The sequence below is a fragment of the Nelumbo lutea genome, chromosome 1 (genome assembly GCF_056320005.1).
Source record: "Nelumbo lutea isolate HS-2025 chromosome 1, American lotus-T2T, whole genome shotgun sequence".
NCBI classification, from domain to species: Eukaryota; Viridiplantae; Streptophyta; class Magnoliopsida; order Proteales; family Nelumbonaceae; genus Nelumbo; species Nelumbo lutea.
In genome coordinates this window covers 70,743,214-70,815,302 of record NC_142684.1, presented here as the reverse complement: position 1 = coordinate 70,815,302, position 72,089 = coordinate 70,743,214, and the positions used below count along the sequence as shown (strand labels likewise).

Below are 72,089 nucleotides of genomic sequence, written 5' to 3'. Positions count from 1 at the left end.
AGTAGGTCAAGCTTGGTACGTAACTCGTCTCCGTTCGTCCGATCGTCATATGTTTCTAATCGCAATGTTGGTATTTCGATTTCCACCGGGATCACTGCTTCAGTGTCGTAGGTGAGGTTGAAGGGGGTTTCTCCCGTGGCTGCTTTTTCGGTAGTTCGGTGATCCTATAAGACACTTGGTAGCTCTTCGGCCCACAATCCCTTAGCTCAATCCAGACGTGCTTTCAGTCCGCGCAAGATGGCTCTGTTCATTACTTCCGTCTGACCGTTTGCCTGCGAGTGCACGACTGACGTGAAATTTTGCCGAATCCCCATCTTCTGGCACCATTCTTGGAACTTGATATCCTCGAACTGTTTGCCGTTGATGGAGATTAGTACCCGAGGTAACCCGAACCGACATACTATGTTCTTCCAAAAGAAGTTCTATATGTTTCGAGCCGTAACAGTTGCCAGAGGTTCGGCTTCTATCCACTTCGTAAAGTAATCTACTGCAACAACTAATAATTTTCTTCCGCCTATTGTTGGTGGGAATGACCCTAGGTCGATTCCCCATTGTGCAAAGGGCCACGGGCTGGCGAGGTATTTGAGGTCAGAGGCAGGTTGATGGTGGATGTTAGCGTGCTTCTAACACTTGTCGCATTTTCTGACGAGCTCGACAGCTTCTGCCTTCATCGTTGGCCAGTAGTATCCTTGTCGAAGTGCCTTTTGGGCGAGTGCTCTGCCCCCTAAGTGTCCGCCGCACAGGCCTTCATGAGTGTCGCGGAGTATGAACTCGGTTTTGGTAGGTCGCAGGCAACGCAAATAGGGGAGCGTGTACGACTGTCGGTATAACCGTTCGTCTATTATGACGTATTTGGCCGCCTGGCGCTGCACCCTCTTGGCTGCATTGCGTTCTGCAGGGAGGGTTCCGTCTATCAAGAAGCTCGCGAGTGGATCGATCCAGCTCGGCTCTGCTTCTAAGACAGGAGCGACCTCCTCTGTCCCCCCGAGAATACTAGGTTGAGGTAAGTCCTCTATGTACACAGTTCTCATATTGTTGTGACTCGTACAGGCTAACCGGGACAGGGCGTCGGCCTCAGTGTTTTCTGACCTTGGGATTTGCCTGATGATGTGTGACCGGAAGTTGAGCAAGGCTTCTTTTACTTTGGCCAAATATGCGATCATGGAGAGATCGCGTGCTTCATACTCGCCGGTAACTTGGTTCACCACGAGCTGAGAATCACTACAGATGACCAAGTGCTTTGCCTTTACCTTTCGCGCTAGGTCCAACCCGGCGATCAATGCTTCGTACTCTGCCTCGTTGTTGGATGCCGCGAACTCAAAGCGTAGTGCGTATTCTAATTTCCTGCCGCCCGGGCCGCACATGACTATTCCAGCTCCGTTGCCTTGCCGGTTCGAGGAACCGTCCACGTGAAGGATCCAGGGCTCCTCATCCCAGTTCGTGCTTCGCCTGACCAGGAGAGATGCCACACTGGCTACTACTTCACGGGGTTTGGACTCTATGGGCTCAGGAGCTCCGGGTTCGCCCGAACTGGGGACCTCGGGCTCGACCTGTGGGGCTTCGTGGCTGAAAGTGCACTCGGCAATAAAATCTGCCAAAGCTTGGGCCTTGATAGCGGTTCTCGGTTTGTACTGGAGGTCGTACTCGCTGAGTTCGATGGCCCATTTCGTCAGTCGACCGGAGACCTCGGGTTTGAGTAAAACTTGTCTAAGAGGTTTGTCAGTTAGGACGATGACGGTGTAAGCCTGGAGGTATGGGCGGAGTTTCCGAGCTGCTATTACTAGGGCGTATGCTAGTTTTTCTATCTCCGGGTACCTTGCCTCTGCTCCCTACAAAATTTTACTAACATAATAGATGGGTCGCTGGACCCGGTCTGTTTCTTTTATCAGTACCGAACTGACCGCCTCGTCGCTCACCGAGAGGTACAGTTATAAGACTTCGCCCACCTCGGGTCGGGCTAAGGTTGGCACACTAGCAAGGTAACCTTTCAGTTCGTCGAACGCGAACTGGTAGTCCAGGGTCCACTCGAACCCTTTGCCGTTGATTGCCTTGAAGAAGGGTAGGCAGCGGTCTGCTGACTTAGACAAGAAGCGGCTTAAAGCGGCCATGCGGCCGTTTAGCCTGTGAACCTCTTTTACTTTCCGAGGTGGTTTCATATCTAGAATGGCTTTTATTTTGTCCGGGTTGGCCTCAATACCGTGCCGATTGACAATGTAGCCTAGGAACTTGCCCGAGGTGACATCGAAGACACACTTGTTGGGGTTCAACTTCATGCTAAACTGACGCAGGATTTGGAAAATAGAATCTAAGTCTTGTATTAATTCTTGTGAAAACTGAGTCTTGACGACCATGTCGTCTACATAGCACTCTATCTTCGTACCAATCAAGGGCCGAAATAGCCTATTTACAAGTCTTTGGAAAGTTGCTCCGGCATTTTTTAGTCCGAAGGGCATGACTTTGTAGCAATACAGGCCGAACTCGGTTATGAAGCTAGTTTTTTCCACATTAGATGGGTCCATCCTAACTTGGTTGTAGCCTGAGTAGGCGTCCAGGAAGCTTAGCAACTCGTTTCCCGAGGTCGCGTCCACTAGGCGGTCAATTCTGGGGAGGGGGAAACAATCTTTCGGGCAAGCTCGGTTCAGGTCGGTATAGTCGACGCACATGCGCCACTTGCCGCTTGCCTTTTTTACCAACACTGGGTTGGCCACCCAGCTCGAGTAATGGACTTCCCTTATGAAGTTTGCTGCGAGGAGCTTCTCGACCTCCTCGTCGACCGCTCTCCAGCGTTCTAGGGATAAGTTGCGTTTCTTCTGTCTAACGGGTCTGACTACAGGGTCAGTATTAAGTTTGTGAGTTATCAGTCCGGCGCTAATGCCAGGCATGTTGGCCGCGGACCAGGCAAAAATATCTAAATTTTGAAGTAAAAAGCTCACCAGTTTGGCTCGTAGGGGGTCTTCGATGGAAGCTCCGATGCTTAGTGTGCGAGCTGGGTCCGTAGCTGAAGTCGGGATTGCGACAGTTTCCTCCGTGGGCGAAGCTCGTTCCTCACCTTGCTCCGCAGGCCGCTCTAGTTCGAGGTCGTCGGCCGCCTTGGTTTTTCCCTTCAGGGCGGCAACGTAGCACTTGCGAGACTCGAGCTGGTCGCCCCGCGCTACCCCTATACCGAAGTCCGTAGGGAACTTCATGGCCAAATAGTAGGTGGAGACCGCCGCCCGTAGGATATGCGTGATCGGCCGCCATATTATGGCTTTGTATGGGGAGGGGGTCGAGACTACCAGGAAATCATGGTTAAGTCTGACCGCACAAGGCCATGTGCCGACTTCCACAGGGACAATTACTTTTCTGAGGAGCTTGACTTCCTCTCCGCTGAAACCCACCAGGGGAGTGTTCGCGGGCTTCAGCTCGCTCCTCTGTAACTGCAGCTGGTCAAATGCTGATTTGAAGAGGATGTCCGCTGAGATACCCGAGTCTACGAGTACGTGCCTGACCTCGAAGTCGCTGATCCTTAGTTTAATGACAAGCGCGTCATCATGGGGGTAGTGGACTCCTTACGCGTCGTCCTCCGTGAAAAAGATTGGTTTTTCGGTCTTTGGTCTCTTTGGGGGTTCCGTTCTTCGAGGGCCGCTTCGTGAACTGAAGTTCGGGTTGCTGCCGAGGTACACCCCGCTACCACCGAACCTCCCACTATTACATGGATGGTTCCCCGAACTGGCCTCTCTTCTGGAGGCTGCTTCTGCAACGGTTCGGCAAGTCTGTTGCTAGATTCGGGGGCATCCTTTTCGTGCTCCCCTTGCCGACCTGCTTTATTATTGTTGTGTTGTACAAAGTTTCTCAAGTATCCGCGACGGATGAGCCCCTCTATCTCATCCCGGAGGTTATTACACTGTTCGGTGCTATGACCATGGTCTCTATGGAAACTACAATACAAATTCTTATTTCTCTCGTTCAGATTTCCCTTTAGGCGAGGTGGCCACTTAACGTACGGAGCGTCTTTGATCGTCATTAAGATCTCTGTCCGTCTCGTGTTTAACGGCGTGTAGTCCATCCGAACTGCTAGGGGGGCCCGGAATGACTGGTTCAGCTTCGGCTCCCGGGTCGGGTTTTTTCTATTCACCGGGTTGGAGAGCTCGCCTTCTCTCTTTCTTTTCTCGTTCCCGCCTTCGGTTCGTTGGTTGATTTCTTCCTCTGTCCTCATGAACTTATCCGCGAGTTTGAGGAATTCGGCCACGGTTGCGGGCTGGTTGGCCACCATGTGCCATTTGAATTTTTGTGCGTCACCCTTCTTTTGGCCGCCGCGAGCTGCACTGCGGGGTCCAACCGCGGTATCTGCAGGCATGCTTCGTTGAATCGCTTGATGTAGCCCCGAATGGATTCTCCTTCTCTTTGGACTACTCCGAAGATGCTTTCCTCTGTTTTGGGGCACCGTTGGCTGGTGACGAAGTGTGCGGTGAAGACCTACACGAACTGGGCCCAGCACTTTATCGACCCGGGGGCCAGGTTCCTGTTCCAAGTGCGGGCTACCCGCTTGAGGGTGGTGGTAAAGGCCACGCACATGCACGATTCGCTGGCCCTGGCGAGGTGCATTTGGGACTGAAAAGGTGTCAACATGGTCGTTGGGGTTGAAGGACCCGTCGTACTTGTCCAGAGGTGGGAGCTTGAAGTCTCTGGGTAAGGGGACCGCCAGGAGTTCCGATGCGAGGGGGGAAGTAACAGAGAGAACCGGGGTAGCCCCTACCTCGTCCGAGCTCGTGTCTTTGCCTCTGAATTCCGACAAGGCGCGGGTGGCGGTTTGACGACTTCGCCGGCGCCTTCGCCGTTGAGCGGGCCTTGTGCTGGCGCTGCTGGCCTCCGTGTTACCGAGCTCGATGGGCCCGGAATGCTGGTAGTCTATCGCCAGGGCGCTGAATCAGTTTTTGGTGAGCAGGAGCTCGGGCTTGGAGCGCCGGGGTGCCGACCTCGCGGGTGAGGTTCCCGACCCGCCTGCGGGTTGCGAGGTGGGGATGACATTTTTCTCTCTTCGGCCTGGGGACGAGGCCTGGCTGTTGGGGTGGTTCTGGGGCCAGGAGGCCTTTGCCTGGTGGGGGTGCCCATCTTGCGGGGAGGCCTTGGCCGGCCTCGGAGCGGGGTGGCGAGGCGGAAGTAGTGGTTTGTTCAGTGGCAGTTGGGGGAACTGCTGTTGATAGTGATACTGGGAGATGTTGTGCAGTACTTGGTGCTGGTGAAGCTGGTGCTGTTGGAACTGTTGCATTTGGGCTTGCATTGCCTGCATGCACTGCATCAGGTCCTCCAACCGGTTTTGGCTAGCTGCCAGGGGGACGACAGCCGGTTCAGTGAAGGTTGTCTCAATGGGGAGAGGAAAGGGGATGCTTGTGGTAGGAGGGTTTACGGGTGCCACTGCTTGTGGCGCGTTCAGGCTGGGGATCCCATCCGCCAAAAGGGGGATGGTGAACTGTCCAACGCACACTACGGGGACTTGAAGTTGCTCCCCGGTGGCGTTTGTCTCCGTGCCACGTCCGATGTTGCTGGAGGAGGCCATGAGTGTTGGGTTTTTTTTTTTGAAGAAAAGGGGGTTATCAAAGTTTGGAGGGAGGCTTTTTGCAGTGTTTCCCACAGATGGCGCCAATTGATGGAGCGCGATCCGGCCGGTCTTAGCTGTCCGCTACCTTGCTTCCGAACGGGGTAGCAGGGAACCTGAAACGGAGGAGATGGAGAAGCTCCGGGGGGAACCCGGTGTAGAGGCTCTGAAGCTCAAGTTAGAATCCTTCAAAAGCAAGGTAATACCAGATAGCGCAAAGTTTGCATACCTCCGTTGTCGGGGGGCAGGTGGCTCTTATAGTCACTTCGTGCACTCGTCCTGGGGCCCTTGTCAGGTCAAGTATGATTACCCTTGTGCTTGTCAATTCGGCCATCGTCCTTTCTGCTGAGACAGAACTGTCACTGCCTAACCGTCATCTAACTGGAGATGGCGGTGTCAGTGGCGGTGGCAGGTGGCCGTTTAGGGTGCTACCGCCAAATGCCAGATCCCAAGTCAGTCAGGCGCGGCGCCCTTGGGCACGAACTTCCTTAGTGTCAGGCGTGGTACGACTTGTTTGGTTTTGGTGCCAAGTGATGCGAAGTGCTGAGCGAGGCGGTCTTGAGCTCGGAGGTATCTATAGGGCAGGGTAGTTCGGCGAAGTGTATCCCGAGCTGTTACAAGGTGGGTCAGTTCGGCGAAGTGTATCCCGAGCTGTTACAAGGTGGGTCAGTTCCGCGAACTATAACCCGAACTGTTACAAAGTTTGGCAAGTATAACCCGAGCTGTTACAAGGTCAGTTCGACGAAGTGTATCCCGAGCTGTTACAAGGTGGGTCAGTTCGGGCCCCCGGTAGGGAGTTCAGTCCGCTCGTGTCCCCTTGTTCCCGCCTAGGCTTGGCCCCTTTTGCCAAGCTGTTGTTTCTGCCACGTGTCACATAATAGAGAGATCGGACCAAATCTTCCTTCATGAATATATGATATTTAAATTTAACTTTTATAAATCAAATATATAAATTGCCTAAGAGAGGCTAACCCAACTCTGAAAGGACTGAAACACAATAGCTTCTAACTTCCCAAGGTGGGTTTCACACACGTATACACAGCATACATTTATTCGGAGGGATTATGAACCAGTTTAGCTAAAATCTTCAGCTCAGCTCTCGCAAGCTGGCTTATATTGGATTGGAATATTTTAATCTTAACTTATCCAATCTTCCATCCAACCCAATTCTTTTCTAGGTGAATGGTGACGTTGGAGGTTTGGTCCAATTCAAAAGTTAAACTTTACTTTTATGTCATTAATTATACAATTTACCATTTTTCATGACAATCTAGAATGGCTTAGGGCGCTGAGCTATGTTTAGTTGGTTAGAAATGGACCAAACGGTGACCTCAAAAGGAAACATATGAGAGCATTTGGATGGTTAGAAAATTCTGTCGCCAAAAATAAATATTTTATGAGGCTGTATCTAATTGTTTAAACAAATGAAATGGAACACAAGAAAATGAAATGGAATACAAGAAATGAAAGTTAATGGATTCATTCAAGAAATACAAATTCTTCTTGTGTGTTTGGCTGTCAATGACAAAGCAAAAATTAATCTCACATTTCTTTGGGTTTCTTAACTGCCACAGCTTCTCTTAAATTTGATGGCTACAACTTTTTGGTAAAATAAAGATAAATTCAAGAAAATTGTAATGGGAATGAGTGAGGCCTATATTTTTAAAAATCCCTTAAATTTTCTTGGTGCCCTTTAACGTTGGGCTGACAATATATTTTGTTAAGACTCGAGTGCAAATGCAAAAGAACCACTCCCATTTTATCTATGTGCAAATCGAAAATCATCCACAAGGCTGACCATGTGCCTCAAGGTTTTTAAAACCGACCTGGATAACGAATCGGTCAGGAGTTCAGTTCTCGGATTGAATGGTCCGATTGTTTAAATTGAATGATCGGCCTATTTTGATAAAAAAAATTAAGAAAAATAAAAAATGCTCAAAACCATTAAACGGTTCAATCACTTAGGTCAGTGGTTTGCTGACCAAATTAATGTTTTTTTGCAAAAATTCAATTTTAAGGAAAAAAGAAACCGATCACCAAACTGGTTCGTGGTTTTTCGATCCGACTGTCTGATCCGATCAAATTTTGAAAACCATGATGTGCCCAGACAACATCAGAAAATCATTTGTCATACTTTGAAAGTCAAAAACTCACTGGAGGGCATGCACAAATTCAAATGCAAACTAGAGACCATCTCTCACACACAGAACTACTGGAGCGAATCAATCACACAAAGAATTATAGCATGGAGTTCTAAACTTCTCTCTCAAGCGGGTAAAGCCACACTAGTGAAATCAGTCATACAATCCATGCCAGTTTATTCCATGATGATCACGATGATTCTCAACAAGGTTGACAAACAGATGGACAAGATCACTGGGGATTTCTGGTGGCAAGGAGACGATCACTCTCATGCCAAACACACCATAGCTTGGAAAAAATTGTGTAGACCAAAAGCAAATGGTGGGTTAGGTCTCCAACTCTGGCAGCCCATGCCTATGAACAAGGCTTTTTTTGGTAAAAAAATCTGGCCAAATTCTATATAGTAATTTTATTTACTCTCAAACAGTTAATTAATAGGAAAATATATTCTCTTTCTTTTTTTTTTTTAATTTTCTACTGTTTCCTTTCAATATCCATTTTCTCTCTCATCAAATACCAAAAGCTTTAGGTTGATTTGCGGATGGGACATGAAAAATCATGTTTTTGGTGGCTGACTTTGATACGAAAGGAGTACAAATACAAATATGTTGAATGCAAAACCTTATATTTCGGTAAGAATCCAAATACAAATATGTATAATGCAAAACCTTGTATATTATATTTATAAATTTTGTATATACAAATAAGTATTTCTGTTCAACCAAATAAAGCTTGTTCCTCCCATATATTGGTGGGGCCGGTGAATCTTGAGAAAGAAAAAGTCCCATGGGCCAACAATCAGCTATGAAAGGATGAGAGAAAGTTTTGGGTAAAGTAGTGCATATTAGTGAATAGGAAAAATAGATGGTTTTGTTTTATTTATCACATGGCATGGAAGGTGATGAAAGAATTTTGCTTACGTGTTAACTTAATGGGTGTTTTACATCCTGCATTCTTCTGTTAAAAAAAAAAAAAAACTGCCACATCAGCAAAAAAGCGATAGAGTTTTGCTGATGTGACAGTTGTTTCTTTTTAAAAAGAGAACCGACCTTGTTATTTTGCTGCTGTAGTAGTTATTTTGTTTTTAAAAATCAAACTAATTATGTTGTAGAATATTCCTTAAGTTGCCACATGGCAAATCTATATGAGCATTATATATGTTTGCTAGCAACAAATCCGTTTCATATTTTCAATCCATATGGTTCACGACACAGACTGTAGCTTTTCTTAACCCTTCAAGATACTCCGATCAATTTTGTATCAAATGGGATTCAGTTGCCTGCTGGTGTCACGACTAATAAGTACAAGCCACAAATACAATATTGCTGTATTTGATTGCTGTGCAGTTTTATTCAATGAAGAAATGCAAATTTTAATCTAATTTTGTTTTGGATCATATTTTATTCTGTTTATTGTCTTAATTTATTTCATTTATATTGTAATCAAATAAAATAAGTTAAATTTTGAAGGGGTAATAGTATATAAGGGCAATTTTTGAGGTTTAATATCATATATTTAAAAATAATTCAAAAATAGATTAATTTTTTAAAAATAATATCAATAAAAGAATAAAAAACCTATTCATCTTCTTCTTACCAAAAACACTGTTTAATAAGATAGATAGTACAAATGAAACATCAAATGGGCAAATTAATAATATAATTAGGTATGTATAGACATTAATGAATTTGGATAATTTATCAGAAAAACACAGAAAGAGCGGTATTCAATAGGTGATCAGAGATGATACGATTTGTTTTTTCTGTGGGATGGAAGGAATCCCAAAATATATATTTGTTCGCATCGGTGCATGCAAATGGATTAAATCGACCACAGAGGTAACTCATCTCAAATGTTCCTGTTGCGCAACATGCCACTGCAACACTCTCGAATCCTGTTGTCACATAGGATAATAATGTATAAGATAAAATTAAGGAACTAATGACGAATAAGCACTCTAATAATTAGAATGTCACCTAATTGTGTTAATAATATTAGGGGTTCGGCTATCATATGATATGGAAATGAAATAATATCTTAAAAACTTAATCTCAGTCAAAAGGTATCATGGGAGAGGTGATCAATCAGGTGGTATTTATCAAAATTTACGGATTTTAGTTTTTATAAAAAGAAAACTGATTTTTGAACCTCTTTTATGTTCATATCACGTTGAGATGCTATAAAAAAATATTGTCAAATTTGATCTAATTTATCTTTATCGATTAATTAATATATTAATTAACTGTATTAAAAACACAGAAAAAAATATATATTAGCTTATCAAATTATCTATAGAGCTGTGAAAAAATTTCAACAAAAGATGATTTAATTGATGAAAGCTCTCTTGGTATCATAGATTTTGCCTATATTTAGATAGTTTGTTATTTTTTTCTTTTTGGTTTGAGTTTTGAACTTTTGATTTGCACTTCTTTGTTTTTCTGCCGAATCAGTGGCTCAACCGTCAACTTATAACGTATGAGGCTGGACCGTCCCTCATGTTTCGGATTGGCATTCTGTCATTCTGTGGATGAACGGGCCAGTTTGAAAATTTGAATAGGTGTTGGCCTTGCAGATCTTGAGAGAGACACCATATCCCCATCCAGCATTTTTATTAATGGAGAAGTACGGACAGGTTTATTACAGAATTTTAATTTCCATTGCAGATTTACAATATTTCAAATTAAATTACCTCCACCCTATACATTTATGCACCAATGCCCGTGCATGAATTAGCATCAATTCCGAGTTGGCATCTATCCCAACAGTATTTTGTGCTTATCAACTCTGACCCTGGGCTGAACTATCATTCTCCCTTTCATTAACCGTTGCATGGGAGTGGCTGCCAACAATCACCCCTTTAAAATGTGTACCCCACTTCTATTTTAAAAAGGCTGTTTGAGAATGATCGATGTGCCTAAATTAATTCATTTATTACTGGATAAGTCTATAAGATAATTAAATAACTAGTTAAATAATAATAAAAAAAAAGGATAATGGTTAAAAGTCCAACTTGAACTCTTAAAAATAGACCTGGCAAAAAGTTGACCCAATCCATGAACTTGACCCAACCCAACATGTAAAAGCAGGGTTAGGGTCTCATATTTAACTATCTGAATTTGAGAATGACCTGACCTAATCCAATCCGAAAAAAAAAATGGTTGGGTTGGGCTGGGTTAGGTCATAGGTCAACCCATTGGCCTGATTGTTAGGTCCAAATGGGATTATTTATATATTCTTAGAAGCTTTCTCTCTTTCATCTTTACAATTTATCATTTATTCTTTGAATTGTTGAATGTTCAAAATTTTTCTTATTTTATATTTGGACTTCTAAAGTTAATTCCTCTAATTTTAACATTTTTATGTACTTTTCATTTTATAAAATTTCTATTATTTTTAAGAATAACCTGAATTGACCCGTAGATTGACCCTACATTTAGGGTTAGGGTTTAGCATTTGCTCACCCAACCCAGTGTTTTTCACTACCATGTGAGTATGTGACATGTTAAAATAAATACAGCGCTTCTGACTTCTGAGCTACCAAAGGTCCCAACCCACTCAACCAACGCTGACCCTTCACCAAAAACGATGCTACCCCAAATTTAATTGCCAACTACCCACAGTAAACCGGTACTATTGATCACTCCACTCAATTAACTAACCCTATGACTTATCATATATTAAATATGTTATATACATCCTGGGGTACAATAGTGTGTGTTAACTTAAGAGAGTTGCTCTAAATAAATAATTGGAATGAAATTTTGGTGGTCGTCGTCTTAACGTGATTCCAATTTTCAATAAATGTCAGGAGACACTGGAGCTTCTAAGACAGCACGCGTATTTCAATTTAACAAAGATCTGTTTGGTTTACAGTTAGAATCCGGAATAATCTATTTTTATAGTATGTTTAATTTAGATAGAAATTGAAATGAGAATTAAATTCAATTAAAATGGGATTTTATTTTCAAGGGAGTGGGAGGTAATAAACATTCTCTCAAATGGAAGAATACCAATTCATGGGAAGTGAAAATGAAATTCCAATTCTACTCAATCAAATAGTTAGAATCAAAATGAGCTTCAGTATTCTTGCAAACCAAACGTGACCTAAATTTTTTAGACAACTCGACAAAAAAAACATATCTACATAAAGCTATTTCTTTTTCTTGGTAATTTGACCTATTCATGGGACGGGTAGCCTGACGGGCCAGCCCAGCCCCCGGAAGGGCTTGAGCATGTGTTTTAGCCTATGAGCTTGACCTCAAGCCTAAAAGCCCAAGCCCGATTATTTTACGGGCCGGGCTTGGCACTTGTTAAAAAAGCCCGGCTCGGCCCGACTTTTCCTAAACTGTCTAACCCTAACTCTAAATACTTAAAAACTTTCTTTTCTTTCTCCTTTCTCACTCTCACTCTCAGAAGCGGCTCTCATTTCTCCCTCTCAACTTTCAGAACCGACGAACCCAATTGCACCTACGAACTCAGTCACCGGCGGTCGATGCCACCGGAAGTAGTCATCTCTTTCTTCGGCAGTGATCTCTCTCTCTCTCTCTCTCTCTCTCTCCAGCTAGCACCATTTTCATTTTCTTCTCATTCTCAGTTCTCTCTCTTTTTAGAACTAGGTCTTCTATCTTCTTAGTTCTCTCTCCAGCTGGTGCCACTAGAACTTGGGCGCACCGTTTTCATTTTGCGAACTCAAGCACCAGTGACTGGTGCCAGCAGATCCAGATCGTCTCTCTCTCGAGTGGTGAATTCTCTTTCTCTCTCTCTCTGTCTAATTAGCACTGTTGTCATCTTCTATCTTCTCTTTCTCAGTTTCCATTCTCACTCTCAGACTCCCAGAAATTGACGAATTCAGCAAGCACCATTCTCTCAATCCTCGGAGGGCACCAACACTTAGGCTCCCAGGTCGGACTTTGGTCTCAGGCCCGAGCTTTGGGCTTTTTATATGGACCGTGCTTGGGCTCAGGCCTGAAAAATTTATGATAATAAATAGCAAAAGCCCGGTCCATGAACATGTCTATTGGTAATACACGTTAAAATGCACTAATCGTGATAAACCACGTCAGCTTTCTCTTACACGCGAGGATGGCGTGGTGTGTCCTTATTGGCCGAGCTTTCCCTAGACCTAGAGGATTCATAATACGACAATGTTCGAATAGTCAAAAGGTCCACTCACCACTTGTAATGTTTCATCAGGGTCTGTCCATGCACGTGGGCCCCAACTAGGATTCGGGTCCATGACGGTACTCGCCGAATCTTCTCCGTGGGAGAAAAGGTGTCCACCATCACATGCATCCTGTTGGGGCAGAGAAGTAGTTTGTTTCGTACTCCGTACGTCGAGGTCCACCCTAACACCACCCAACTGCCTTATCTTTGCAAATTGCAAACGAATAAAGCGAATGGCCACCTTACGTGTCATATAACCATTGGTCCTTACTAGCATTTCACCTTGGCGTTGAGCCGATGAAGCACCTCCATAACTCTTCTGTGCGGATGTGCAGGTCCCACCACGACGTCATGTCATTTAGGGTGGGGCCACAACAATGTATGATCATGTATCCAAGGCAATGTGCATAACCAACCCGCGCCATGCATGAAATTTGTCAGTAGTGAGAAAAAGAACAGAAATTAAAGAGAACAAGGACTTACCAAACGAAGATGGATTCTGAATGATTTCCATGAGAATATCGTATGGGTTTGAGAAGACCAGTTTGATCCCAGGAAGCTCCTGGTTTAGCTTCACTACCAGACTCTGTAACTTCATATTGAAATCGCCGGCCACCCTGTTGTAATCCTCGATACAACCACTCCCGAACATGTAGTTGAGGGTTCTCTCCAGCGGCAAGCATCCCATTGGAGGGAGCCCACCTAACGATATCTTCCGCGCTCCCAGACCGTAGAGCTCTTTAATGAAATTTTCAGCAATCTTGCAGAGGAAGTTCTCGTACTCTTCCACCGTGAACTGGGACGATCGGCCTATCAACATGTAGTAATTCTCCAGGAAGTCGTTGGTCCCCAGACTCATCAGATACAAGGCTTCGCTCAATACCTCATTCGCCTTCTGCTCCCCAAGATAGTTCCTCAGTCTTCTTTGGTAAACCTTGTAGTATTCCAATTCCTTCCACAGAGGTATTACAGACTGCAGCGCCCGGAATTACGCAGAAGATGAGATGAAAACAAAGGAACAAGATGATTCTAGGCTTACCCAATAATAGATAACATGCACAAATACACAGGACACTTACTAATACGGCAGAGGTGGCATTGTCGTAGCCGGTGCCGGCAGAGGCAAAACAAACTCCGGTCGCGAAGTCTGTAATGTTATACATTGGATCCAAGTAGGCAGGGACAGTCGGCTTGGCTCCGAGAGCCTCAGAGATGAAGTCGGATGGGATTCTGCCATTGGAAAACCGTCCTGTGGGTCTTCCTCCCTCAAAATCACGACCGTAGGGCCTGAAGTTGCTCTTGAGTATGGTTGGGATCTGGTTGTTGTTCCCCGAGTCGACTGAGGAGTCACCGAAGACAATAACGGCAGGAACTCTGGCAGTGGTTTGGTGAGGGAGAAGCAGCAGCAAGGCAATATGAGTTAATAGGAGGCATGGAATGGTCTGATGTGCCATTACCGTACTGCTTTCGATCACCTGCACGATAACATGCATACAAGGTTATGAATTATGAAGAAGATGAACCAGGTAGAGAATGAAAGAGTAAAGCTATCTGGGACTCTGGCCTCTGGGAAGCGTTAGTTGCAGGCTTGCAGCTAAGAAGGTTGGGTTTGTTAAATGGTTAAATTCAACAATTATTGTAATAAAACAGATCGGGAGAGCCATTATGTATTGTCAGAAATTTGTGAGGGTTCCGACTTCCTAGCTGCCAACCAGACGGCAGCCACCTTATCGCCAGTTTTTAAGGGAACGGTGGGAGAAACTGTGAGGGCTTCGAGTCACATACTCACATGATCAGGCATGCTAGTTATATTTTACTGTCCTGTCAATGAGCCAAGAGCAGGAAGCCGGGACAAGCTGCATGTCCAATCTCCTGTTGTGGCCCTTTCACCATTGCCAATTAAGGTTAAGCTCTCACCAATTTATCATATATCTGAGTTCAAATCAGCCCCCAAAACGTGCACTTCCCCGCCGTGTATTGGTTATATCTCCTGATGGTAATAACAGAAATGATGATGTCTGTATTCAATACATGGCCGGGATGGGCGCGGGACGTTGTGGGGCCGGGCCGGACCAAATGGTGGGACCGGTTGACTCGGGAACCGGTTCTGTTTCATCCCAAAAACCGTTGATTGAGTTAGTGGTTCGCTGACTCAGGTAATCAGACTGTTAATTTGTCAATTCAGACAATGGTTTTTGATCATTTTTTATATTTTTATTTCATAATTGTTTGATCCACAATCGATAGACAAAACTGTTCCGTAACCTATCCTAGTCCGACAGTTGGACTGGAAAAATTGGGAACCGGTCAGACTTCACACTCCGGCCGAATTTACTAGCATTTTGATGTTGTTTTACACTGTTTTTAAAATCAGACCGGACCCGATGGTTGGACTGGAAAAACTGGGAACTAGTTATCTGACCGGTTTCATTTTTCCTTAAAACTGCTTTTTTTTCTCAAAATTGTTGATTTTGATCAACGAATTTCTGAATTGGCCAGTTAACTGTTCGAACGGTTTTAACAAATTTTCAATTATTTTTGTCAAAATGGACTGACCATTCGTTCGAACCGATAACCCCTGACCGATTCAGTCACCAGATCGGTTTTAAAAACCATAATTCTAGATATCAAATGAGTGTAAAACTCTAGTTTGGACTTCCATAGGTGGAAAACTACCACTGACATAAAATCGATGTAAAACCCTAACTTAGGAAAAGTTATATCTGCACTTTTACACTGATCTTTTCAAAATTCGATGAAAACTTATATTAAATAACGTAATTTTGTCTACTTCAAGGTAGACGAGAGAGCTCCGATAAACACCAAACGGTTTTAGGTAAAATTCTTTAATTCATATCCTCAAAACGATACCTACAAGAATGCATATAGACTACAATTAACTCTCAAATTATCATGACTCTCTGAACTAACTAACCCCCCAAATATGGCACTAAACACTAAACTCAGCCATGTACTAACACAAGCACTATGGACGTATTTGGCATACAATAACAGAAAATCAAATTAATCCCTACATGTCACTAACAACGTACCCCACTTAATTAGTCCTACTACTCACCCGATTTTACTTACCCACTAACCACCTTCAAACCATCTCCCATTATTGAAAGGTACTATCTAATATCTTGACACGTGGACTCCCTTTAACAGACCTATGACACACACTGTAACTACTATCAAACAACAATGATGTAAAACTCAAAAAATCAATAATGGCCTCCTAATCAACGGTGTAAATACATACTTACACCTCAGGGTCTTTGCCCAAATAAAAATCTGCGGAGGAGGAGCCCAACGTTTCTCCTATGACCATCCAGCTCTTTCGCATCTATTTAATGGGTTCAAATTGAGCATGAGACTGCTCCATTTTGGCGTCCAACCCCAATGGCTCATGGGGCAAATTGATTTCATTATCACTCTTGAACACTCATGCATATGGTGTGATTTTCTCTATTGGTTGGCGAAACAAACTCTCGACTCAGTTTCTCCTGTTAGCAATTTTCTCGTTGTGCTTTCTAAGCCTCTAAAGTTCATTTGTTGGCATGATTTTTGGGGAAAGGTTATCCCAGACTTGTACAGCTCACCTTTACTTTACCAAAAAAGAAAACGCTCATGCATAATTAAACCAATAATTTTTACAGGTTTACTTTTTTGGAAAATCCCCTCCATTGCAGCAGATCGAGACACTGGGGGAGAGATTACTGCATCAAGTGGCATTGAATATCAAGAACATATATACAGTTTCTATCGAAGCAATAAACACCAGGCCTTGTTTGGGAGTGCTTAAAAATAAGTGTTTATTCAAAATAAGTATTTATTTGGACTATTAAACACTTAATTAGTATTTAGGAAATAAGCCCAAAATAAGTGTTTTTTTTTTAAATAAGAACTTATTTTTTAAGTTTAAATTTCCAGCTTGTTTTGAGTACTTATACAATAAGCACTTATTCAATTTTTTTCTTCCAAAATTATCCCTAGTTGAATTTTAAAATACCACTTATAAAATTATGCTTAGTTGAATTTTATAAAAGCACTTTCGTAAAAGTATTTTTACAAAAGTGTTCTTATAAAAATAATTTAGTAAAAGTGATTTCATAAGGGTATATTTTGAAAACTTGAAAGAAAATAAAGGACAAAATAGTCACAAATGCTTATTGGAGAAAAAGACTACAAAACATGCCAAATGCAAATAAGTGCTTATTTGAATAAGCACTTGTTTTTAAGCACTTATTTTTAACTTAAGCACTCCCATACATGGCCTCAGTTTGGGAAGAGTGCAAACGCAAGTATGTATAATGTAAATACAGGGTTTAGAAATATTTCCATTGAACATATTTGTATTTACACTCTTCTCAAATGGAGCCAATTTAATTCTAGATTTATATACATTTTCAAAATTTCACAGAAAAAGAACCTGTCATAAGCTTTTTGTAGAGGAGTAAATCGAGTTGTGTTGGGTTGTGCTTGTTACCTTTGGGATGCTTCAGAGGTTTGGCCCGACACGGCCCATGGTTCAGGCCCAAGAAGGGGCGGACTCGAGCCAAGCCGAGCCAAATATCTAGCTATTCAACCTTGGCTCGCCAATAAAGTTTGAGGCTCAAGCTGAGATTGATTCGAGCTAGAGACTTGAACTCGAGTGAAAAGCTCATAAGCTCAAGCTTGACTATGAACCACGTGTTTTATAAAAAAATTATTTTTATTTGACACTTAAAAAATTAAAAATTATAAAAACTAGTCATTATTTTATATAAAAAATAAAAATATTATATATAATATTTTTTATTTATGTATATATGTATGTATGTATCTATACATATATGCAAAAGCTCGATTAGCAAACGAGTTTATATATTGGGCTCGAGCTCGGCTTGAAGCTTAGTTTAGACCGAGCCGAACTAGCTTCTTACGAGCCAACCTCGAATAGCTTGTGAAAAGCTCAACTTGTGGCCACCCTTACAAGCGGGACCAGATTGTGTTATGGGCTGGGTTGGGACAAGCCATGAGAGGTATGTTTAAAAAAATAATAATAATAAAAATAACAAAAAAATTAAAATAAATTAACAAAATAGAAAAATTAATAAAATATATTAAAATTCTATTTTATATGAATTTTGATGTATACAATTGTTATAATAACATAAAATTAGAAAATTACAATACAACTAGAATAAAATAGTATAATAAAATTGAAAATCTATCTATCTATCTATCTATCTATCGATCAACAACCTTGCATTACCCCAACCAATTGGTTCACGTCACATTGCTTCTCCTTGTTCCATTACCCCAATCTTGCATTCTCCTTGATTCTCTCTCCTCTCCCCCTTCCCACCACTCCTAATTTGCCATCTAAGCACCCTTTCTCTCTTCATTCCTCTCCCTTCCCATTGGGTTCACTCTCTCCCCAAAAACCAAACAATATTTATATCTATAGACGTTATTTCAAGAAAAGAGAGGGGAATAAGGGGAATTTGATGTTTCCTATATATTTAAGGCATCTTACATTATTGTTAAATAATCCATTAGTTACGAAATTTATTAAAAATTTCTAGAAAATATTCTACCAAAAATAATGAAATAATTATTCCAGAAATAATCCATTCTTTAACAAATATTAAATAATTTAATAATCTACCAAAAGCTGATAAACAACCCATTATTTAATAATTTTTTGTTATTAATAAATGTTCAGAATTTCAACATTTAGCGTAATTTACATTAATCATTGTAATTTAATATTTTCATTAAATTTTTACAATAATAATTTATTGTTAAAATATGTTACTAATTAGCATAATTTACTAATTTCTATAAAATCAATAACTATAGTTAATAATTATCAAATATTTTAGGAACACTCTTTAAATAATAATCCATTATTATTTTTCAAATAAATAAATAATTAAAAAAATATGAAATTAATCTATCAAAAATCATTTCATAATTATTTAAATAACAATCCATTATTATTATTATTTCAATAAATAATTATTAAATAATTTAGGAAAATTATTAAGTCTATTCACATCGTTCTAGACCACTTTCTTGACTTCAATCATACATGGTTTTACATTAATTAAAAACAAATGGTTTACTTTTAATTAAAAATAATGTAATTTACCATAATTACATTAATTTACTATAATTATATTTACTTTTATTACTAGTAAATAATTTAGGCTTAAAAAAGTAAATAATTTACATTTATTTATTGTTATTATAAATAATTAATTTACTACAGATTACTACTAACCAATAGCAATTTCAACATTTTTTTTTGGAAATTATCGTAAAATGTTGTAATTTATTGTTAGTTAATTAGTTATAAAAAATGATTAGAATTGTAGGTATAACAATTTTCGTTTTAAAATTGGGGCCCTACCCTGCCCCGCCTCGAATAGGACAAGTTTTCTCAAATCTTAAACGGGGGTGGAGCAGAGGATGGGTGGGAACAAGGAAAATATTTTTGCTCCAAATTAGAGATGTGGTTTGCATATAATTCCTCGAACTTGATGTAGGAGTAGATTCGAGCCGAGTTGAGTCGAATACTTGGCTATTTGAGCTCGGCTCACAGGAATATTATCAGGCTCAAGCTCGATTCGAGATAGAGACTTGAGCTCAAGCTCAGCTCGGTTCATAGCTTGCAATTTCGAGCTCGACTCAAGCTCGAGCTCAACTATAAGCCATTTTTTTTTTGAAAAAAATATATGTATAAAATTATTTTTTTATTTTTTAAACAAAAAATTAAGAATTATAAAAATTATTTAATATTATATATACAAAAAATAATTATAAAAAGTATTTTTATTTTATATGAAAATAAGAATTATAAAAATTAGTTACTATTATACATAAAAAATAAAAATATTAGATTAATAAAAATTTCATTATATATAATAAAGTTATTTAATATATATATATAATAAAAGTTATTTATTTAATACTAGGCTCACAAGCCTCACGATTTGAGCTTCATTGGGCTTGAGGTAAGCTCGATTAGCAAACAAGCCTATATATTGGGCTCGAATTCAGCTCGAAGCTTGGTTTAAACCGAGTTGAGCCAAACTCGAATAGCTCGTGAAAGGCTCGGCTCGTAGCCACCACTAATCGATGGTAAGTTAGTAAAATATCCATAGATTTAATATCAAATTTTAAAATATCTCTAAGTTTTCCTCATATTCTTATAATCATAGGATCCCATAATTTCATTTATAAAATGCCCCTGAGTTGTCATAGTTCAATTCTTAAAATACCCCCAAATTCCCATAATTCTATTTGTAAAATATTCATAAATTAGTTTTTTTAGGTAGTTGCCTCAGGGTGTGGAAAATTTAGGGATTTCCCATCTCCGGTGGAAAATGGGTGTCTCGCCCCAAACTTGCCCTACCATCGGAGTTGGGGCGGGGATAAAGTAGAGTGTTTTGACTTGCGGGGTTAAGGGGTGCCCCATTCATGCATTATAAGGCCCTCGCTAGTAATATATATCGTGCTGTACCATGGGCCCAGGCCAGCATGGCCCGTGTTGTCCTGTCGTGTCATACCAGCCATGGGCCTAAAAACCCAAACCTGACACGGCCGGATTTACAACTCTAGCTTTCTGCTGCATGGAAATAATGTACAGTCTAAGTTTCTTTCCTTCAGGAAGTAGGTATATACTTCCACTTTTCCGGGGCCAATATTAAAGCCTAATCCATATCTGCTGACCACAATACATTGTTAGTCATGTTCACTCTGCCCCACATCTGGAATAAGAGTTATTCCAACTTGTGGTTAGGTGAAAGTGGCCACCAAGTCATTCAACATTCAAAAATTTTTCAAAGAAACAAGGACGCTCAGGCATGGGCCTGCAAAGTTTGTATCATCTGATGGTAACGTCTTTGTCTTAGACAACCCACCACCCCGCCGGCCCGCCGGCCCGTCTTAGACAACCCAGACATTCAAAAATTCATCTGTATGCTTGCAATTAATAATCAAAGGACGGCTTGTTGCTCGACGTAAGTTGCAAGTAAATTCATTGACATTCAAATCTGTCCAAAATAATAATAAAGGTGCAATTGGAACCTGTAGGCTGTAGTCCTGCCTTTCCCTTGTTTCCTCTATCCGCGCTTTCCATTTCATCTCCCACACTCAGGTCCCAATTCTAGAAATAAGAGGAGCCCATCAGCCTACGTATCCTGATTGATACAATCATACAACCACAATCAAGATTTATGCTAGCTTAATTCTCTATTAATTTTCCTTTTACTGTGTTAAAATGATCAATTCATATATTAACATGAGCTCAATTTTTTTTTTTCTGCAACATCTAGCACTATTTGCAACAAACCCAATACTGTACGACTTATTATAGCACCCGGGTCCTGATATTAACTCATCATGCTTTACACCTAACCTAACTAGGTGTTGGCTGCCGAGCATGCTCATGTGGTCAGTCATTTGTATTAGTACAGTATTAACACATCCCAACCAATATTAATTAATTAAAGAAGAGGATTGACTGTGAAGAATGTCACCACAACCCATAATCAATAAAGGGGGGGTTGCCCATCAAATCACTTTCTTTAATCCTATTTTTTGTTTCCTTCTTCTTTTTAATCAAAACGCTTGTGGAAAGAAAACAATTAATCCTGTGGTTGGAGAATTAAAGCTCAGTTTGAAAGGAGTATAAATACAAATATGTAAAGGTAATTTAATTAAGACGGGGAGGTCCCATTTGTCAGAGAAGAAGAGTACTACTGTTGCCTCTTAACAAATCACAAACAGAGCCAACGGTTCTTCCGGCAACCTCATTACTGCATTTAAGCTACTCCGATGCGACCCACCTCCCTCCTAATTATCTGCATAAATATTACTAGTTTTAGCTAGTGCACGCAGCTTCGATCAAAACTTAAATGTTTCAGCTTACAAGGAGTGACAGCAGAAGAGGAGATAGGAGGTGAAGGGTGAGAATGGACCATGAAAGCATGTCGTGGCTTCTTTTGTTGCTGGAATTGTTATTGATGTTGAGCATGTTGGAGTCAAAGGTTCCTGCAGTTATCGTGTTTGGGGACTCTTCTGTTGATTCAGGCAACAATAACTATATCCCAACCATTGCCAGAAGCAATTTCCAGCCTTATGGACGAGATTTCGAAGGTGGAAAGCCCACTGGCCGGTTTTGTAATGGCAGGATCGCCACTGATTTCGTGTCGGAGGCTTTTGGAATCAAGCCAACGGTACCGGCGTATTTGGATCCCACCTATAGTATTAAGGACTTCGCTACCGGAGTCTGCTTTGCGTCTGCTGGAACTGGGTTTGACAATGCTACTTCCGATGTGTTAGTAAGTTGAATACTGAATACTACTGCTCATCCTAAATTTTTGTTTATTTCTTGATCATGAATCATATGTATCGATGGGGTGGATGGTCGATCTACAGTGATCTTGAAGTGGTGATCATATATATCTGAAACTGAAAGTGCAGCCATCACTTCCAACTGCTGGCGCCTGGGGTTGATTCTTCTTGTGAAGGAATCGTTACTCCTGCTGCTTTGACAGTTCGTCGGTGGTGAGAAATTTGGACAGAAATTTTCCAGATTCCTCACTGTGTGGGTACATCAGTCCAGAGTCTATTAATTGGCTACATGATGAAACACGATTCTGCACGGGCGCACATATATACAAACACACGAAAATGTGAACTGTGAAGGCCTATTATCTTTCCATCGTTAATTAAAAACCTTTGAGAGAGAGAGAAGAAGAAGAAGCAAACTTCCTTCAGTTTGGAAGGAATACAAATACAAATATGTGGTGCAAAACATTTTAATTTGTACTATTTTATATGTATTTGCGCTGCAGATATTTATATTTGTACTCTCCAAACTGAGCATATGGATTAAACAAGGAACAATCCAATCGAAACCACAAAAGGATACTGCACGGATCAAGGGTTAAAGTATTAATACGATACGACCTAGTGCAACTTTTGCGGGCCCAACCCTAGTCCGAACCGGCTCAATCCAAAATTTTACAGAGCCCAAGAAATTAGATTCTTTTTTATTTTTAGGGCCCGAGTGCATCAAATTTTAGGGCTGGGCCCGGGTTGACCATAAACCCGGTCCAATCCATCCAACTTGCACCCCTAATACGACTGGTATAGGCATATTATATCATATGATGATCCTCCGAAAATTGTTTTTTATGGTATTTTAAGAAAATGTTTTTTAGTAGTTAAATAATATTAAAAGATCTATTCTGAAGTTTTGAAAGAAAAAAAAATATGATGCTTTAGGCTCAGTTTCGAAGGAGTGCAAATACAAATTTTTTGAGTATAAAACCTTGTATTTTGTATTATTTTATATGTATTTTCACTGTACATATTTGTATTTGTACTCCTTCCTAAATCTGTTGTATATACAACACTTTATTTGTAACAGATCCCATGCGAAATGTACAGTCCGGATGAGTTGGAGACAAAATCATGTGCACTGGGTTGGGCTACCTTTCACGAGTAAACACGCCAATATTAAGTACAGATGGGCCGAGGAGACTTGCATAAACATCAGCATGTTCACTTGTGATAAGTAGCCCAGCCCAATGTGCATGATTCCAAACGAATTTATATGACATTTGTAGCATACATTAGATGTTATATATAATAGAGACTTAGAGTATTGGTTCTGGTTCTAATGGCCATCAAGGCTCAGTTTGGGAGGAATAAAAATACAAATACAAATATGTAAAATGCAAAACCTTGTATATGCATTTGTCCTATATATATTTGTATTTGAAAATCATTTCAAAAAAACTATAAATATAAATATATACAATGCAAATGCATATAAAATAATGCAAAATGCGAGGTTTTGAACTTTATATTTGTATTTATAAATCATTTCAAAAAAACTATAAATATAAATATATACAATGCAAATGCATACAAAATAATGCAAAATGCGAGGTTTTAAACTTTATATTTGTATTTGTACTATTTCCAAATTGAGTCCAAAGAATAATTAACTACAAATTTTATAGCCTCTTAATTTGAACACTACATGTTTGGTTGGGGCTAATATTAGAATTTATTTTGGAGCACATATGGAAAGGAAAATGAAAACCATTCTGATCTCCAACAAATTGTAAAGATGTCATTTCAGGATTTCAAGAAATGGGTTCATTTCCATTTTTTCTCCAAACAACGGGTGAAGAGAATGGATCTAAACGATTAGTTATGATGCATTAATTGTAAAACCATACAACCGGAACGAGGCTATTAGAAATGGGTAGGCTTGAAAATGTGGTGGATCCATCCAATTTTACGAAGCTGCAGAAAAAGAAGAGACGATGCATGCTTGCATGGACTCTCAGAGTCTCAGGTCCTTTTCAGCATAATTAGGTGAAGCCCATTTCGTTTGGGCCACAAAATGTTTAGTACTATCTTCTATTCCAATAAAAAATAAAGGTAATATCCCATCTTTCTCTCAAGAGCAACCAACCCCATGTGCTTCTTTAAATACTTTACGACTTATGAGTCGTACAAAAGAATGATAAATTAATTCCTCCGGATCAAATTGCATCAGCAGCATAAGGCTATTAATGGGTTAGGTCCGATCCGACGGACCTGAATCGATTGGATTGGTTTTGGTTTCAGGCCTACGTTGGTTTTGGGTATTGATATATATATATATATATAATAATAATTTTAATATATTTATTATTCTTGGATCTATTGAGTCAAACCCATTTGTCTAAAAATTACAGAGTACAAACCCTATCTGGTCAATTCCGATTCCAACAGGACTACCCAACCTCCTGACATCCTTAACTGCTGCAGCAGAAAGGTCCCTAAACATAAAGAGATCAGATCTGCTCCTCACGGAGCCCATCTCACACTCACATCCCACCATGTAGTGGGAACATTTCCTATGATTAAGAATATGTAAGTATGGGAGATGTTCCGATAAATACTGGGATGTGCCTGTGAGGTCGGTGTGAGATGCGCTGAGTGAGGAGCAGATCCAGTCTCGTCCCTAAAGCATGAAATTAAATGGTTCCATTAATTGATCTAATTCACTGAAGTTGCACTTACAGTCTGTAATACCTCTCTGGAAAGAAGTGGAATACTTCAAAGAATACCAAAGGAGATTGAGGGGGTACCTGGGGAATTACAGGGCTAAGCAGATAGTGAATGAAGCATTGTACATGGTAAGCATAGGGACAAATGATTTCCTGGAGAACTACTTTGCATTTCCTGGTCGATCATCCCAATTCACCATTGAAGAATACCAAAGCTTTCTCATTGGAATCGCTGAGAACTTCATTCAGGAGATATATCGATTGGGAGCTCGAAAGATATCTATAGGTGGGCTTCCTCCCATGGGGTGTTTGCCAGCTGAGAGAGCTTCAAATATCAAAGACGGGTGTGCCTGCAGGGAGGACTATAACTTGGTTTCCAGGCAGTTCAATTCGAAGCTAGTGGCCCTTATAAACAAGCTAAACTCTCAACTCAAGGGAATCAGGTTGGTGCTCTCCGATATATATTATACCATGCTGGAAGCCATTGAGAAACCCCATTTGTATGGTAAGTTTTGTGTTCCTTTAGGCTGCTTTTGGTTGCAATGCAAATTAAGGTTTAAAATATTGATACATCCAATACATCGGTAGAGGTGTATCGGACAGTATCGGTAGTTTTTTTTTTTTTCAAATCCAGTTGAGAGGGGTCAGTTTAAGGTCCGTCCATCCCTTGAACTGGTCAAAACCTCAATACACTCTTTGTAGGGGCGTATCGAAAAGCTCCTAATACGATACGTATAAATACTTTGAACCTTAATGCAAATCTGAATCAAATACAAAATTTGCACTTGGTTTAATTTGCATACGTTTATTTTCAATGATGATTTACACTTCTACTTGAGATAAAATTTGTACTTATTTACACCACTTTTCCTCTACCTTCAATTCTCTCTCACATAGACTTATGAAGTGGGGCCTCCACATCATCTTGCTTCCCACCTCACTCCCAAACAAATAACCCTTCTCCTAAGTATAGAGTAGGATTGCACCGTTTTACTTCTTAATTTATTTTTCACAAACAATACAATGTCAAATATGAAACAAAAGTAAACCAAAACTTACACTCAGCCTATCTATGTTTTCATACATTTACACTTGTGCAGATGAAATTTCTGCTGCAACCAAACACTACTGATGATGAAAAAAAAAAAATTAATTTCCATCCATTTTATATTGACATAAATAAAGCCTACCCCTATAGAAACAGAAACCCAGCAAGTGAGTATGTATTCAGTCGTTATAGAACCGTATTCACACTGTGCTAATAGCCTTTTGGAGGGGAATATCTTTGTATTTATATGTTTTTATCCCCCCAAAAATAAATAAATAAATAAAAAGAATAATAATAATAATAATCTAAGTTTTGGAGACGCCGGAGGGCAGTACACTGGTTGCAATGTTGGGAACTTTTATGGCAACCTAATGTTGATGAAATGTTTGTCAGATTTACAATTTCCATTGTTAAACCTCAGAATGAAAAAATGCATATAAGTTGTTCTTCTGGTCTGATCTTGTGGCCCAGGATTCGAGACAGTGGAGGTGGGATGCTGTGGGACCGGAATATTTGAAATGGGTATTCTTTGCACAAAATCAAATCCACTCACATGCACTGATGCCAGCAAATACATATTTTGGGATGCTATTCATGGAACTGAGAAGATATGTAGTATACTTGCGGATCATCTCATGAGAACAAGCCTGGCTGGGTTCTTATGACTGATGCAGGAATTATTAGTTTTTTTAAAGAAATTATTTCTGCCAAACAGATGTATCTCAATTGAATAATGCTGCTGTCAATGTGCAACTCTGTACATGTTCTACTGTAGAAGTAGGGCTCATTCAATATATAAATAAATAGCCACCTGAAGTCTCAACTGAAGATTTATGGTTTGGTTGGAGAAAACGACTAGCAACCAATCTATTAATTTTAGTAGGAATTGATTGAGTAAATTTTGTTTTGGACTCTGACTCTCGATTTCCAACTTCTTCTTAATGGTTGGGCCTCTATATAAACCCACATTGATTGGCCTTATAACGAAAGACCACCTGTCTGGTGTTTCTTAATTAGAGGCATATGGGAGGCCCAGTAATAAGTTTGCATGTTTCATGCAATTAGGGATGGTCTATGGTCTTTCAAAATGAATGCTTCTATCTTCTTTCAAATCAGATTTGAATACTAAAATATCTATTCATCATCTAGGGGTGTTGGGTTATGTATACAACCACCACATTAGCAAAATCAAGGTGTTATTCAATTTATATGGTTGTGTTAATATGGTTCACTAATACAACCATTCGTTCTGAAAGGTATTTTCATTTTGTTGCTGATTTTAGAACCAGCAAATCATGGTTCCTGATTCAGCATAATCCTCAATTTTAGAACTCCATGGAATGTAGATTTTTTAATACAACCACATGGTTCAAAAAGAAGCATAAACCTATATCATATAAAATGCAATATATATTTTATACAAGTGAAAAGATATATAGTTATATTTACTTTTAACATATTATCAAAGTTAAATGGTGATAAATTAATTGCTTCTATAATGTAAACTACAGAAAAAAAATGACAATGTATTGAATCCAAAAAATGAACCATGAATAAAGCAGTTGTTATATGTGTCTCAAAACACAATCACAACATACATAATAGAAGGTCTATGATGATTTAAAACCAATACTTTCATTTTCAGAAAAGGCGGTTTGGTTTTGGAATACAAAAACCCTTTTGCTAATCTCAAAACATAATCACCAATTTTTGTGTTTCACTGGCCTGATTTGAAGTCAAATATAATTGTTAAGTGCTCTAGTGCATTTTAGTTTACTTTTTTTTTTCTTTTTCCTTATTTGCAATGTGGGTTTCATTTGCATTTGCATAAATACATGGCTGTGTAAATGGACCAAGTGAAATTTTTGATTTATTTTTTCCTTCAATTTTGACCTTGTTTTGTTTGTTTGTGAGAAATAAATGGGGTCTTTGGTACAATAATAGTGCATTGCTGTTGCATTTTGGACCAAGTGCTCTAGTGCATCAATACAAATTTGTATGAGAGAGATTTTTTCTTCGAATTGGTTAATACAAATTGCTATTTCTACCTAAAACATCAAATTTGGTGTTTCAACCACAAATGGCGATGATTAGTCACAAACATATATTTTCAAATCGAAGACACTCATATGATGTAACAACACAAATACATATTTCTCACAAATTTGTATTGATCTCCCTAAAATGCCCAAACACCCCCAAAATTGGAAGTAAAATGATATGTTCCCACTTTATTTGAAAGAGAATGAAAGTGGGAATAGAGTTATTCCTTTGGAAACAAGGAAAAGAGCAAGATGCCATGCCCCCACCCCCACTTTGTATGAGAGAGAATTGACATAAGAAGAAGGTGGTACAAATTATGCATTACTTTTTGAAATGCAAAAATTCCATTATTAGTGTATATAAATATACTACTATTAAAAGTACAAATGAGAGTATATATGGAACTTTTCTTTGACTAAAATATACTACTTTTCACCTTATTTAATTCATTTTCATTAAGTTTTATATTTAAGGTATTGACACCCATTATCTTTCTTTGAATTATTTTCTTGATTAAAATGCCCTTAATTGTGAGGGAAAAAATGTAATTTGAACTATTTTTTACCTCATTCAATACCCTCTCATTAAATCTTATATTTAAGGTATCAATTCCTATTCCTCTCATTAAATCCTATATTTGAGCTATTTTTATCATTAATGAATTGTATATTTTTTTCTTCAAATAATTTTTTCAATTAGATCTATATCCAATACTTTTAGCAATACAAAACTCATGTTTAAAACCAACCAAAAAATGACACCATTCTTTCATCTTGGTGATGGATAAGTAATTCAACCATCTAAGTTAAATGGATCAATCCATGATGTTATAGTTAAATAATAAAACTTGTAAAATGGAAACAAATACACAAAAATAAAAAATAAAATACAGAAAACTAGGCACATATCTAATATTTCATATTAATCATATTAAAGAAAAATTTGTATTGTTAAACAATAATTCTCTTTATTGATATTGAAAATGAAGTACAAGATTTAAAATTGACTCAAAAATGAAATTGTTTTTCTATTTGGTGGAAGTTCAACAATTCAACCTTTTGAGCCAAATGTGTCAAACCTTCATGTCATAATTAAATAATAATAAATAAAAACAAAAAAAATGAAAATATAGAAATTCACTAATATTTTATATTAACCATATTAAATAAAAATAAGTGTGATAAGGAAGAATTGTTTTTATTGATGATGGAAATGAAATACAAAACATAAAGTCAACCCAAAAAAATTAAATTGTTTTCCTATTTGGTATAGAGTCAACAATTTAACTTTTTGGATCAAATGTGCCAGCCCTTGATATTATAGTTAAATAATAAAAATGTAAAAAAGATAGGAACACACGAAAAATTATGAAATAAGCAGAAATTTTGTAGAAAACATTTGGGCACATCTCTTATATTTTATTAATCATATTAATGAAAAGAGTGTGATAAAAAGAGTTGTCTTTTATTTATGATGGTAATGAAATATAAATTCAAAACTAACCCTTGATGTCATAATTAAATAATAAAAAATGCAAAGACAAAAAAAATTAAAAAAGATGAATTCATTTTGGGTAGAGCTCTAATATCATATATTCATTATATTAAACAAAAATAAGTATTATAAATAAGAATTATTTTTTACACAAAAAGATAAAAATTATTGAAAATTTTGAAAACATATTATTACTATCGTCCTCATCATCTAAATTTGCCACATGTAAAGCACGTGGACATTTATTAGTGAGACAAAAGTAAAAATTTTGTATCATGCAGAATATAAATTATAGCTTCAGTTTGGAAGGAGCTTAGTACAAATACATACAAAATAATATAAAAATACAAGGTTTTATGCTCTACATATTTATATTTGTATTCCTTCCAAACTGAGATAATTACAAACAAACAGCTGCAAAATGTATATACGGTTCAGACTAACCTTAAGAACACATGAGGTTGTGGATCTGGGTTATATTATGGATCTAAGCGTGATTTTAAATGCAAGCACAGTGAGTCTTGGACTTAGTTGCAGCATTGGTCGCAATATGCACAACCTAGGCCTGAGAAGAAGATGGGCCTGACAAGTCCATATTAGATGAACAAGTGGGCCAATTCAGGTATCCACAAGGGGGAAATTTTTGTTACTTTCAAGAAAATGAGTGAAGAATGACTTTTTCCCGTGATTGATGGATCATGTGTAGTTTTTTAAATAATTAAGGGATTTTTGGGCTGCAATCCCCCTCAGAAATCTAATTTGCAACCCCCTTCTAGCCTATTAGTAGCCCACTTATAAACCACATCCTGTCCTTAAATTTGGCATCAATCCATGGGCAGGATTCAGTCCACCCCTAGTCTACTAGTAGTTCTACCTAGGGGTGGGCTGAACGGTAAAAACTCATAAAATTAAACTCATAACACAAGAGCAAGATTCCATTTTATGAACACTTGTCTGCACCGAAGTAAAAGCAGTGCTTTGGGTTGTCGGTCCTACCAGAATCTTCTCCATCACAGGAAATTTTGGAGGGTAAAATAATTGAACTACTTTTTTTTTTTTTTTTTTTTTACGTTTTAGCAAATGTATTAAGACTTATCGTACTGTTTGAAAAGTCACTTAGGCTGCGTTTGGAAACGATGTAAATAAGTGTGAATGCAAATATGTAGAGTGTAAAATGGTTCATATAAATTGCAAAGTTTAGTTAGTTTTGCACTGATAAATTTACCTTCTTACCATACAGACTTTTAGCTGTAATGGATGCAAAAATGAATTCTAATAAATATGAAAAAATGCAAATTTACTTCTTTTTTATTGATGTACTTTTACATCTTAGTGTCAATGTAAATATGCATTGGTCTATCATTTGTCAATGCATAAATGTAATGTTGCTAAACACATGCAAAAGTGAACCAGATTGCAAATTTACCCTGAACCTGGATTTACACTCCATTTGTGTCGTTTCCAAGCATAGCCTTAGGCTTCCTCTGATTTCTTTTTGAAAAATAGGAGTAGTAACCTTGTAAAGGTTTCCCTACCTTTCCCTACTTTTTCCTTCAAACCAAACATAACCAAAGTGAATCTCATTGACCAATTTGATGTATTCCTTTTCTGGTAAGCTTTGAGCCCCATTTTCTATGTAATAAGTAAATTTTCCACTTAGAAGAAAATTTACAAAATATAATGGGATAAGTTTTCTCATTCTAACATTTGCTTTTTAGGAGTAAAAAAAAGTCAATTATATAACTTACCTAGTAATTAAAAGAATATGAGTTTGTGAACTTAACCAGTGATTTTACTTGGATAAGTGGACTTTTGAAAATGAATGGGCCTTAAAGTATTCCTACATTTTATGACAATTGACAAAATTCTCCACTGCCATTAGTGCATCATTACAATTTGTTCACATGTAATTTGTTACATGTTTTATATAATTTTTCTTAATTCCAAAACTACCATTTTATAGTTGATTTTACCTTCATTCTTCTTCAAAATTTCAAAATAAAACCCAAAGGACAGTTACCCCAACTCCACCCGCCTTTTGATGTTCCCTTAAAGCAAAGATACAAAATTTGAAGTGCTCCAATTAGCTTCATCACTGAATGGCGTAAATTTCAAATTTATAATCAGCATCCATAATTAGGCTTGTTTTGTCTTTTTCCCATTCAATTATAAGAAATTTATTAATGGAAGCTTCAGCCCCACCTTAACAGACCTGCTGAGTGCTGACAGGGTCCTTTCACTTCTCCACTAAACTGAGGGAAAAGCACAATGAGATCTTATCAGACATGAGCACTTTGTGAGTTCAAGAATAGGAAAAGAGGTACGAGAAGGCCAAGGAAGAGGAGAATGAGCTAGGGGTGTTAATTGTATTAGAAAATCCGATTATAAATTTGAGATTGGATATAATCGAATCGAATTCGAATAATTTGAATATTTAATCGGTCAAATTTAGATATTACTTAATTTGATTTGGTAAATATATGAATTTGACTGGTTACTTAATTCTTATATATAATATATAAAATATTTAAATGTTTTATATAATATATATAATTAAGATAAATTACAAGGACCCTCTATACTATGGGGTCGGTGAAAAAGACCCCTATACTTTTTTTTGCGACAAAGACCCCCTAAACTTTGACTGTTAGAAAAAGGCCCTCTCAGTTAGTGTTCAGTCAGGTAACTTCAAAAAAAATTCCCATTTGAATATTTAATTTTTCTAAATACCTAAACTACCCTTTACTAATTTATTTTTCTTTAATTTATAAAATTATCTAACAATTTGTATTATTTATCTCTGAGTCTCTAGCCTACTAACACAACACAGAGCTTTCGTGCCCCACATGGAAGAGACGAAAAGCAAAAAGCTCAACCCATTTATATCTTTCCACGAGACAAAGGAAAAATCAAGACAATTACCAGTTGCCTTTATTCCATCAACCCAAGGAGTAATCTTCACTAAAATAATATTGACTATTTATCATACTGAAAATGGTCAAGCAGTCTTAGGATTACAAAACTTACTCATATGCTCATTGTTACTCCTAAACAGCGGGGTTTGGTAAGATTTTTTGAAAGATCTTCTAGAAGCTCTGATAGTTAAAAGACGATTCGAGCTTTTGCATAAGATTTTAACAACTTGAAGACCATTTGGTTAAAACACGTCTGTTCATGCATATTTCCTCATGAAGGTAAAAAGCTCCATTTGGAACTTCTCAAAAATAACCTGAAATGGATTTCTCACATCTTTTCAGGGCTATGACTTTCTACGGTTAAATGTTTTCCCAACCAAATAGAAAAAGACCAAAATGCAAATTATCAAACTTCTAAAAAGTCGATAGCCCACACGAAAAGACACACCAAACAAGACTACCATTATCTTTACTTCACTCTCCTGGGCAAGGCAGTGGCTTTTGGCCCTTGAACGGTCCCAAATCTGGGTAGACACTCGACAAATGTATTTATGCAAGTTCTTTAATCACTTTCCATTAACTATTTTGATAAACTGGGATTTTATCTGTCCCTGTAATGGAGAAGCTCCAAGGACCCATGAACGGACTGCATTTACTTCTCACCACGTTTTGCATTCAATGCAAAGCCCTGTTGCTCCTCAACATTCTATTCTATTATTATTCTATTTCGTCTTTTTCTATTTCCTCTGTAAAGACTGAGCAACCCCACCTGATAGGTGAAAGCTGTTTGTTCTTGCATTTCATTGAACCAGGTAAATAAATGCTTGTTCTTGCATTTGCATTTTGCTAGTCTTTTTAGCGAGGATTAAAGGTAATTTTTGGGTCAATTAGGTATTAAGAGAGAGTGGAAAAAAAAGAGAATAAAGAAAGTTTAGTAGCGGTATTTTAGTAATTTATTGTCTTCTTTCATTTGACTAATGGCCGAGGAGTTCTTTATCTAACGATCAAAGTTCAAAGGGGTCTTTGTCACAAAAAAGTGCAGGGGGTCTTTGCAATTTACCCTAATAATTAAATTATATAAAAATTGATATATTTATATACTTTATATAAATAAAATATTTATTTTATATATTTATTAATTATATAAAATAATTAATTGATTGAATTTGAATCGAATATTCAAATATTTAATCATATTCAAATTTAAATATTAATTTTCAATATCCATCAGATATCAAGTCGAATTCGAATATCAAATTTTCTAATTGAATTCGATTTAAATTCAATCTGTTTATACCCCTAGAAGGAGCTTGAAGAGAGGCCAAGAAGGTGATGAAATGGGTTCAGAAAGCAACATCAAGGATGGATGTTTCTTTGATTTAAAAAGTGATGAATGAACCCAAGGATGGATGTTTCTTCAATTGAAAAAGTGAAAAATGAACCCAGGTGATGATCCCAAGTGACTTTACTTAAAACATCCAGCTTATGTATTTGTAATTCCTGAGAACATGGTTTTATGAGGAATTGTTAAAAATAGTAATATTGCCAAGACGGTTTGCACTATTCATTATTCTCATTACTCTTAGCTTTGTCTTGTACTAGCGATGACCCGTGTGATGCACGGGATGTTGTTAAAAATATACTTTTTAAAGGAGAAAATGAAGTAATAGTGATTCACCTACTTTTCTTACATGCAGAATAGTAATATATATATATATATATATATATATATATATATATATATTATTATTATTATTGAGCTTCAATTTCCTTTTCATATAGCTTATATAGTATGAGAACATAAACCAACTGATGGTGGCTAGTTGATACTTTATCTAGCTAGTTGTAGCAGAAACCTGGGTTGGGGTGATGGATTACCTTCCTCTATGTAACCCTATAAAGCAAGGTTTTAAAAACTGACCCAGAATCAGAACCGTTTTGGCCTTCGACTTCCAGGTCAATGGTTCGACTCTAGTTCCAATGGATGACTTGTTCCAACGAAAAAATAAAAATAATTAAAATAGAAACAACCAAAATTGTTGAATGGGTTGAACAGGTTGACGGTTTGACCTTTCAAGTCAACAGGTCGCTGACCAATTCAACAGTTTTTGGCCAGTGACTGGGTTTAGGATAAAACGGAACTGGTTGCCTAAACGGTCCTGGCCCAAATGGTCCAACCATCCGAGTCAACGGTGGTTTGAAAACATTGCTATAAAGCCAAGAGTGTGCTTAGCATTACATTAATAACCAAGTTAAAAAAAAAAAACAATTTCAAAATTGAACTAATGAAGATAGCGAAAGACTCATGTTAAGTTCTTTTTTACTACATTTTGTTTTTGAACCAAAATAGTCTATGAAACAAATCAACATTAAATTGAATTAATAACAACAGAGGGAAAAGCTTGAACCCAAGGAAAGGAGCAAAACAGAAGAAAAAACCTAATAACCTAAGGAAAGGAGAAATGATTTGTTTATATTGGTTCACCCCATGTACTAGTGGGCAAGTTTGGGCTTTTTTACATTAATTTGGGTCCAAGCTAAGGTTTATATTTAAGTTGACCCTTAACCTAACCCAACCCATTTAATTTACACCAAACTTTATTAGAGTGAGCCAAAAAGTATTAAGAGATATTTAAGAGGAAAATAAAGATTTAATGGAGATGGGAGATGTTAAAAACTTTGACTAAAGGTTAGGGTGGGAGAAGAGAGAGAGAGATTGGCATAAACAAAACTAAGAATGATCTTTTTTGCCATCTTTGAAACTTTATTCTATTACATTTGAGATGCATTATGAGTTCATGATTCGCATTGTGTTTTGAAATTCACATGGGAACTAGCAATCTAACACGAATTTAAAAATCTCCAAGATAAGATTGTTCATTATGATTATCGAACGAAGATTCTCAAATGCCAAGCAAGGGTTATATTGACAAACATGTGGCTCCACGATAACTCAATGCCATGTAAGCGGACTCCAAGAGCATGATAGACACCTTGCATCCGTCATAGACCCCTCGGCCCCACCTCGATAGGGCGAACTGCATGTAGATCGAATGATGATAGGTCGACATAATAGGCGATCTGCCTCCACCAACCTAGTAAGGATCTAGTTAGCGGCTTGTGTGAAGCTGTGGGTGACCTCCTCCTCGAGCGAGTTGACGCCTCCGACTTCCCCGGGATCACATCGCCACGTCAATAGAGCTAACTACCACCCCACCCACTTCGGGTGCGACCAGATAGGCACCCCCCATTTACGTGGAGTCCATCTTCTAGCGTGAAACCACCTCCAAGTTAGACGGGCCAAAGATCTCGGACGTTCTTTGTGGAGCTCACTGTAGTTGGCCTTTATAAAGGCATCCCCTTTCTTAGAGAAGGTGTGCGATTTAGCTCTCAACATATACTAGCTCTCTCGCTTTCTAAGCTATATACCCAGTTCATTGACTTAAGCATCGGAATGCCCCCCTAGTATAGCAACCCAAACACTCTAATAACTCTTCTCTTGCAGCCCAGTTAGGCGAACTACTCAGTTCAGCGTTCGAGTTGTTTGCCAGTAGAGAGCAATAGAGAGCACCAGATCAAGCACTATCAATTGGTGTCGTCTGTGGGAACATGCTACACCTCGTCAACAATGAGGTGTTGATGACACTATCTCCCAACTTTTACTTCAATGGCATCTTCAAGCAATAACCTCGACAGCAACGAGAACGTGTGCATTGACAGTACTATCACAGGGAGGTATGACCGGCCCGCAATGCACACTAAGGTCTCCTCTATTACCATTGGGCAGTTTACTGTGCCCCTGACTATGCTTGGCATCCCAATCACGCAAGGCTTGAACTTCCCTCTGCCCGTCATGAATGCATCTCTCTCGTTGGTCAAGCCATCTGTGGTTCCCACTAGGATTGATGGTTTCTAGTTCCACGTGCTAGTACAGTATAGCCGTCGGATAGACATGCGGATGCAGCACTGGGAAGGTCGCTTTGCGACAATCACTGGGGTATAGCCACAACTTGCACCCGAAGTGTAGATCTAGCAATAACAGCAAAACCAGAACGCCGCCAACTAGAACTTGAACCAGGAACATGTGTCAGACCCTCCTCGCGACCATAATGACCACAATTAGGCGAGAACCCACACCTCGGAAGCTTGAGACCTGACCTATGTCCCATAGGAAGAGACCAATTGAGCGACCTCCTTAGCTAGAATTGAGACCACTACTTCCACTGAGGGGTCCAAGAGAAGGTGTCGTAGACATTCATGCCGCACTACCAGAAAAAGCTATTTATCCCCAAAGGACGAGGAGTAGGCAAACAAGGAGGAAGAAAGAAAAGAAGCAAGCCAAATCGCCACCTCGTCGACTCAACCCATATCCTGCACTTCAAGCCCCCAACCTAGAATCTTACAACAACACAACCGACCTAGTCGACCACCTCGACAGCTAGGGGTGAGCATAATACGGTTAAAACCGAATAACCAAACCAAAGATTTTGGTTTCAGTTTTTTCGGTTTGGCCATGTCGATTCTCAGTTTCGGTTTTTGGAATTATAATTTCAGTTAACCAAATTAACTGAATTTATTATTATTATATATAATATATAATATATTATATGTTATATATTTATATTAATATATAATATATTGAAACTTGATTTCATAATATATATTATAATATATATAATAAAGTATATATTATTAAAATTTGGTTTTAACCAAAAATTGAACCGAAAATTTTGGTTTCGGTTATTCAGTTTTTCTAAAATTTGGTTTTGGTTCGGTTTTTATTTTTTTTACTTTGGTTTTTAAAATTGCAGTTTATTCAAACCGAATAAACCAAATGCTCACCCCTATTGATAGCTTCCAGGCCTTGATGCAAGTTCACGGGGCCAATGATGTGAGCCTATGCATGGCTTTCCCAACCACTTTTTGGGGCACAACTTAGATGTAGTACTCAGGACTAGCCATTAGCTCAATCAAGAGTTGGAGCCAGTTCGCCGACCTCTTCATGATGAGCAAGTGGTGTTCGAAGTCAACAACCTACCTCCTAAATGTGGTTTAACAACCTCACAAGAAACTTTGGGACTACATCAAGTAGTTTAACCTGGAGCAATTACAGATTCCAAACCTCAACCCGGCCATTCAACTCATTGTAGTAGTCAACGGCATCCAACACCCTGACTTCTGCAGGGAGGTCGAGTTGAACCCTCTGGGCACTATGGAGGAGTTCCTCAACTAGGTAGCTAAATTCACAAAGGTTGAGGAAGTGCTCGGGTCCTAGTTAGAGCTAAGCCGAAAATGAAAGAGACCAGAAGATGAATAGGGGAATAGCGAGAAAAGGAAGAGCATGTCACCATGACACAACAAGTCCCCCTGTAATCGGCGAAGCAAGTTGTCACGTAGAAGAAGCAGATCTCCCCATAGGAGTAGCCAATCTTTAGGCCAACTGAAAGTGAAGAGAGGGGAAATCCTCATGCAAATTAATTCACCCGAGTATGTTAGATGACCACCTCGAATGAGGGGAAACCCAACAAACTGCAATCCCAATAAGTACTACCATTTCCACCACGACATCGGCCACGATATCGAAAAGTGCAGTAACCTCAAGGACAAGATCGAGGAGTTGATCCACCGAGGTTACCTAAAAAATTTTATTAAGAAAGAATACCATGATCGGCCTGCGAACCAACCAAGAGAAATGCCACAACCAAGCAGGGACTAGAACAGAGACCAGCCTCCATGAGACCCACCACCAACGGAGCGGCCCCTCCATTGTGTAATCAACATGATCATGGGCGGGTCCATAGTAGCGGGCTGTAGTACGTATGCTGAAAAGAACTCAGTTTGGGAGCTCATGCACAAAGACAAGCACCCATCGAAGCGCCCTCATGTGGAGGAAGTAATCTACTTTACTGAGGATGACTTTCGTGGTATCTAGTATCCACATGATGATGCCTTTGTGGTCAAGTTAGTGACAAACGACTACGAGGTAAATTGCATTCTGGTCAACTCAGGTAGCTCGACAAACATTATCTTCCTAGAAGTGTTTGAGCAGATGGAGCTAGAAAAAAAGGATCTGCTTTTAGCCAACGTCCCAATGGTCAAGTTAGTGACAAACGGCTTCGAGGTAAAGTGGATTTTGGTCGACTCAGGCAGCTCGGTGGACATTATCTTCCTAGAAGCGTTCGAGCATATGGAGCTAGAAAAGAAGGATCTGCTTATGGCCGACGTCCCTATGGTCGGATTTAGAGAAGAGGTTATACGGCCTCTAGGCCAAGTTAATGTACCAATAACAACGAGCTCAACGTTGAACCAAGTGCAATTCAACCACGACATCTTAGTGGTTGAAACCGCTTCTCCCTACAATGCTATCTTAGGTTGACTTATCCTACACGCCCTCAGAGTCATGGTGTCGACCTATTTTCTATCGATGAAATTGTCGATAGACTATGGAATTGGAGTGGTGCGAGATGATTAGCTCGAGTCATGGTGTATGCTGTCACGTTGAAAGGGAAGGGAAAATAGGACGTCGACATCGAATTGGAGCTACCCTCAGAGAACGACGATGAAAGGGCTTCCCCCATGGAGGACACTGTCCTAGTGCCGGTCTTAGATACTGACCCTGTGAAGGCAGTATAGATCGGAGCATACCTTCAGAAGCCACCATGATCCGATCTGATAAGTTTTTTAATTCAAAATTTAGATGTTTTTGCTTGGTCAATAGCAAATATGCCCAACATAGACCCCTTGTCATAACACATAGGTTAAACGTTGACCCTTTAGTCAGATCAATCCAATAGAGAAGAGGAACCTCACCCAAGAGTGGTGGAGGATAGTAGATGAGGAGGTTGGGAAGATCCTCATAGCAAACTTCATGAGAGAGGTCCAATATTCGAGCTGGATTGCAAACCCAGTGCTCGTGAAGAAGGCCAATGGCAAGTGGCGCATGTGCATCGACTACACTGACCTCAATAGAGCCTACCCAAAGGATAACTTCCCACTCCCTAGGATAGATCGCGTGGTATATGCGACCTCGAGGTTTGAGATGTTGAGCTTCATAGATGCCTATTCTGGTTACAATCAAATCCAGATGGATCTAATCGACCAGGAGAAGATGACTTTTGTAAATAAAATAGGTTTCTACTATAATAAAGTGATGCCCTTTGGCCTAAAAAACGTTGGGGCGACCTACCAGTGCCTTGTGAACAAATCTTTTTTGAGTTGATTCGAAATAAAATTGAAATTTATGTTGACGATATGGTTGTAAAAACACACTTTTCAAACTCCCTAATTTCTAACCTAAATATCGTTTTTAATATTCTAAGGAAACATAACATGAAGCTCAACCCAAACAAATGTGTCTTCGGTGTCACGTCAGGTAAATTCCTCAGGTAGATAGTGAACTGACGTGGCATCGAATCCAACCCATATAAAATTCAAGTTATCCTAGATATGAGATCCCCTAGGTCAATTGAAGAGGTTCAAATGCTAATAGGTTGGATAGCCACCCTAAACTGGTTTATGTCCAAGTTGGCTAGGCGGTTTCTACCATTCTTTTAAGTCATAAAAAAGAACTAGGACTTTGGGTGGACTAAAGAGTGCACCCTCGCGTTTGACAAGAAAAGATTTTTAAGCTCCCAACCTTTGCTAATTAGGTTGGAACTCAGAGATGAGCTAACACTCTACCTCTCCACGAGTGATGAGGTGGTCAGCTCGGTATTAATTTGAGAGGTGGACAAAGTGCAGTGACCTATCTACTACGTAAGCAAGGTCTTGCACATCGCTGAGACCAAGTACCCTAACACTGAGAAGCTAGCCTTCTCACTGGTATTAGCAACTCGTAAATTGCACCATACTTCCAGGCGCATACTACCATCATGCTCACCGACAGATCCTTGAGGCAAGTTTTGCAAAAGCCCGAGGTATCAGGGAGGCTGACAAAGTGGCGATTGAGCTAAGCAAATACACATTTGGTTTGCACCGCATCTTGCAATAAAGGCACAGGTCCTATCTGACTTCATCGCCAAGTGTACATTTAGCACACCGACCTCTAGGGGCGAGCTCGTCAACACCTTGGAGGCCTCGACTAGTACGACACTCATCCCAACCTAGCACAAAGAGCCTTGGATCCTCCATGTGGATGGCGCATCTAATGAGAGAGGAAGCAGAGCCAGTTGATCCTTTATGGACCTAGCGAGGTCAAATTGGAGTATGTCCTCCAATTTGCGTTCTAGGCATCAAACAACGAAGCTAAGTACAAGGTGCTTATAGCTGCGTTGTCGCTAACAATGGAGGTTGGTGCAAAGCATCTCATCACTTGTAGTGACTCATAGTTGGTTATTAACCAAGTGAACAGGTAGTACGAGGTCTAGGAGCCCGTCATGTTAGCTTACTTAGCTAAGGTCAGAGATCTCCTCTCGTACTTTAACTCTTGGAACATCCAGCAGATCTTGAGGTTTTAGAACATTGAGGTTGACATGCTCTCAAAGCTGGCCGGTGCGACAAAAATTACAAAGATAATAGTCTACATTAAAGACCTGCCACGACCTAGCAAGAAAGGGTGGTAGAAGATGTCGCTCTTGTCTTGGCCGCAGAACTGAGCTAGGTATATCTGCTCATTGACTATCTGTGCCACGGGACCCTACCCACACAATGCAATGCAACAAGGAGGGTAGAGTGACAGTCAATACGCTATGTGATTATTGGTGAGTAGTTGTATTACAGGTCATTCACGCTCCCCTACCTATGCTGCTTGCACCCAACAAAAGTGAACCAGGTGTTGCATGAGATCCATGAAGGTCTCTACGAAGGACACTTGGGGGACAGGATGGTGGCCCAAAAAGCCCTACAATAAGGCTATTACTAGCCAACCATTAAGGTAGACACAATAGAGCTCGTTCGAAAGTGTGGCAAGTGCTAGCAACACACTAACATACACATCATCCCGCCACCAACTAGAGGTACCTTACCAGCCTGTGGCCATTCACGTAGTGGGCGATAGACATCCTTGGTCCCTTCCCACCTACGATTAGACCTGTTCATGGGTCGAGTAGCCCGATGGCCCGACCCGCACCTCGGTTGGGCTTGGTCATGTAACTAGGCCCGTGGGCCTAACCTCGAGCCTAACACAGTAAGTCTGACTGTGTTACAAGCTAGGCTTGGGATTTGTCAAAAAATACATAATATGTATTTTATATATTATATAAAATATATAAATAATATAATATTTATTAAAACATATATTTATAATTTAATATATACATTTTTTTTATTTTTTCTTTATAATTTCTCTCTCTATTTAGCCACTTCAGCAGTAGTAACAACGTGGGCTAAATTTCGGGCTCGAGCCCAAGCCCAGGCTTCGGGATTTTTATGAGGGCTAGACTCGGACCCAAGTTATAGGCCCAATGGTCGGGTCGGGCTCGGGCTCGAGCCTTAGAAAATTATGTTAATACAGAGTGAAAGCCCGGCTCGGCCCGACCCATGAACAGGTCTACCTGCGATCAAGCAGAGGAGGTTCTTGGTGGTCGTTGTGGACTATTTTACGAAGTGGATGGAAGCCGAGCTGCTAGTATCAATAACAACTCAGAATGTCCAAAACTTCTTTTAGAGAAACACGGTCTATTGGTTCGAACTCCCTAGGGTAGTAATATCAAACAATGGGAAGAAGTTTAAGGACATTAAGTTCCAAAATTGGTGTACCAAGATGGGAATCCAACAGAACATCACCGCGATGACCCACCCCCAAGAAAACGGTTAGGCCGAAGTGACGAATGGGGCAATACTCCGCGAACACAAAGCTCTATTCTCTCGAGCTAAAGGTTTGTGAGTGGACGAGCTGCCCAGTGTTCTTTGGGCCTCCCAAACTATGGTTAAGACAACAACCAGTGAGACTCCCTTCAACTTGACCTACGAGACAGATGCCGCCATCCCAACTGAGATCAAAGTGCCAACCTCATGGTCCGAGGTGTACGACAAAGAGGCTAATGAGATCGAAGTGCCAACGTCTTCTTAGGATAGGAAGAAGTATCTTGACTTCTGGTTCACTATTTTCAAAGGGAAACTGCTTAGTAGCTTAAAACTAGGTCGGTAGCTCAAGTAGAAGAATCAAGTCTCATGGAGCATCTTCTTTATTTGATAGAACCCATAAAAAATATCTATGTTGTGCTTGAAACCAAGGTGGAAGCAGATAGAGATCACCCCCACTATGGTCCTAATCAAGTTCTGGTGAAGCTGTCCTAGAGAGATGTCATAATGTTAAAGGACCTCGCAGATGAAAGGATGGAGTGGGAAGCGAAGTCTGATAATAAAAGCCTCTTCGAAGACACTGACTTCAGTTCTACCATGATTCTAAGGGAGTTGGTCTTCCCCGGGCAAGATGAAGCCATAAGATTGGGGTACTTGGAAGGTCGTCGCCAAAGCAATTACCTCCTCACCACTGAGTTCAATACATCCAAACTCTGACCTAATCCTAGGTTGTTGAGAGGTCGAGGCCCCTTTATGGGATCCTCATCGCTCTTGAGTCGAGGTCCTCACCTCACCTCGAGTTGCTCGGGGATACTCGCTCTCCAACCCACTAGACATAACTCAGGAATGAGGACTTACCGAACTAAGAAAGAAAACCAACCTCGTGTGCTAGTTGCTCGAACACTTGTTCAGCAACAGTCCAGAAAACTCCCAAATAGTGCAGTGGGGACCCGATAGGGCCCCCTATTTATAGCGGAAGAGCGTGAGAATTGACGACGGAGATGCACTTCATCCGACAGCCCAAAAAGGCAACGTGCGCTTTCAACACTTAGCGACATATTTGAATTTTGACTTTACCTACCCAATTAAGCCACCTCGACACTTGGCGGCGGAATTCAAAATTTGAACTCGCACGCCCAATTCAAAAATTGAGCTTAATGCATGCAACAACTCACTCTCTAGACCAGATGGGTGAGCCAAACTAAGCTTGTAGAGAACCAACCAGACCCATCACTCCGAACCAAAGACTTGCGGTGGAGCCTTGGCCGAGTTGACCTTGGCTTAGGAGTGGGGGGCAATTGATGTGGGGTAATTTGTCCCTATAGGGACATCACAACACATAGCTCCACGACAACTCAACTCTATGTAAGTGGACTCTGAGGGCATGGTAGACACCTTGCATCTGTTGTGGACCCCTCGTCCCCATCTCGACAAGGTGAACTACATATAGATCGAACGATAACAAGTCGGTGTAATAGGCGACTTGCCTCTACCAACCTAGTAAGGATCTAGTTAGCGGCCTGGATGACGCAACGGGTGACCTCCTCCTCAAGCGAGTTGACGCCTCCTACTTCCCCGGGTCACGACGCCATGTTGATGGAGCTAACTATTGCCCCACCTTCTTTGGGTGCGACTGGATAAGCACCCCCCGCTTATGTGGAGTCCATCACTTGGTGTGAAACCACCTCCGAATCAGACATGTCGGAGATCTTGGATGCACTTCATGGAGGTCACAGTATAGCAACCCGGTTTGCTAACTTAAGCATCAGAGTGCCCACCCCGGGTATAGCAACCTGGACACCCTAATAATTCTTCTCTTGCAGCTTGACTAGGCAACCCACTCAATTCAGTGTTTGAGTTGTTTGCCAGTAGGGAGCATCAAACTATGCACCATCAAATTTGAATCCAAATCCAATATAGTAAGAGTTGGATTTAGATACCTCCCTTGATCCTAACAAATTGAAGTGGAACTGGAAAGTTGATTCGTTTAGTTAACAGATCAAATTCGGATAAACCCCGATTCGATCCGTTAGTTATGAAAAATTATATGTTATATATTTATTTATATAATATATATATATTCTATATATTCTTTATATAATTATTTATTATATAGTATTATATTATATAAATAATATAATATTAATTATATTATATCATCAAATTTTTTTATTAAAATTCTAATCGAATCAGATTTGAATCTAATATCCAATGAAATATTCAAATTCGGATTCGGATTAATCGAATTTCTTATTGGTTAGATATACCATTTACCAAATCCAACCCGATCCATTTGCAACCTTATTGACAATGTTTCAACGAGCTATACATGTTTGGTTAAATTCATTTAGAACTTCTCCCAACTATATGTTTTTATATTTGGTTGAATTCATCCCCAACCCTTCTTCTCTCTTTATTGTCTCTCACATTTCTCTTTTCATTGATTTCTAGAGATGGCAATTTCCCCCATAAAACGGGGTCCCACCCCACCCACCCCGAATGGGGCGGGTTTTCCCCGATCCTAAACAAGGATGGGGCGGGGATGGGAAAAATAATTTTTCTCCGAACCGGGTATGAGGTGGGTCGAGTTTTGTATATAATTCCTTGAACCCGCCCCCGAACCTGAAGGTAAACTAGTAAAATATATCTGGGTTTAATATTGATACTTAAAATATCTCTAACTTTTCCCTAAATTTTTAAAATCTTAGGATCCCTTAATTTTATTTTTGAATTATCCCTAAAGTATTATAATTCAATTCTAAAATACCCCCAAATTCCTATATCCTATGTATAAATTGTCCATAAAATAGATAATTTTTAAGTAATTGCCTTGTAGCGGGGAAATTTCGGGGATTCTCTGTCCCTAATAGGGAATGGATGCCCCGCCCCGAACCCGCCTCGCCACCAGGGCAAGGAGGGGGTGCCCCGCCCCAAACCTGCCCCGTTGCCATTCCTATTGATTTTCATACCTCTACTCTGAAATTGGATTTGATGCCAATGGATCTTTTAACAAAATACCCAATACCAAGGTTTTTAAAAATCGAATCAGAAATGGAACCGCTTTGGCCACTGGTTTTCAGGCTAGTTGTTTGACTATTTGAGTCAAATTGTTCAAACATTTTAACAATTTAAAACTTAAAGTCATGTATATCTCATCTTACCATTGGATTGAAATATTAGGTTAAAATGGATATAAATATTATGAGAAGGGGGTTGAGAATGAAAGGGGGTTGAGAAAGAGAGTGAAAAGAGGGCTTTGTTGGCTGAGAAGAATAAACTTGGAAAAGAGAGTGAAAAGAGGGCTTTGTTGGCTGAGAAGAAGAAGAAGAAGAAGAAGGGAATGAGAGTGATGATGATAGTGACTTGTAGCGGTGATGGTGACGACGATGTTTGGGTCAAACATTTAAATGGTCAGACTGTTCAACGATTTGTTGACTAATTCAACAATTTTTGATAAAATGACAGTTTAGTACTAAAACCGAACTAATACCTTGGTTGGTTTTCGGGCATAACAATCTAACCATCTAGGTCAAAGATGGTTTTAAAACCTCAACGGCTAACCCAATAAACCAAGGTTTTTAAAACCGACCTAGACAACGAACTGGTCAAGGTCCAGATACCGAGTAGAAGGTTCGAGCGGTTCAACCACCCGGGTTAACGGTTTACTGACCAAATCAACATTTTTTTGACAAAAATCCAATTTTGGGGAAAAACGGAACCGGTCACCTGGACGGTTCCTTATTTTTCCGGTCTGACCATCTAGTTTGGTTCGGTGCAGTTTTGAAAACCATGCAATAAACCAAGAGAAAGAGAAAAGAAATGCAAGGAAAATAGAAAAAAAAATGCAAGGAAAAGTCTTAATTTATTTGCTATGTAACTGTCTAATCTCACAAGTTATAGAGATAGCATTTTCTGCAGATTTTACCATTTTTAAATTTTAAATTTTAAGAATAATGAAAGGTAAAATAAAATATATTTTTTTATTTTTTAAGAAAACTTAGGGATAATTTAAGTGATTTTTTTAATCCATCTAATTTGGATGAATATTTTACACAAATCTGGAGCGTATATGAAATTTGCCCTCATGGCCCATGGTTCCCTTTTCTAAATCAACAGTCGTATAATCCATGTGGTTCAGAGAAATAGAGCGTCATCATCTTACTTTCTACTACAGCAGAAGATTCTTCAATATTCAGCTAAAAGAATCCTGCTTCAGTATTTTTGCCTCGAGCGCCGTAGCAGAGGAAGTTAAACCGCTTCACATTCATCTCTGAGTGACACAAACTCGATTTGAAAATGTTGATCAGAACGATTGGGCAAGTGAAGAATAAGTTGTGTAAGAAGTTTGCGAGGTTTCTGGGAGGATCACTATCTCTTTGTAGCAAAGCTGCAGTGGAAATGGCTGCTAAAGACGGAGAGTTAAGGATCTTCATGGTCTCTGGAGAAGTTTCAGGAGATGTCATAGCTTCTCGTCTCATGGCGTCTCTTAAGAAACTCTGTCCATTCCCAATCCGTTTCGCAGGTGTCGGAGGGTAAGCTAGCCTTCTCGTGCTCCGATCTTAACCAATGTTTCACTAACTTCGTTCATCTGGGTTCAACACATCTTGGGCTTATTTCATTGTTAAACTGATAAACACGAAATTGTGAAGTAGGTATCAATTAACTGTGCATTTTATGGTTTAATTTCATTGTTAAACTGATAAACACGAAATTGTGAAGTAGGTATCCTTTACCCTTTCTTTCGTAGTTGCCTTTTCCACAGTTCCCATGCTTTTATTTTCAGAATATTTTATTGCTCAGTTGTTCCAATGTCTGGAGTTTGTCGAAGGATTTATAATTTTTCTTTTGTTTTTGCTATCGTTTTCGAAGTATGCGGCTTTTAATGGTTCCATATATTACAAGTACATAGAAAGGCCATTCACAAATTTGGTTCCAAGTGCACAGACTCAATTCACAAATTGATAATTCATGCTTTTCTTGGACTTGCTCACTGATTTATCTTCATACACAGTTGACCAAAACAATGTGGGTTCTCTAATTTTCTGTTTAGGTACCCATCGATGCAATCTCTTCTTATACTTTGAGATACTTGTATCTTTGGGAGGATTGCTAATTTGACCTCATGTACCTACCAACAAAATAGATCATATATTCAATAAGCTCTTTGCTAACCGATAGAGAATTTTCACTTCCAACTAACTGCCCTTATTATACTTGGTAGGGGCATTTGATGTAATTCTTTGTTTATTACGTCCATGCTTCTGAATTCAGTAGATATCGCTTTTTTTATTAACTCTTAGCCTTTGAGAATGTATCTTCCATTTATTTAATCTTGTAAACATAAATCTATGTTTCTGCAATATGCAAGTAGAACCATCCGGGAATCTCTTCCTTCATTGCAAGTTTAGTTCTGCAGTTTGGTCACACTTATTCAATTCCCTGAATCTAAGCTGGTGCATGCCAGCCTCAGTTAGAGCTCTGCTAGACGAGTGGCATATCCAGGGGCTGTCTAAGAAAGGAAAGTTATGCTGGACTTCCATCCCTCCGACAGTTCTGTGGGCTGTGTGGTCAGAAAGGAACAATAGGAATTTTGAGAAAAAATCTACTACTGAAGCCGAGGTCATTAACTCAGCAATAGAGGTTTTGAGAAGTTGGATGTCTATACATACTGTTTTTAGAGATAGTATTTCTGATTATACTTTTTCGAGAATGGCCTTTTTTTGAGTTCCTTATTTTGTACAGCTTCTCATTGTACACATGACCTTATATTAATACAATCATACTTTACCCTTTTTTCAAAAAAATCTATGTTTCCCATGGATTGAATCTATTTATTTAATCTGTACAAACAGAACTCTGATGACCAAGGAAGGATTAAAATCCATGTTTCCCATGGAGGATATTGCAATAATGGGCATCTGGGAACTGGTGCCACACTTGAACAAAATTAGGGTAAGTTGTGCATTGTTGTCCTTTTGGCTTTTGCACATCAATATAGCACCTGTTTTGTTATTAAATTAGGCATCCATGGTAATTATTTAGCTTAGGCAGTATGCTTTCTTGTGCTGGAACTTGGAAGTGACAGGTGAAGTTAAAGGAAGCAACAGAAGCGGCTTTTATATTTCAACCCCATATAGTAGTAACAGTTGACTCCAAAGGATTCTCTTTCCGCTTCCTAAGGCAATTAAGAGGTAACATGTTCATACTTTCCGAAACTTTGTAGCAATGCTTATATTCAGTTAAAAATAGAGTAGAAAATAAGTAAATGCTTCTTGTAGCTAGATATAGGCATCAAGGATTAGTTGGTCCTGTCCACTTCCATTACGTGGCACCGTCGTTTTGGGCATGGAAGGGTGGTGAATCAAGGCTCAGAGGTCTATGTGAGTTTGTGGATCATTTATTGTGCATTCTTCCATTTGAGGAAGAAGTTTGCAGATCAAATGGACTCAATGCAACCTTTGTGGGCCATCCCATACTGGAAGATGCTTTAGACTTGAATCTGGTATGGATTTATTATTTCAAGAAATGCATAAACTAGCAGTTAAAAGATTAACTAGCTATTTGACAATCTAGTCAAAGTGTTTTTAGTTTTGGATTTAGAGGTGATGGATTCCTCAGAAAAAAAGAAGATTATATTTACTGAATTAAGTAATTAACAATAAATAGAGCTGGATGATCATGAAGATAAAATCTCAAATAGGGACATAAAAGAAGGGTGCAGATGTAAACAATCCTTCTTTTTGAAGATTAAGTATATATTTGAATTAAACAAAAAAAGGAAGTAATTACATAAGCCCCATGCACACCAAGGTTCCATACACTGGGAATATTCAAGCCTTGTATCCGTTGTTTATACACAATGACTTTTCTATCAAAATAAGAGTCATGGTTCTCCCTGAATAGGCTGATCAGGCCAACCCATGAGAGTAGCCTTGCCTGAAGTATAGTGATCAACATGCCCTCCAACTCTCTATTGTTATAGAAAATCCTTGGACTTCTTTCTGACCATATAGTCCAAAACACAGCAAGAGGAGCTATCTTCCATACCATAGCCCATTCTTTACTCAATCCCTGCAACTTCCAGCAATTGAAAAATGCTTCCACTGTTTTTAGGAGTAAGGACACAACCATCCACCCCATAAATGCTTCTCACCCACACCCAAAGATTCTCCTATATTATACAATGAAAACATAGTTAACAGTTTCTGTACATTCATTACACAATACACAAGTATCACTTTTCAACCTCACTCCCCTGTACAAGTTATCCTTAGTCTGGCATCTATTAAGAATAGCCATCCACACAAGAAGAGACACCTTAAAGGGAATAGCTGAGATCCAAATTTTTGAAGCTGAGAATGGAACAATGTTAGAAACTGTAACATGTTTGTATTTGTAAAGAGATTTTGCTGAATTACCAGACTTCTCCTAAATCCACAACCTTCTATCAATCTATGATGTGTTAATCACCACCTTGCTCAGTTTCTGCAACAGTTCAAACACTGGAGCCAACATCAAGTCATTTGGGTGTCTAAATAAACAGTGGCTACCACTTTGATCTACCATTAAAAGATTCATAGTTATCAACCACCATTCCTATTCTGTGATATGTTAAACAGCTGATAGGAAATCTCCTGTTCTGTGATTTAAAGAGTCCTTATTTAATTTCTTTTCTGCTAAGGCTTTCCTTTTTTAATACTTTGAATTTGAAGTAAAAGCACAGAAAACAAAGTTTTTTTTTTTGGCTGTAAAAGAGTTGAAAATATGCTGATCAATATATGAGATTTTATTATGAAAAATTTTCAACTCCCTCAACATTGAAACAAGTGAACCCAAGGGATACCTTTTTAGATTTTCTGAGATTTTAAGTAATATCTCTAAAAAATGGAAAAAAGAAAAAAAAGAAAAAAATCCTCCTCAAATAAATTAGGTGGATGCAATTATTACTTCTGTGCTTTAGTGCCTCATTATGATTGCTTATATATATATATATATATATATATATTCAATAAACTGCTTGCTGTTGATTTTCAGTTTGATTGTCAAATGCAATTCATCCAGGTTCTAGTCAATAAAAGTAATTAACTTAATTTCAGGGAAAAGATTGCTGTCTAAATGAATGGAAGGTGCAGGGTGATGGTGAAGGATTCCGAAATGAACATAGAATATCTTCGGGTAATTTTAGCAACCAAAGCTCTTAAATCCTTTCTGTTTCAATAAACTGTTTCCTTTCTAATTTTTCTAAGAATAGATACTCTGTTGTTGGAGAGGTTTTGACAATTATTGAAGCTGAATTGGAAAGTGCAGAATTTTCTTAAGCTGTGTCGAATTTTTTAGCATCCGTTGAATCTGGGTCCTGTACCCATATGTGGAATAGTTGCTCTTATCGAACAGACATGCTAGAAATTTTAATTAACTCTGCCATTGTAAGCTTGTCCTACACCACCACTCCAAGTCCCAGGCCTGTTGTATCAGGTTGGCATCCAGAACTAAAACTTTTGCTAAACTCTCATGATCATGGATCCTGATTTGTCTTTTCATGTTAAATAGAACAGTATGGCGAAACAGGATTCATGTAGCTGACCCCATGTAGTTGGGGTAAGGCTTGGATGATGATGATGCTTTTTTTTATTCTTTTGCAACATTCATTAAAGGATATAACTAGTTGTAGTTTAGTAATTTTGTAATCAATGAAGCAAGTTACTACTCAAGCCCTACAAGTAGAGGATTTGGAGTTGTAGTAATGTGGACCTTTTGCTTAACCCCGCAGTACTCTTTCAGAGGTATGGTGTATAACTTTCCAATTTCATTTTTTTTTCAATCATGGAGAAGAATTTTTAACCTCTCTTCAATTTAGATAAATATTTTAGTATTTGATCTTTATGGAAACATAGAAGATCTCATGCATATAGTCTTGGATCCAAATCATTATCCTTCCAGTTGACTTTTTATTTGTCAGCTTGTCCTTATACCTTACAGGTTTGTCTTTTACAGGAACAACAGTCATCACTTTGCTTCCTGGCAGCAGGTTACAAGAGGTTACTCGCATGCTTCCAATATTTTCAGACACTATTAAGTTATTAAAGGGATCCTTTCCTGAGTTGACAACAGTCATTCCTGTAGCACCTAATTGCCATGTGGAGAACTATATCAGTAGAGCCATTCAAACATGGTCTGTGCCAACAATATTGATTCCTGGAGAATCACAACAGTTGAGATATGATGCCTTCAGTGTAAGGAACAATTATCTCCCGATGTGTTATTTTTGTCGAGAAATATAATTAAAAAAGGGAATCTAAACAATAAATAAATTCTACAAATTCCAGAGAAAATGAGGTGCCTCTCAAGGTCCTTTCTAGCCAATTAGCAGGTAGCATGTATGAGACATCTCCCTATTGGATGATTTTAAATGCACAACTTATATCTGTCTTAATTTTCCTGTATGTTATGCAACCCAGACTTTTTTGATGGATTAACCTAGCCTAAATTGGTTACTTCTGAAATAGGTCCTACTAAATTTTTGCATTTCCAACTTAGGTGGACTTGCCCAGGATGATGCCATTCCTCCTCTGAACTAAGTTGTGACTCTTCCATGGTGAATCAAATTCTTTGCAGGCAAGCAGGGTTGCTTTAACTACTTCTGGAACTGCTGCCATGGAGTTGCAACTTGCAAGATTACCATGTGTTGTCACTTATCGAGCTCATCTCCTAACTGAATGGTTTGTTCGCTACAAAGCAAGGATACAGTACATTTCCCTCCCCAACATTCTCTTGGATTCAGCTGTTATTCCTGAAGTTCTCTTTCAGGCTTGCACGCCAAAGAATCTTGTTGAATTCCTCATGTAGGATTCTTTCAACCTGCTTATGACCTTTTTCTCTTCTGTTTGTTTTCCAGGTTCTGAATGAATTGTTCACATATATTTCCTAATATTTTGATTAAAATAAGATGAGCATATAGGTTATTTGAACCTTTTCTTGAGAAGAAGATACAAGTCCACGGGGTGTGATACTGACATGGCATTACCTAGAGTATCCCCATATAGCCTTAGAAGGCAGCTTTCAGAGATCCTTTAGAAGAAGATGGACCTTTCACTGCTCCCCCCCCCCCCCCCCCCCCCCCAACCAATTTACAATTTGACAAGTTTGTTTGGAAAAAGAGGGCTCTCTTTAGAAGAGGATGAGCATATACAATTGGAATTAAAGCAACGTATCATATTATTAATTTTGTTAACTGCTAGTTAGAAAAAAGGGTTCGATTATGATTCCAGAAAGACATGATACTGGAACGGAAAACTTGTAACCAATCAACCAGCATCATAACAGTGACAACCAATCAGGTGGGTTCTCATCAAAATTCACAAGGGGTTTTGATTGGTCAAAGCCTTTCTGGTATCATGTCTTTCCGTCATCATAGATTTTTCCTAGACAAGGTGTTTTAACTTAATAAGTTGAATAAGAGCTTATGTGATTTCTGGTTTAACCATAGGAATGCTTGCCACTAAAGGAAAGTCCTTCTCTCATCCCTCCATACCTACACCCCCCCAGGAAAAGAAAAAAAGGAGAAAATTTTATGGGTGTCTAAACTTATTCTAAAGTAATAATGTTCTGGAAGTTGTAACATGTGCTCTTTCTCATTGCAGAAAAGTAATTCATGATGAAGGGCTTCGGAAAGCACAAGCAATCACAGCTGAAAAGGTGTTCAGACTCCTCAGTCCTTCCCAAAATTATATAAGCAAATTGTGCCCACCGGAATTGAGACCATGTTCTCTTGACTACAGCCCAAGTATGATTGCAGCATCCACTATACTAAGCCATACACAACAGTGCTGAGAAGCAGATCATGCATCACTGTTATCACAATCATAATCTACGCTTTGTGATGGTAATTTTGGTTTTATATATCGACACTGGAGTGGATCACATTTTCAGGTGAATTGAAATGCCAGCTAATCTGTAAAAGTTGGTTTTCTTTTCTCCCTTCTTTCAAGTTCTATCCAAATATTTGAGTTCTTGATTTGAGACAATAAAGTGCAAAACGTATTTTTAGTAATCCAAGGAAACTTGAGACTTGAGAAACACTCAAATAAAATGCTTTTCAAAGATAAAATGAGCCTCTTGTGCTTGTAGTTTTCAGTGTGGATGTTTTGTGGGAAAGAAAAAAACCATGAGACTGCTTGAATATCAAGCAGACAATTGCAGCTGTATGTGTTTTCTGTTTCCAAAATTGAAACCAAAAAGTGTGTTATTGAATTTTTGGTTTAAAGAACGTGTTTTCATCTGGTCATCTAAATATTACTCTTCATAAATCATATAATTTCTGTACTTAAATATTTGTTTATGTTTTAAAAACCATAATTTTGATGGTTGAAAAAACACGGGTTGTTTTTTTTTTTAAACAAAACCATCTTGCCTTTGCTTTTCAACACAAAGACGGTTCAAGCTGAGTTAGATGGGCCAATTTAGTATATGTATGGCATCGATGCTGCAGATATCAAAAAATGGTGCTGCTGATGTGTGGGTTGAAAGCATCGGTTTCTGAAAAAATTGTGTATTTTTTTTGTTTGGAATTGTTGCTGCCAGGTAGGACGTTTCTTGGAGCAACAGTAATTTTCTGTTTGGTACCAATGCTCTAGGAAATGTTTTCAACACTGGTACCCATTATTCAGTGCCACATCACTGCCACTTTACATCCCTGTTGGTAGAAACGAAGTGCAGCTCCAGGAAATACCAAATTCGGCGTTGCTTTAAGCCATACTTTTCCAATTTCCAATGTGTAGTTTGAAGCACTGTTTTTTTTATGGAAAAACGGTTTCAAACAAACACCCATTTCCTGAAGCACCATTTTTTCCGATGTGGCACTGATGTGACCATTTTCTGGATCAACGGCAACAATGCCAAACAGACGCTTAGCGGTTTGAATCTCAACCTTTTGAAGTGATGTCTTGAACGCTTTAGCAATTACTATAGTTTGATTTGAAAACACGAGTAAAAAAAAATCATTTAGATCACCAACAAAAATCTGTGATTGGTAAATTCCTACACCAGGCATTTTTATTGATCGAAGTGTTCTTAGGTGCATTGCCCCCTTGCAGGTGTATTGACGACAAGTCTATCAAATTAGGCAACAACTCAAGCCTCAAGACTTAAAGACTGTATTTTGTTGCGGATAAAAAAAAATTAAAAATAAAGGAAAATAAATGCCTTCCATAAAATTTGGAGAATAATATTCAATGGGAATTTGAAACATTTTCTTAATATCATGTGTAACAATTTATATTGGGTGAACGATACCAAAGCCATTCATCTAAGGTTCAAAGTATCGATACATATCGGCCCATATCAGCTGATACATATCGTTCCAGGACTCCAACAATGGATGTATCGGGAGTCTGACCGGTTCAGGGGGTGGAGGAACCTTAAACCAGCCCTCTGAACCAGTTGCCGAAAAAATAAAAAAATAAAAAGCATCTAAAGTTGTATCGATTCGCCGGCATATCGGTATTTTGAACATCTACAGAGTCTTAGACTTATGTTCGTATTCCATCAATCTTAAGAAATGCCTGATTTGACGCATCCCAAGAATCTTGAGAAATTCTCACAATTCTCTCGTACATGTAAACAGCACATATGAAAAACAAGCATCGGGTGTTTATTTGGCCATGGTACTGAATGAACTTGTTCTCCAAATTGGCAGACCTGATTTCGAAAGGCAATAGCTGATGATCAAGTCTAACCGTCCATTAGACAATACGGTTAAAACATTAATTTAAGGACCTATATGCCCCCCCAAAAAAAAACCCGAAAGTAATATCCAAGGTCCAAGCTATAAAACATGTAAGATAGGAGCAATGACCTTTGGACTACCACTACCTGATGGTAATACCTTTAATAGGAAACACCAGCAACAATCCATCAGTTTACTGGTTGTCAAATAAAAATGAAGAGAGTTATCAGCAGCAACATGCAGAAATGTGGTAATGTGGGTTTTCACTTTACCCTATATATCTAAAACACTGGGGACCCAACAACAATCAGGGTGGCAATCCCATAAATTGGCAATTCATGATGAGCTTGGCAGCCGAGTCTTGATCCATGATTCTAGGTATCGAAGCTCTTCGTTGCTGATTGAATGGCCAAGACCTGGATAAGCCTGTAATTACAAAACCCATTAGTTTCAGTAGGATCAGTAATCGAACTTTGACAAGAGCAGACGAACATAAGTAATGCATATGTCTCTACCTTAAATTCACACTTTATGCCAGCTTGTTCAAGGAATGGTGGGCCAGCTTGTCCGGCTTCAAACAACACTGTTCTGTCAGCAATACCATGGGACCACAGAATAGGGGTCTGCATACATGTTTAAATCTCAGGTCATTATCTTGTGCAGTAACGTCAAATATGAAACCAAAGTGACTGCAAATTGGGAGAACTCCAGTAAAATGGCATGTGAATACACAAGGAGACAAAAGAACTATGCGATCTATCAAATATGAGAGAAGCAAAGGTAGAGACATACATTATTCACAGTTAGCTCTTTCGCATTTCCTATATTGTATCTCCTATTAAGAATTGAATATCACACTTGGGAGAAAAAAATTCTATGCCATGTCAAGCATAAGTTTTGTACCAGCCTGGGTTACCTAGGATGCCCACATTGTTTGAATTTAGGCTCAGTTTGGAAGGAACACAAACACAAATATGTACAGTGCAAATACATACAAAATAATACAAATTTGAAGGTTTTGCACTCTACATACTTGTATTCGTACTCCTTCCAAACTGAGCCTTAGGAATAGGGGTGTCAATTGGACTGGATTTGATCCAATTCGATCCAGTCCAATGTGAGTCCATTACAAATGGACCTGGTCCAATCCAGTCCAATGAATATTTTGGACCATTTTGGACCAGTCCAGAGACTGTCCAATCTGTTCAAATTCCTGTTAATTTAGATTAGTTTCAACTCAAACCTGGCCCATGAAAACCTATGTTCTTATCTTCTATCAATAGACCAGAAATTGGCTCAATCCAATATAAATTCATTATGGACGGACCAGGTCCAATCCAATATGTCATATTGGTCCGTCCAGTCTGTCCAAATTCAATATGTCTAATTGGTTCGTCCAATCCGTCCAAATTGATTTTGATTTGGACGGAGTCCAACCCAAAACCGGTCCATTGACACCCCTGCTTAGGAATAATGAATAAATTGCACTATAACTTGGATTTAAATAGCACCACCAAAGGCCAAAGGGCCCACACAACAGGCTTACCATGTGCTACAGGAAGGTGAGGTACCTAATTGACAGAAAGATGTTAGTGCCAGGCAAGTTTTTGTATTACAAAATAATAGGTTATTTTCATGTTTTTATATTTATGATCCATGATAATACTCCAGAAAGGACCTGGTTCTCCATACTCGATTTCAAAGCAAAAAACTTCATTCAAAGTAAAGGGTTATGTGTAAGGTGATCAGAATGTTTCATTTACCGCTCCATTGAAATACATCGCTGGATATACTATATACTATTCTTTTTAATTTATAACCAAAAAAAAATCTTGTGCTAAATGACTTGAAGTTATTTATTATTTTACTTTCTTATGATATTCCACTGTTTTCTTCTTTGAATTAATACTGTTAAGTTATTAAAAATACCTTCCATCACACACACGGATACAAAAACATGCAGATACGAATAGATCGCCTCACTTTAGGAAGTTGAGCACCTTGTTGGCACCAGGGAAACCATGGCAATAGGATGTCTGCCACCTCAGTGGTGCAATTACCAATAACTACCTTGATTACGTTTAGGATATTGATCACGAGCAAGTTTAACATTTACCATGACATTAAATATTACGAGTGCCAGACATACAAACAATAGAGCTAACTAGTCCTTGAAGCACCTAACGACAAAAGCTGATTAGGTTTTTTTTTGGTTAATATATACAGCACCTAAGCATGTTTAATTACCAGAAAACCCTTGTCATATGCTACTATATGTACCCACTTAAGCAGTTAATCACCTAGCCCTGATAGAATGCCTAGACACCATAGTGACTATTTGAAAACACTAAGCCATAGAGTCATTGATAGGGCATCTGGGCATGTTTCACCCCAGATGGTAAAGAAATAATATGGTGGCATTATCTGGAAGACAGGTTTTGAATGATGTTGAATCATCTTTGCAATCAACTTATTTCTTGATCATTAGTAATAAAATTTTCTCATGGCAAAAAAAAAAAAAAATCACTCATGCAAATAAGTCGGATAATTAGGACATCTAGTTATGTTGGTTCTACGCTTAGATGAAAGATATACAAAGGTGAAGCCAAAAGGAAGTTGTGGTTATTGAAAATTATGGTGTACCATTGAACCGCATGCCATTGGTATAGTGCCCATTCACTAAATTGGTGTTAACAGACTTTCTGTGCAAAATAATGACAATATAAAAACATAAAAATCAAACACAAATTCTGATTATTAAGAACAGAGAATCAGACACCTTTAGCTTTTTTTTAGACAAGTCAGACACCTTTAGTTTAGTATATTAGAAGAATACCTTCTTTGCTTCTGCTGAGATGCGCTCTATCATTGAAGAATTGAAAGGAACCCATCCACTAAAGACTGCACCTCCACCCAGGGTTTTTGGATACAACAAAACACTGGCTAATGTCAAAGCACCTGCCAAACTTATTACAAATTTGCACATTATTAGTATATACCAATATTATCCTTGGATATGTGTCTGTGGGAGTTTTCTCTCACCAACAAAAGACCCGTGCAAACACAGGTTTTTTTTTTTTTTTATTTCCAAGTGTATTTTGTCTTAATATGATTTCTTCCTTGGTAAACAATTATTGTAGTTTTGCTGATCCATAGGCTCTTTAATTTTCTTGCTTTGACATTAAGAAAATAAGGTGATTCGCTGGTATATATGCTTATCAGAATTCCTTCAGTTCTAATGACCTAGCATTTTGTTATCATTTCAAATTAGATGATCCATTAATTCAGCTAGAAAAATTATTATAAATGGACAGGCTTTTTTTTCACAGGAGATTAGGAATCAATGTGGTTGAGTAGAGTGAGAGAAAGAGAGAGGTGGAGTTCATACCTCCTTGACTAAATCCACAGAGGAAAACATTCTCAGGGTTTGTGCCAGAAGCTATTTCCTTGTCTATCATTGCATGCACATTTTGCACTGCTTTAAGTACACCACTTTCGTCTTTAGGAGATTCCTGATTAGAAGAAAATCCAATTACATTGTTGCATAAGTGCCAATGTAAACTAGAAATCAGATGACAGATCCCTAGTTCCATATAGATCATATCATCTATCAACAATTGACAAAGCCATATACTACCACATATGTATGGGATGGGACTATAGTTCGAAATTCTGCTTGTAGCAGATTTCTGAAGATCAGTAAGAACATTTTCATACATTGCTCATTTACTGACATGAGAATGTTAGAAAGTCAGGGGCTATGTTTGTTTTCTATTTTGCTTCTTGTATCTCTGACTTAAAAACTGTTAAAAGGATAAGCGAAATCCTTTCGCATATCCATACTTCAGTTCAGTAAACAAAAAGCAATATGCATTTTTCATTCTACACATGTTTTCCCAAATTTTCTAAGCTGACAGAACAAAATTCACTCAAAACTTCATTTTATTGGTAATTTACTGTAACTTTTTTAAGCGTTATTTGTTTCTAAAGATAGAGGTCATTGCTTGGTGCAATGGAGGCTGAAAAGCATGAGAACGCAGGCTCAAAAGGGTCAAACGTTAGGTCCATATCCAGTCTACCTCTGGTAGTAATGACCATCATCACTTAAAAATTTAACCGGAAGATATCTCCAGAGAATTCTAAAAGAGAACATAATAAGTCAAAAAGAAAGGGATAATAACTTACATGACCCACCGGTATCTCGAATATGTCAAACCACGAAGGCATTACAGCACCATCTACAAAGAGAAGAAAATTTGACCACATCGTGTTAGAGAAGGGGAACCTAGAAATTCGTCCTAGAGAAGCAGACCAAAAAAAGACATGGGTTGAAGTAGCAGACCCCATATAGTTATGACAAGGCTTAGTTGAAATTTGAAATTAGAGATGATTATCGTGCATTTACTAAGAAGGCAGCAAGTATTTGTTTCTTCTGGTTGTGACACCAGTATTATAGATATTTCCAATGTACTTCTTTGTTTGTGAAATACAACATTAGAAAGACTCAATTGTCTGGATTCATCACAACTGGTTGTGACACCAGTATTATAGAAATTTCCAATGTACTACGTAAGAGACAGTTTAGCGCCACCGGTGCTAATTATTTATCACCTCATCAATTCTTCAGCAACATTTCACTCTCATAATTCGAGGGCTAAAATCACAATTTGGGAATAACTGGTATTTGTCCACAAAATGTCAAACTACGATCAAACTAAGTTTCATCGAATTCTACTTAGAACCGCTACAAAGACGGGATTTTCTTTCTTTTTGGTTTTCGCCTTTAATCTCCCTCCGCCGCCACCGCCGCACAATTTAGCTTTAAGAACAACGCCATTGAAAGAGCTAAAAATATGAAACAAAGAAAATGAAAGCCATAGAAAACATTATGAAAATTCGATCAGATTAATAACTTACAATTGCAGGAGACGGGATTAGAAGGAGCCGAGGGAAAAGACCAGGTGGCGTTCCTAAACTCAGGAGAAGTGAAGAAGGTTTTGATGGGTTCGTTCGCTGGACCTGAGTCGCCTAGTCCATGGAGCCAGAGAATAAAGCTCCGAGCCATGTGGTCTGGTCTTTGAGGAGATGGGATTGGCCGGCAGTACAAGATGAAGAGCGAAGTGCTTGTGAAGGTGACTGTCAGAAGAACGATGGGCTTCATCAAGAAAGTCTTCATTAGTGGTTTTTAATGCCATTTCCATTGTTCATCGCAGAAAAGGAACAGCAAGACGTAAATTCTCCCTCACTTCCTAAAAATGGCAAAACCATCCCTACGAGATCGGCACTGATTATTCCAAATATTACTTGATCCGATTCAATTTCTGAAAAGTTTTAAAATTATAACAGTTTATATAAAGAAGAAATACAAGTATTTTCTTCAACTATTTTTGTCATAAGAGTAAAATACAAAAACCTCTTTTATAGTTTTACTTTAACAAAAACTTCCCTTCTATTTTTTTAAATGCAACAAATACCCCCCTTACCAAGACCGAAAAACGTTAAAGAGATGATTAATTTTTTTTTTCAAAATACTTATTTTACCCTTTTACGAATTAATATGTATCTATTTTATTAAAATAGCCCTGTCTCAACAACTCCATAATATTGTTCTTCTTTTTCCTCACGACGCACAACGGTAGAATGGGAGTGGATGGTATTAGGAATTTTGTTTAGCAACGGGAACGGTACTCTGTTTTCTCATTCATTATAGGAGGAAGCTTCCTGTAATGGGTGGACCGGTGGGCAGCCATGCTTCCTCTAGGGTGGGCAACCCTGTTATGGGAATTTCGTTCATTACAGGGCTACACCTAAGGTTCAAAATATTGATACGCCCGATATGCCGGTATGGTGTATCGGGCGAATCGATACTATATTTTGTAGATTTTTTTTTTTCTGAAACCGGTTCAAGGGGCTGGTTTAGGTCTCCTCCATCCTCCGAATCGGTCAGACCCCCAATACACCTACTATAGGGGCGCATCGGAGGGGTCCCGAAATGATACGTATTGGCCGATACGGGCCGATATGTGCCAATACTTTGAACCTTGGCTACACCAAAGTTGATAGCCCTTGCTGGCTCAGATCCAAATAACCGGTCACCAAACTGGCTCGACACTGATTGGAAACTTGAAGTGTTATCCCATGGAGAAATATTTATGTTTGATATTCTCAAAATTGACTTAGGCCCCATTTGGTTCGCGGGAATAGGGGTCTAGAATCGGAACCAGAATGGGCTATTCCAATTCCAACTATTTGGTTGGGCCAAACCGAAATCCCATTCCCATTCCTACCGGAATGGCATTCCTCCATTTGAAGGAATGGCTATTCCCTGCCCCTCCGTTAGGAATGAAATCCCATTCTTACTGATTTTAATTCCCATTCTCATTCCTATTTAAACCAAATAGAGTATGAGAATGAACCATTCCGATTCCAATTCCGGCTACAAACCAAACTGACCCTTATCATTTGAAGCATCTATTGCTTCCTTTTTGTTGGGAAACAATTCGGTTCCGTAAGATCTACAAACCATGGGTGAACACGCTTTGGTTCAATTCTGGAAGAATTATCATAAGTCATCTCACCATCATTTAAACACCCAGGATCTTTTGCCATCCAAAAGCCCTTGCTCCGGAAAGACTGCTATAAGTCACTTGATTACGGAACAAAGCTAGTTTAAAAGAATAGTGATAAGTCAATTATGTGGTCTAGTATCAAAATCCATCCTTAATCACTCCACATACAATCCTGTTCATCCAAATGGATGAAGTGTCATACATTTGTTAGATTTCAACAATCCAATGGACTCTTAAAGGACACTTCTATGTGACATTTTTGTTTTTCTCGTTTCTCAGTGGTCATAAATGAACAGCTAATGTACACAATCAATGTCATTTTTCCTATAAAATGTTATTAAGTAGCAAAGCTAATCTTTAGACCTTTTCTTAATAAAATTCAAGAAAATATGAACTAACTTAATAGTTTGTACATGTCCACAAGTTCTTGTTTATTCATCTTAAAGGATCATCTCCTTGGCATCAGAATTTGGTTCCTGCATCTGTGTCCATATTTGAAATAAAATTAACAATCCATGCATATACTCATTTGAGAGTGTGCGGGATGGGCCATCCTGGCATCCAAAACCAGGAAATCTACATTTTCATATTATCCCTTTTCAAACCAACAAGGAAACACATAGGATTGGCACTGACTCTACTTTTAGAAACCATTCCACTATGTAATTCAAACTAGAAACTCTAAAACACTAAAACCCTCATTGATGAGGGTACTGGCAACACCTGGAGGCTGCAAGGTAAATCCTTTGCATTTGTTCTATTATGCAACAATAAGCATCATTGAGAATTATAGTGCTTAAAGAGCAGATAATGAAGTTACCCTTCAAAGCAATCAATTATTCAACATCCATCCAGCCCTGCAAAAGCTTGATGAAGTGTAGGAGTATGTAGCTATGGATACTTATGATGCATAAGGCATTGTTCAGAAACAATATCTCTAGGACATAGACTAACAGTTTGTATTTCATATAGATCAATGTAAATACTGACACTTCAAAATGCGAAGATTACTTGTATGAGATGCACAGATATGAACATTTAATCATTCTGATCAAGCACCATGAAACATCTTACCATTTATCTTTTCATACTTGCAAAAGATGGCATGAACAATGGAAAGTTTGGAGGCATACATCATATTCATTATGTCCCTCTATAATTCTATCAGTATAGAATAGGATCATGAAGTATATATCCCACTTTTAATACAGTCAAACTCATTCTAATACTCTGTACCCATCTCTTGGCATTCATATCTCTATGTATGGTGGCTCTGTCAGTGAATCCTCTTCTTGCTTGACTCTTCAAAACTAATCTACTTCTGGCTTGGGAACTATTGCACATCACCAATTCCTGTTGCACAGTAGCTAAAGACTCTTCAGAACCCAGCGGCTGGACTAATACCCAATCTATAGGATATTTGTAGGATCACACTCAAACAACTTAATAAAGCGTGATTGGAACTCCAAATGGCACGACCAAATTAAATCAAGTTATGAACCCGGAGCTTTCCTTCGCCAGTCTACGACAAGGATAAGCAGATAAGTAAACACAAGCCCTCGGGTCAACGCAGTCGCACTCCAGGACGACCGATGGAAACTCGAAAAATGAATTTATTTAAGCTTTGAAGTTTTGTTGTAGTATGGGTTGCGCTTCGATAGTGTAAGTGCGGGCTGATAACTGCTACAGGCGTACAGCCTCTACGACAAGTCACTTGGACATCAGGAACGGAGTTTATTCTCGTCGAGATCATTGTTGAGCTTAGAGAATTGATCGAACTAGTGTCCGATCTTCCGTACTATCTACCCGTCACCTGCAAAAGCTAATCCATGCATGTAAATTCCTCATTTCATTTTCATAGAGAATTGATCGAACTAGTGCCCGATCTTCTTTACTATCTACCCGTCACCTGCGAAAGCTAATCCATGCATGTAAATTCCCCATTCCATTTTCAACTTGAACCAACTCGTTCATTACATCCATGCTTCCTCTTGTAATGAACGAGAAAACAGAGTACCGTTCCCGTTGTTGAACGAAATTCCCAGTACCATCGTTGGACGTCTGACATTATCATCCATCTCATTTTCGTTGAAACAAAGACTAGTTGTTAGTGAGGAATTCTTAGATGTGTTCCCCTCGCTAACAGCTAGTCCACCATCCCAGTACCATCATTGGACGACTGACAGTTCGGATGGCCGGGGGGAGAGGGGAATGATGAATATTGCTATTCCGTGTTTGTGGAGAGAGAGAGAGAGAGAATGAGAGGGAAATTAAAGAAGAGGGAAGGTTGGAGCGGGGAGTGCACCACCATCTGCCGCTGTGCCTCGTGAGGTACAACGATATTCGAGTGGATTATGAAGTTGCTGAGATAGGGCTATTTTAGTAAAAATATATGCATATTAACGTTTTCCGTTTTGGTCATTGACGGAAGGGAGGTATTTGTTAGACTTTTTAAAAATAGAGGGGAGATTTTTGTTAAAGTGAAACTATAGGGATGATTTTTATATTTTATAAAAAAGTAATATAAACATGTTTATAAATAAATAAATAATACACATAATTTTAGATAGAACAAGGGTGATTCCAATTCGAAATCCAATAGGAGTGTATCTGAATCCGACAAAATAGGATCATATTTGAAATCAAATCAGATCATTTGCACCCCTATGAGATAGTAATTTTGTTGCTTTAGGGCTTTGATGTTATGTCCTATTAAAAGGGCAAATCTAAAGTATGTTTTAACAAAATGACTTACCATATCCCTATTGTTTAGAAATTGTTTTAGAGTACTCTTAACTTTTTTAACAATTGATTAAATCCTCCCCTGCCATTAGTGTTTGTTAATGTTCCATCACAATCTGTTCATATGTGACAAAGTTTTTAAACCCAAAATTGTCTTTGTACAGTTGATTTTTCCCTTCATTGCTCTTCAAATTTTCAAAATAAAACCTAATGGATTGAAATGAGATTTTTCCAAAAATAAAAAATAAATATGCTAAAACCATGAACATCAAATGGGTAAGTAAAATCGATTTTGTAATCTTGATATCTATTATTTCCTATTAGCTTATATTATTCTCTCTAATTTAGTACATAAAAGAAATTCTTTTTTTTTTCCCTTTTTTCTCTAATGTTCTAGGAAAATATTAGAATGAGTTTCTAGGAATCTCATTTTATTGAAATTTTGATTTTTCTCATTACATGACATCGAATTTCATTAGAAAAAGTGGTTTGAGAAATAAGCACTTACTTTATAAATATTTGATTTAAAAATATTTGATAATTGATGTTTTATATATTAAATAGAGATTAATAGAGATTAGGAGAGTAAAGATTTTAATCCTACGGTTTTAGATCTTACCAAATTCTAATCTAGAATTTAATGAAATATATAAATTACTAAACCCTAATCTTCTTGGCTCTCTCTTTCACCAATTTCACAAAACCATCCCCCCGTCCAATCTCTCTCTCTCTCTCTCTCTCTCTCTCTCTCTCTCTCTCACTCACCAAAAGACGAATCTTCTAGTGATGAAGACTTCACTGATGAAGATAAATATGAAGTTTAGAGTGGTTGCAAGTTTTGGGTAAAATTGAAACCATTGTCAATATTTTATTACTTATTTATTTACATTAATTTGAACTATTTTTTCTTAGTTTGCTAATATCTTTTTTATTTCAGTTTTTATTTGTCGCAATTGAATGGAAGATGGAGCCCCTTATAGAGATGTTTAAAGTTGTTTTGTGGATATTACATGACAATGGATGGCTAATTTTTTATAGATATTATAGGTTCTAGGTTGATTTTTTGTTGATAGAAGAATTGGTTTGTTAAAATTATCATTTTTAGCATACTAATGACCAATTGAAACTTATAAGTTGCAAGGTATACTTGTTTAGCTTCTTTTATGTTAGAAGCTTTTATCTTGATATTAAGTTTAAAGTTTCTTACGGGTTACTATAGTCTCCATGACAATAAGTGAAAAAAATACAATTGTTTAATTTTGGAACTAAAATACAATAATTAGGCCCAAAATCTTGGCACGGGCCCGAGCATAGCCTAAGCCCATTGTTATTAAGGCAAAGCCCGACCTGACCCGACCCATGATCACCCCTAGCACCAATATCAAGGAGTGATATTCAAGTTCTCGAGAAGGATCTTGTGCTTCCAATCTCCACAACATCTAAGTCGTTGGTCTCTAAACCACTGTTAAAGGGATTTGTCAGAGCTTTGTCAACCAGTAAAATAGGGCAACAACAAGAAGGGTGGTTAACCCCAACACCGAAAAACTCCTCAAGAAGGTAGGGTACGAAGAGGATGAAAATCACCAAATAGGAGACCTTGAGCCAGCCCTTGCAAGTGGACAAGCCTACGACCTAACAAAGACACAAAGAACTTTACAAAGTGGAGGCTCCTAGATCCCTTAGCAAAATGTTGGCTTAGAATACCATTAGAATCCACCAACTCGAATTTCACGAAGGCATCATCTAACCACATCACTATAGAAATGATTAACAAGAAGAAAAAGAAGCATAGAAAATGAAGTTTAGTCTTCTACCGACTAGGAAAACTGAGAGAAAGGCAATCAATGTTTGATAGGTTCAGAGGACAAGATGCTGCTCCAGCGTCATCTACTCAAGTACAAAGGGCTTCAGCACTCTCCCACATTGGGCCCAAGGGTGCCAATATGAGGAGTAAAGGCCAACAACAAAGCCAAAGCCTATAATGCACCATTGATACAAAGGAAAAGATAGAGCCTTGGAGTGTTGTTCCTTCTTGAATGAAGAGGGTGGCAAACTTGGAAGTTTCCTCTAATGAGACCTTGGTAGTTAGACAATAAACTATTGTAACCATGTCTCCATCATCTTCTCAATCAAAGTTTAACTTTCTACCAAAATAAAGCATGAAAGAACAAAGTGAATGAATAACTGAGGATGAAGACATTGTCTCAGTTAATCACATCACCATTGAGGAGGAGGATGAAGATTTGTCAAACTCTTCATTAGATGAAAAACTTTTGTCTGCTCCACCTACCTTTGAAGAGGGAGGCCAAGTACTTCAAATTACTTTAAGAGCACAAAGACATATTTGCTTGGACATACAAGGAAATGCTTGGGTTAGACACAAACATTGTTGTCCACCACCAGTCAAGCTGGTACAACATCAATTTTGGCCTGAATTAATTCCACAAATTGAAGTAGAAGTCAACAAACTCATAAAAGTTAGTTTCATTTGAGAGGTGAAGTATCCCACTTGGATTGTAAACATTGTCCCCGTAAGGAAAAAGAATTGTTAAATACGGGTTTTGTTGACTTTCAAGACCTAAATTGATCATGCCCAAAGGACGACTTTCCCTTGCCTATTACCGAGCTCATGGTAGATGTAACTACAGGGCATGAGGCATTATCCTTCATGGGCGATTCATCTAGATACAATAAAATTCGCATGGCACCTAAGGATGAAGAACTCACGAGCTTTCAAGCACCAAAGGGGATCTACTATTATAAAGTGATGCATTTTGGGCTTAAGAATGATGGTGCTATATACCAACGTGCGATGCAACGGATCTTTGATGACATTCTTCACAAGAAGGTCGAGTGTTATGTCGATGACTTGGTTGTCAAGTCTAAGAAAAGAGAAGACCACCTCAATGACTTACATAGAATCTTTAATAGGTTAAAAAGATATCAACCAAAGATGAATCCTCTCAAGTGTGCATTTGGAGTCACCTTGGACAAGTTCTTCGGGTTCATTTTTCACCATCAAGGGATTGAAATTGATTAATCAAAGATTGATGTCATTTATAATATATCAAAAACACAGAACTTACAAGAGTTGAAGAGTCTTCAATGATGACTATCTTACATTCGGCGATTCATCTCCAACCTTGCAGGACGCTGTCAACCATTCAACAAGCTGATGAAGAAGGATGTCCCATTTGAGTAGGATGAAACCTACAAAAATTCCTTAAAAACATAAAGCAATACCTCCTCAAACCCCTAATACTTGTCGCACCAATTCCCGAGAAGCCATTCATCCTGTACATCGCAACACAGAAGTAGTCATTGGGAGATCTATTGGCACAAGTCAATGAAGAAGGGAAAGAGAATGCACTCCACTACCTTAGTCAGACACTAATAGGAATCGAGTTGAACTATTCACCCATGGAGAAGACTTGTCTTGCTTTCATCTTTGCCGTGAAGAAGCTATGACACTATATGTTAGGGCATACTATTCACCTCATCTCAAAGGCAAACCCCTTCAAGTACATCATGATGTAACCTGTACTATTAGGGAGACTAGCTAAGTTGGCTCCTCCTCCTATTAGAATTTGACATCATCTATGTCCCGCAAAATGCTATAAAAGGATAGGCACTAACAGACTTCCTTGCAGATCACCCTATTTCGATAGATTGGGAACTCTCCAAAGACCTTCCTGATGAAGTGGTTTGCTACATAGACATCTTACCAACATGGATGATGTTCTTCGATGGAGCAGCAAGCAAAGATGGTACAGGTGCCAACGTTGTATTTTTCTCACAGCAAAGAAAATTCCTCCCCTAGTCATTTATCTTAACTGAGCCTCTCTCCAACAACGTGGCAGAATACCAAGCTCTAATCATTGGCTTAGAAATGACCCTTGACCTAGAAATCCATCACCTCATAGTATATGGGGATTTGAAATTGGTAATCAACCAATTGAAGACAAAGTATGAGGTGCACAAGGGTGACATTGTTCTCTACCACCACTATGCAATCCAATTACTAAAGGAGTTCGAGCATGCTACCAATGAACATGTACCCAGGAGAGAAAACAAGCAAGTAGATGCCCTTGCTAATCTAGTTGTAGTCTTGGTACTCATGGGTGTATGTATGTACCACGTCGTTTGTTTTAAAAGACTTGAACCTTAATCATTACATTATTATGTACATATTTTAAAGAAAACGTAAGTCAAAAGGATTGAACCCTAGTCATTTGTTTTAAAAATTAAGAAGCTTACCATCCATCCACCATATTTAAGTACATTAAAAGTTGTAAAATATATTATATATAGTATTTATATGACCCGTAGTATATGTATGCATGTACCATGTCATCACGGTTTGACCTCCAATTTGACCCAGATCGAACCTCTAACCCATGAACCTCTCCCTTCTCCGGTTCTACGCCTGGTCTGGTTCTCTAAACATTGCCTAGAAGTCAAACAAACTCTTTAGAAGACTCCAACACTATGTAAAGCATGACAACTCCTCTAGGTTTGAGGGCTAGAGATGAACCTAGAGAAATTAAAGAGTTGAAACTATGAGATTAGTGAAGGATTGTTCCTTAACATGACACATGCCCAAGCATCACATCACCAAGGAGAGAAATCATCATTGTTGTCTTCCAATGCATCTTGTTTGCCTTCATCAAGTTCAAAGAACTACTCCTACTCAACTTTGTGTTGATAACAAGGACTTGTCAAAAGTTCATCAAAAACAAGCATTAGTATGTTGAGCATTCTACAATGAAAGCGTAGAAATCATCCCTTCAAAGTTAGGTCTTCAAGATTTGTTAAGTTTCCTCCTTGAGGCAATTTCTTCTTTGGCGAAGGAGGTATAGAAGATGACGACAAAGCTCCATGACCTAATGAACTAGAAGAAGTCATCACTTGCATAAGCAAAAGAGAAGTGCTAGTTCAATAAAAAATAAAAGTACCTTACCTTGAAGAGAAGAATGCTTCTTAAATCAAGTCCTCTAGGGAAGAAGCTCATTTCAAGCTAATCCCTAAATCCAAGAGACCTCAAACCTGAAGTCTAAGAAGCTTTGGACCTAGGGACCCTAGACCACTCCACATGGTGTGACTCTCTAGTGAAGAAGCTTTATGCAAGGTAATCCCTAAATCCAAAAGACCTCAAACCTAAAAGTCTATGAATCTCTGGACCTAAGGACCCCAGACCATTGAAGGTCTACGAAGGCCAGCTACTGATGAAGCTCTACATGGTGTGGCTCTCTGGTGAAGAAGCTCTATGCAAGCTAATCCCTAAATCCAAAAGACCTCAGACCTGAAAGTCTACAAAGCTCTAGACCTAGGGACCCCAGACCGTTGAAGGTTTGTGAGGGTCTACTGTTGGTGAAGCTCTACATGGTGTGACTCTTTACTGAAGAAGCTCTATGCAAGCTAATCTCTAAACCCAAGAGACCTCGGAACCTCAGCCTATGAAGCTCTGGACCTAGGGACCCCAAACCATTGAAGGTTTGTGAGGGCCTACTACTGATAAAGCTCCACCTGTTGTGACTCTCTGGTGAAGAAGCTTTGTGCAAGCTAATCCCTAAACCCAAGAGACCTAAGACCGGAAAGTCTACGAAGCTCTGGAACCCAGACCATTGAAGGTCTGCAAGGGCTTGCTGCTAATGAAGCTCCACATGGTGTGACTCTCTAGTGAAGAAGCTCTGTGCAAGTTAATCCCTAAACCCAAGAAACCTCAAACCTGAAAGTCCACGAAGCCCTAGGCCTGCTATTGATAAAGCTTTGCATGCTATGACTCCTTGGTGAAGAAACTTTGTGCAAGCTAGTCCCTAAACCCAAGAGACCTTGGACTTGAAAGTCTATGAAGCTTTGGGCCTAGGGACCCCGGACCATTGAAGGTCTGCGAGGGCATGTTGTGAAGTTTTGCATGTTGTGACTCTTTAGTGAAGAAACTCTGTACAAGCTAATCCCTAAACCCAAGAGACCCCGAACCTCTTTGAAACTCTGGACCTAGGGACCTTGGACTATTGAAGGTCTGCGAGGGCCTACTATTGATGAAGCTCTGCATTTTGTGATTCTTTGGCGAAGAAATTCTATGCAAGATAATCCCTAAACCCAAGAGACCTCGGATCCGAAAATCTACAAAGCTCTAGGCCTAGGGACCCCAGACCATTGAATGTCTACGAGGGCTTGCTGCTGATGAAGCCATACAAATGTGTCGAGTTGTGAAGCTCTAACTCAATATGTTCTATATGATACCTAGAATGAACTATGTCTCTACCAAGCATAGCACTCTGCAAGTATCTACTCAACAAAAATGCCAAATTAATTACAGCCATGACATGATAGAAGTTTAAGAGAAAATATTCACAATGATGCACTGTTGTCTATGGAGCCCAAGAAAATCTGTAGCATCATTCTCAATTGTTTGGTTGTTATTGGTAGGCAAAAGTTGAGAACAAGTGCGCAAGAAAGGCCTCCTTATTTGTCTCCAAATACATATGGAAAGAACTTTGAGTTAACTTTAAAAAAAAAAAAAAAAAGGTGTCACAACCATTCAGCGATTGGTTAGAGCTATTAAGAGCCCATCTAAGTGGAATATTGGATTTTTTTAAAATCTTGGCAATTCGTGGATATGGAAGCCACAACATAATCAGAAATTCAGATTACTAATTATTATAATCATGGTGGGACGAGCATTTGCCTTCATGTTAATTGTTTAAACTTCATTGGGTTTGATACCTAGGTTCCCCCTAATCAAAGCTGTGAATCTATTGGAGCTAGGCTTCACTACAAGTGTTCCCATGGAATTCAATCCAAAAGCTGTATGTTTCGATTAATTGAATGAAAATTTCATGAATAATTTGATTGCACTTCTCTGAATTAATGGCTGAACCCATTAAATATTAAAGACTACCTATACCAATACCAATGAAGAGTTCAAGCTTCGTAATGTCTAACAAAAGTAAAAAGAATGATACAACTATTCAGGATCCACCCCAACTGATGACTACCTAATTCTGATGCTTGCTATGACTACGACCTGGTTATTGATGCCTATGTAAATATTTGCTACACCTTTGAAAAATGAAACAAATGTTGCTTGTTGAATATTAATTAACAAGGGGCATAAGGTCAATTCGTATTAGGAAACAACCAAATCATTGAGAGATACAATTTCATAAACCTGAGCCACTATCGAGTTGAAGTTAGCCACATGCTACGTGGAATTGGACTTTGTTTTGGGTTCACAAGTCAACCAAGTCAAATGGTTGATTGATTATGATATCACTTCACAATCAATGGTAACATTCATCGAATATGTTAATGGCATACAAAACTCCATCGCCATCACACTGCAACAAAATCGGCATATAGCGGCGGATCATCCAAAATGCGGCCACTATAAGCCGAAAATTTGTTATTTGTAACCCATGCACCCGCCGCTAAAAGGTTATTTAATTATCACTGCCACAAATATTCGCCATTAATACATAGCGGCAAATAGCTCTGTGTTTTGATAATAGCGACAGATATATCCGCCGCTAAAAGAAAATTTATATATATATCTGATTAGCGGCAGATATACCTGCCGCTATAGATCTGCAATTTATCCAACCTAATTAGCACTTGTTCAATTAAGATTTCAAATAAAATTTAATAAAAGCTAATATATTAATTAAAAACAAAACAAAGGTACATACATTAATATTATAAAAAAAAACACAAAATTCTTGTTACATATAACAATAAATCACAAAAAAAAATGTAAAATATTGATGTTCAATATCTTCAACAATGTTTTCTATCACTCTTGTATTCGTTCGACCTGAAAAAACAAGGAAAGCAAATATAAATTAAAGTTAGATTGTGTA

The 72,089-nt window shown here is 38.7% G+C and overlaps 4 protein-coding genes across 12 annotated transcripts; 2 read left to right on the top strand and 2 right to left on the bottom strand.

Moving 5' to 3' along the window:
- Positions 1-9,278: 9,278 nt before the first annotated feature.
- Positions 9,279-16,266, bottom strand: LOC148875210 (GDSL esterase/lipase At4g26790-like). Of its 8 annotated transcripts, none has more exons than XM_088966168.1 (4): positions 16,150-16,266; positions 13,960-14,355; positions 13,364-13,853; positions 9,279-9,611 (listed from the first exon to the last, which is right to left on the bottom strand). In XM_088966168.1, exons 2-4 carry the CDS (start codon positions 14,332-14,334, stop codon positions 9,418-9,420), a joined length of 1,059 nt encoding a protein of 352 aa, XP_088822294.1. In that variant the 5' UTR covers positions 14,335-14,355; positions 16,150-16,266; the 3' UTR covers positions 9,279-9,417. The 8 variants fall into 8 exon arrangements, 6 of the variants coding, with proteins under 6 accessions (XP_088822294.1, XP_088822293.1, XP_088822291.1 ...); XM_088966167.1 differs by having other exon boundaries at positions 16,146-16,208; XM_088966165.1 differs by lacking the exon at positions 16,150-16,266 and adding an exon at positions 14,670-14,824.
- A 5,417-nt stretch (positions 16,267-21,683) lies between these two features.
- On the top strand, positions 21,684-26,851 carry LOC148875209 (GDSL esterase/lipase At2g42990-like). Its single transcript, XM_088966170.1, has 3 exons — positions 21,684-22,218; positions 24,967-25,456; positions 26,471-26,851. The coding sequence occupies exons 1-3, from the start codon at positions 21,850-21,852 to the stop codon at positions 26,662-26,664; spliced, it is 1,053 nt and encodes a 350-aa protein (XP_088822296.1). The 5' UTR covers positions 21,684-21,849; the 3' UTR covers positions 26,665-26,851.
- Positions 26,852-46,206: 19,355 nt separating this feature from the next.
- Positions 46,207-53,299, top strand: LPXB (lipid-A-disaccharide synthase B). Of its 2 annotated transcripts, none has more exons than XM_088965752.1 (8): positions 46,207-46,724; positions 48,045-48,144; positions 48,278-48,383; positions 48,471-48,694; positions 50,289-50,367; positions 51,187-51,425; positions 51,808-52,034; positions 52,833-53,299. In XM_088965752.1, the coding sequence occupies exons 1-8, from the start codon at positions 46,489-46,491 to the stop codon at positions 53,020-53,022; spliced, it is 1,401 nt and encodes a 466-aa protein (XP_088821878.1). In that variant the 5' UTR covers positions 46,207-46,488; the 3' UTR covers positions 53,023-53,299. The 2 variants fall into 2 exon arrangements, with proteins under 2 accessions (XP_088821878.1, XP_088821877.1); XM_088965751.1 differs by having other exon boundaries at positions 46,225-46,724; positions 51,172-51,425.
- A 1,521-nt stretch (positions 53,300-54,820) lies between these two features.
- On the bottom strand, positions 54,821-60,269 carry LOC148875207 (putative carboxylesterase SOBER1-like). The gene is made up of 6 exons (XM_088964286.1): positions 59,834-60,269; positions 59,102-59,154; positions 58,305-58,428; positions 57,753-57,874; positions 55,432-55,539; positions 54,821-55,342 (listed from the first exon to the last, which is right to left on the bottom strand). The coding sequence occupies exons 1-6, from the start codon at positions 60,090-60,092 to the stop codon at positions 55,253-55,255; spliced, it is 756 nt and encodes a 251-aa protein (XP_088820412.1). The 5' UTR covers positions 60,093-60,269; the 3' UTR covers positions 54,821-55,252.
- Between the last annotated feature and the right edge of the window lie 11,820 nt (positions 60,270-72,089).

Bases quoted from the DNA above. Each gene is read 5' to 3' on its own strand.
- LOC148875207 (XM_088964286.1), bottom strand. From the start codon at position 60,092: ATGAAGACTTTCTTGATGAAGCCCATCGTTCTTCTGACAGTCACCTTC. The intron at 55,540-57,752 runs GTATTCTTCTAA...ACATGTATGCAG, and splicing joins TCTCAGCAGAAGCAAAGAAG to ACCCCTATTCTGTGGTCCCA. The intron at 55,343-55,431 runs GTAGAGACATAT...TTGTAATTACAG, and splicing joins GCATAAAGTGTGAATTTAAG to GCTTATCCAGGTCTTGGCCA.
- LPXB (XM_088965751.1), top strand. From the start codon at position 46,489: ATGTTGATCAGAACGATTGGGCAAGTGAAGAATAAGTTGTGTAAGAAG. The intron at 48,695-50,288 runs GTATGGATTTAT...ACTTAATTTCAG, and splicing joins ATGCTTTAGACTTGAATCTG to GGAAAAGATTGCTGTCTAAA. The intron at 52,035-52,832 runs GTAGGATTCTTT...TTCTCATTGCAG, and splicing joins AATCTTGTTGAATTCCTCAT to AAAAGTAATTCATGATGAAG.
- LOC148875210 (XM_088966164.1), bottom strand. From the start codon at position 14,373: ATGCATGTTATCGTGCAGGTGATCGAAAGCAGTACGGTAATGGCACAT. The intron at 13,854-13,959 runs GTAAGTGTCCTG...CGGGCGCTGCAG, and splicing joins ATGCCACCTCTGCCGTATTA to TCTGTAATACCTCTGTGGAA. The intron at 9,612-13,363 runs GTAAGTCCTTGT...ATGTGACAACAG, and splicing joins TCAGAATCCATCTTCGTTTG to GATTCGAGAGTGTTGCAGTG.
- LOC148875209 (XM_088966170.1), top strand. From the start codon at position 21,850: ATGGACCATGAAAGCATGTCGTGGCTTCTTTTGTTGCTGGAATTGTTA. The intron at 22,219-24,966 runs GTAAGTTGAATA...TTGCACTTACAG, and splicing joins ATGCTACTTCCGATGTGTTA to TCTGTAATACCTCTCTGGAA. The intron at 25,457-26,470 runs GTAAGTTTTGTG...CTTGTGGCCCAG, and splicing joins TGAGAAACCCCATTTGTATG to GATTCGAGACAGTGGAGGTG.